We start from the raw sequence: 70,476 nt of genomic DNA on the forward strand, positions 1-70,476 counted from the left end.
AAACTCCAATACTTTGGCCACCTCATGCGAAGAGTTGACTCATTGGAAAAGACTCTGATGCTGGGAGGGGTTGGGGGCAGGAGGAGAAGGGGATGACAGAGGATGAGATGGCTGGATGGCATCACCGACTCGATGGACATGACTTTGAGTGAACTCCGGGAGTTGGTGATGGACAGGGAGGCCTGGCATGCTGCGATTCATGGGGTCGCAAAGAGTCGAACATGACTGAGCGACTGAACTGAACTCAGTAGGTTTATTTGTTTGTGGTTTTATGTGCCCTTTTGTGTTATATGTTATGAGCCAACGGGCTCGGATTTGGAGGGCGAGCAGCATTGCTATACACACCGGGAACATATTCCCCACTCAGTTTGGACTTTTTCTTTATGAGAGAAACCAATTTGGTTGGGGGACCCTGTTGCAGAGGGGAATTTCTGTTGTGCTCTACCTTGAGCCACTTCATCGGAGAAGTAGTTCTTGTGGGGATGCTGCTGCTGCTAAGTCGCTTCAGTCGTGTCCGACTCTGTGTGACCCCATAGACGGCAGCCCACCAGGCTCCCCCGTCCCTGGGATTCTCCAGGCAAGAACACTGGAGTGCGTTGCCATTTCCCTCTCAATGCATGGAAGTGAAAAGTGAAAGTGAAGTTGCTCAGTCATGTCCGACTTAGCGACCCCATGGACTGCAGCCTACCAGGCTCCTCCATCCATGGGGTTTTCCAGGCAAGATTACTGGAGTGGGGTGCCATTGCCTTCTCCGTCTTGTGGGGCAAACATATCCAAATTGGAATGAGTTCATCTGTTTTGTTTTGTTGTTATTGTTGTTCAGTTGTTAAGTCATGTCCAATTCTCTGTGACTCCATGAACTACATGCAGAACACCAGGCTTCCCTGTCCTTCACTATCTTTCTGAGTTTGTTCAAGCTCATGTATGGTGTGGCAGAGATGCCATTCAACCATCATCTCACCCTCTGTCACTCCCTTCTCCTCTTGACCTCAATCTTTCCCACCTATCAGGGTCTTTTCCAATGAATCAGCTCTTGCATCAGGGGGCCAAAGTATTGGAGCTTCAGCTTCAGCATCAGTCCTTCCAATGACTATTCAGGGTTGATTTCCTTTATGACTGACTGGTTTGATCTCCTTGCTGTCCAAGGGATCCTCAAAATTCTTCTCCAGCACCACAGTTTGAAGGCATCAATTCTTTGGCACGCAGCCTTCTTTGTGCCCCAACTCTCACATCAGTACATGACTCCTGGAAAAACCACAGCTTTGACTATATGGACCTCTGTCAGCAAAGTGATATCTCTGCTTTTTAATATGCTGTTCAGTTTTGTCATAACTTTTCTTCCAAGAAGCGAGCATCTTTTAATTTTGTGGTTGCAATCACCTTCCACAGTGATTTGGGAGCCCCATAAAATAAAAACTGTCATTGTTTCCACTTTTTCCCCAATTTTTATTTGCCATGAAGTGATTTTTTATTTGGGGATCAAAAATAACTGCTGATGGTGACTGCAACCATGAAATTAAAAGATGCTTACTCCTTGGAAGAAAAGTTATGACCAACCTAGACAACATATTAAAAAGCAGAGACATTACTTTGCCAACAAAGGTCCATTTGTGGTCATGTATGGATGTGAGAGTTGGAATATAAAGAAAGTTGAGTGCCGAAGAATTGAAGCTTTTGAACTGTGGTGTTGGAGAACTCTTGAGAGTCCCTTGGACTGCAAGGAGATCCAACCAGTCCATCCTAAAGGATATCAGTCCTGAATATTCAGTGAAAGGACTGATGCTGAAGCTGAAACTCCAATACTTTGGCCACCTGATTCAAAGAGCTGACTCACTTGAGAAGACCCTGATGCTGGGCAAGATTGAAGGCAGGAGGACAAGGGGATGACAGAGGATGAGATGGTTGGATGGCATCACAGACTCAATGAACATGAGTTTGAGTAAACTCCAGGAGTTGGTGATGGATAGGGAGTTCTGGTGTGCTGCAGTCCATGGGGTATCAAAGGATCGAACAGGACTGAATTGAATTGAACTGAACTGATGAAGTGATGGGACCACTTGTGATGATCTGTGTTTTTTGAATGGTAAGTTTTAAGCCAGCTTTTTCATGCTCCTCTTTCACCTTCATCAAGAGGCATTTTAGTTCCTCTTCACTTTCTGCCAAAGTGGTATCATCTGCATATCTGAGGCTGCTGATATTTCTCCTGGCAATCTTTATTCATATCTGAGGTTGTTGATATTTCTCCTGGAAATTTTGATTCCAGCCTGTGAGTCATTCAGCCTCGAATTTTGCATGATGTATTCTGCATATAAATTAAATAAGCAGGGTAACAATATATAGTCATGATGTACTCCTTTCCTTATTTGGAACCAGTCCATTTTTCCATGTCTGGTTCTAACTGTTGCTTCTTGATCTGCATACAGGTTTTGCAACAGGAAGATAAGGTGGTCTGGTATTCCCACCTCTTTAAGCATTTTCCACAGTTTGTTGCAGTCGACAGAGTCAAAGGCTTTGGCGTAGTCAATAAAACAGAAGTAGATGTTTTCTGGAAGTCCCTTGCTTTGTCTATGATCCAGCAGATGCTGGCAATTTAATCTCTGGTTCTTCTGCCTCTTCTAGAACCAGCTTGTATGTCTGGAAGTTCTTGGTTCACGTACTACTAAAGCTTAGCTTGAAGGATTTTGAGGATACTCTTGCTAGCATATGACATGAGTGCATTGTACAGTAACTTGAATTTTTTGGCACCGTTTTTCTTCAGCAGTGATCTTTTCCAGTCATGTGGCCACTGCTGAGTTTTCCAAATTTGCAGGCATTTGAGTGCAGTATTTTAACAGCATTATCTTTTAGGATTTGAACTAACTCAGCTGGAATTCCATCATCTCCATTAGCTTTGTTTGTAGTTATGCTTCCTAAGACTCACTTGACTTTGTACTCCAGGTGTCTGGCTTTAGTGGAGTGACCATGTCATAGTAAGTTATCTGGGTTATTATCATCTTTTTTGGATAGTTCTTCTTTGCATTCTTGCCACCTCTTCTTAATATCCTATGCTTCTGTTAGGAGTTGGCCATTTCTTTCTTTTATTGTGCCCATCTTTGCATGAAATATTCCCTTGGTATCTCTAACTTTCCTGTAGAGATCTCTAGTCTTTTCCACTCGATTGTTTTCCTCTATTTCTTTGCAATGGTCCTGTAAGAAGGCTTTCTTTTTTTTTTTTTTAATTCTTGAGAAAATTATACTTCATATTTTTTTCCACAAAGGATTTAATATTTATTACTGCCATTTTCACGTTTTCTTTTATTTATTTTTTTCCCTGTTTCTACTTTTTTTTTTTTTAAATTATATCCTTGCTATTCTCTGGAACTCTGCATTCAGTTGAGTATATCTTTACCTTTCTCCTTTGCCTTTTGCTTCTTTTCTTGTCTCAGCTATTTGTAAGACCTCCTCAGACAACCACTTTGCTTATTTGCATTCCTTCTTCATGGAGGGGGTTTTGTTCGCCACCTCCTGTACAGTGTTATGAGCCAACATCCAGAGTTTTTCAGGAGCTTTGTCTACCAGATCGAATCCCTTGAATTTGTCACGTCCACTGTACAATCATTAAAGTGAAGTGAATGTGAAAGTTGCTAAGTGGTACCCAACTATTTGTGACCCCATGGACTATACAGAATTCTCCAGGCCAGAATCCTGGAGTGGGGAGCCTGTCCCTTCTCCAGGGGATCTTTCCAACCCAGGGATCGAAACCCAGTTTCCCACCTTGCAGGCAGATTCTTTATCAGCTGAGCCACAAGGGAAGCCCAAAAATACTGGAGTGGGTAGCCTATCCCTTCTCCAGTGGATCTTTCTGACCCAGTAGTCAAACTGGGGCCTCCTGTAATACAGGCAGATTCTTCACAAACTGAGCTATCAGGGAAGCCCCGTATATAGGGGATTTGATTTAGGTCATACCTGAATGGTCTGGTGGTTTTCCCTACTTTATTCAATTTAAGGCTTCTCCGTCATCAACTGCAAAGAATATAGCCAATCTGATTTCAGTACTGACCATCTAGTGACATCCATGTGTAGAGTCAGCTCTTCTGTTAAAAGGGGCTGTTTGCTATGCAGCCTCTTGGCAAAACTCTGTTAGCCTTTGCCTTGCTTCATTTTGTACTCCAAGGCCAAACTTGTCTGCTACTCCAGATATGTCTTGACTTCCTAATTTTGCATTGTAGTCCCCTATGACAAAAAGGACACCTTTCATATTGTTAGTTCTAAAAGGTCTTGTAGATCGTCATAGATTCATTCAACTTCAGCTTCTTTGGCATTCATAGTTGGGGCACAGACTTGGATAACTGTGATGTTGAATGATTTGCCTTTGAAGCAAACAGAGATCATTCTGTCATTTTTGAGACTGCACCCCAATACTGCATTTTCGACTTGTGGACTGTGAGGGTTACTGCATTTCTTCTAAGGGACTCTTGCCCACAGCAGTGGATATAATGGTCATCTGAATTAAGTTCACCCATTCCAGTCCATTTAAGTTCACTGATTCCTAAAATGTCGATGCTCACTCTTGCCAACTCCTATTTAACCACTTCCAATTTACCTTGATTCATGGACTTAACAGTCCAGGTTCCAATGCAATATTGTTCTTTACAAAATTGGACTTTACTTTCAGCACCAGACCCACACAGAACTGAGCAATGGTTCTGCTTTAGCCCAGCCTCTTGATTCTTTATGGAGCTGTTTCTCCACTCACTCTTCCGTAGTAGCATATTGGACACCTACTAACCTGGCGGGCTCCATCTTCCAGTGTCATCTCTGTTTGCCTTTTCATACTGTTCATGGGGTTCTCAACGCAAGAATACTGAAGTGGTTTGTCATTCCCTCTTCGAGTTAACCATGTTTTATCAGGTGCTGACTATAAGGAACTTGCTCTTCAGCCACTCTACATAGCCAGCCGACATGCCAGGCACCCTGGATGTCCCACAGCTGGTCTTCGTTGAGCATGGGAAGCTTCACTGGCCGCTGAGTGTCAATCAACGTGTTGCCCCGGGGCTGGAGTCACCAGGAAGGGGGTCTGGGGAAGGCTGGAGCCACGGTTGTAGGACGCCCTGGAGCGGAGAGCTCCCTGGCCTCACTGCCGCTGCTAGCCACCCTGAGACCAATCTGTCACCCAGGAGTGGAGGGCTCCCCTCCTCATTTGTTTTGTTAGGGCAAAGTTTATTTACCTCATTTGAGAACTGGTTCAATTGGAATTGGTTCACTAGGGAAATAGTTCTGGTGGAGGTGGGTAGCCTAGTTGGAGTTAGTTCATGTTTTGTGGGGTAAATTTATTTACATAATTTGTGAAGTGGTTTGGCAACCCACTCCAGTATTCTTGGCTGGAGAATCCAATGGACAGAAGAGACGGGTGGGCTACAAACCATGGGGTCACAGAGAGTTGGGCACGACTGAGTGACAAACACTTCACTTTATTAGAAGGGCCTCCTTGGTGGCTTATACAGTAAAGAACTTGCCTGCAAAGCAGAAGTCCCAGGTTTGATCCCTGGTTTGGGAAGATCTCCTGTAGAAGCGAATGGCAACCCACTCCGGTATTCTTGCCTGGAGAATCCCACGGACAGGGGAGCCTGATGTGCAACAGTTCACAGGGTCACAGAGAGTCAGACTCAACTGACTGATTGACACAACACTCGCTCATCTGTGCATTGGTGTGGGAGTTTGCCTGTGCCTTCCCTGTTGGAATTTGCCTACGTTCTTTTGTGTCTTGGTGTTATCAAACTTATAAAAAAATGGGAAATATTTAATTAATTCCAAAGGACGGTTCTTTGGGACATACATAACATAGGTTAAGACCAAAAGGACAATAGCCCCTGAATGACTCACAATTAGACAATTTGGCACTTTGAAGCGCTTTACGCTGGTAATAAATGAAGAGGCCCAGGGACTCCCACATACTCCCACGAATTGAGGTGTCTGATTCTAATATCCCTAGAGACGGCCCAGGTAACATTGAAAGTGGGAAGCTTCAACTCCAGTTTGGGGAGCACCCCCTGCGAAGGAAAACTCCAACCTTTTGGACAAAGTTCAAAGGTCTTAAGGAGCTGGGAGGTCATGTTTCTGTTACTTTCCAGGTGCCTAGGCTTGGGTTTATTCTGGCTACTTTGGCAACGTGCAGGCATCTGGTTATAACTGCTCGTGCTGCAATGAGAAGTGTTTCTTCTAACGTCCCCCCGGCCCGCACTCTTGCATTTCTCTCTCCTTGAATCCTCTGCGAACAGGCTATTGACAAGGGAAGCAATTGAGGGCATCTGGCCAGGGTTACTCTCTCGTGTGTTCCGAGCCACGTAGCCCACAGTGCCCCAGTAGGAGCTGACACCCAAGCAAGCGAGGGCTCTCATTTCCTCTTCCTCCCTCCAGCAGAGAACCAGGTCAATTAATATTCCGCTGGCATGAGTCAGGCACTTAAAAGCCATTAGGCCATCTGCCACTTGAAGGTTCCCTATTAGTGTTGCCCCCAGCAAGACAGCTTCAAAGCAAATCAGGTAAATGTTGGTTCAAGAAAATAGTGAGCCCACTCCCCCCTGGCCACTTCCCTCATGCAGCACGAAGCAGACTCCTAGGTCTCTCTCTCTTTTTAATTTTTTTTATATGTTTTTGAATCAACATGAGGAAATAGTTTAATTTTTTTTTTTCTAGGTCTCTCTTTCCTGTTACCTTCACCTCTTTCCCCTTTTTTCCAGACTGACTTTCAGGAGCCAAGGTGTTGCCTCTGAGCCTTCCCACGAGGTCTTCTCTCCTAAGCTAAATGAGGAAAAGTAAAGCTTTCCAACACAGGTAAACGGGTATGTCAAGTCCTTCAGTTTCACTGAGGTGGCCACCAAATTCAAAACAAGCCCATCCTTGTTTTACAACCCGTCTTTATAGCACCACAAGAGTGGCTCCAAAAATCCTTTACCACTCCAAAAACCTACCCCATTTATCTTAAGATGCTTGTGAACATTAAAGAAAGCGGGGAAAGAAGTCATCCTAGGCAGACACACTTATATTTTTGAGATGAAAATGTCCTCTTGGTCTTTTCAGCAACACTCATCTGTGATGCTTTTTTTTTACATGTGATTTTTAGACAGTGTAACGTAATTTAGAAGTTGGCTTGTCCGAGGTAAATAGAAACCAAATATCTGGCCATCTCATCAAGTGAGCTTGACTTGTTCCACCTGTCAGAAACCCAATTTTAATCCAACCTGTTTTGAAAACTGATGGCTTTCACATTGCTTTACCTGACTTAGGACTGAAATCTTGAAATGAGAATTCAGATCTCTCTTTGTATGGATCTTTGTCTTTGGATAACAATGTCATGGTTGATTTGTAAAAGAATTCTATGTAATTGTCTTAAAAAGGGATAAGTGCTTATAAACTTTCAAACCCAACAATTCTAAATAGAAGAGAAATTAAGCTAAATGAATTTCAGGTTCCTGTAAACTGGGAAATAGTACTAAACTAGTATCTGGTAGTAATGTTTAAATTTGTTGATCTAAGTAATATATACATGTCTTAGGTCACAACATAAAGCGTAATATCAGGCATAATACTTGCATTGTGCCTAAGTTTAATATAAGCTAAATAAGATCTTCTTATATCTGTCACAAATTTGTTAGCAAGGAAAGTAACTCAGTGTGAAGAAAACCTCTGAGGAAAGAGTGCAAATGAGATATGAGTTTTTGGTGAACTTTTAGAAATAATTAAGTGTTTTAGGATCTCTCTAAATATTCTACAACTTGAAAGTTGAAATTGTGATAAAATACTTTAAGTGATGAAACATTTGTAGGAAATGACCCCCAAAAGTGTTTTCTACATGATCAGTCAGTACTAAGTTTAAAACCACTTTAACTGAATAAATGAACCTTTAACTAAGCCAAGGCAAAATGTAAATTTAACTTTTCTCTGTTTTAAAAAAACTCAAGCGTTCAAAAGGTGTATTTTCCCTTTGATAAGGTATTTTAAGTCCCCCCCCCCCTTTTTAATTGATCTGTATTTGCCTTTGAAAATTTTTATTGTCATTTTGGCTAAGTAAATAACTATTTTTCACAGTGACCTAGGAATCTATTGTTTTATTTTTTTTGTTTATTTTTTATTAAAAAAATTTTTTTTAACTTTACAATATTGTATTGGTTTTGCCATATATCAACATGAATCCGCCACAGGTATACACTTGTTCCCCATCCTGAACCCTCCTCCCTCCTCCCTCCCCGTACCATCCCTCTGGGTTGTCCCAGTGTTTTAAAAGACTTCATTTTTTTCTGAACGCTCTTTTAACAAAACTTCTAAACTAAAATTACCTCTAGCTGACTTTGGAATGCTTGAAAGGGTCCCTAAAACAACCCCCAAAAAAGACGTTAAGCTAATTAGCTTCACGTGGTATGATGAAATTACATGGGAGGAGTTGCCAGATGAGAAATACATCTTTAGTTATATTTGAAATGATACAGATATTCTAGATATTATATGGAGTTCCTAAAAACATTATATGTCCTGGTAGTGAAGAGAAAAAAGTTGCAATTTTACATGACCTCCTTCCCCTTCTGCCTCTGTAACTCAGCTTGCCTCTTGCAAATTCTAGATCACATCGGTCACGTAGTCTCGGAAAGCGGGGACTTGCAATACTAGGAACTGGAGTTTACCTCATGCACCCTTGTCCTGCTGTTTGCAATTGCCCAGCCCCTGCAAACCTGCTTAATCATGCCTGTCCAGGTCAGACATCCCCCTCCCCATCTTGACTGCTGTTTCCACGTGTGCGAAACCCCTTAGTTTAAACCAGCCTATTAACTGCTAGTGTTGCCCACTACAGTCTATAAAAACTCTGTAATCCCTTTGTTTGGGGCTCAGAGCTTGGAGTGGTAACCCATCTGGACCTACCGGCGTAATAAACAAACTTGCATTCTCCAACCCTCTGAGCGTGGTGCTTGGTTTCTCGAGTGCTGCTTTCTGCAACAGTAGAATGTGAGTCATATTTCCAGTTATTATCTGAAAGTGTTCTATGTCACTGCACTAACCAGGTTCTCTGTCAACTGCAAAGTAGTCAGATTTAAACTTGCCTTCTTAAGTCCTTTGTCATTAAAGATAGTTACCGTTTCACTCTGATCCCTTTGAAGAAATGCCTCCTCTTCAAGGAGATTGACTTAAAAAGCAAAATAAAAGCCTTTGGATAAATGCAAGTCGCTGACTTTCAGACCATAATGCTGAACTGAGTGAAAATAAATAAATAAATAATTCTAATGGGAAACCTGATGGTTTCATAAAGCTGTTAACATAAAGAGTTAGTTGCATAGGACTGAAAACTAGCAAACCTGGTTACAATGTTTATGGCTTTTATCCCCAAAATTTGCTGGTTTAAATCTGTGTTTCCCAGGTGTAAGAAAACCCGCCTCAACCTAATAATGACTTACAGTAACTTGGTAAGTTATACCTTTCGTGAGTTAAATTGAAACATTTATCTTTTTCTCCCTACCTGCCTGATCCTGCCATTAACGTACGCTTGTCTCAAACATTAAGCCACGCATAAAGGTGCGTGGGCAGTACAAAGAAACTGCAGGTAGTTCATTAAATTGTTTATTCCCCCCCACGTCACTTGACTACTGCAACTGGATTACAAGCAGTTACACAAATCATAGTTTACATTTGTTCTTTGTTTTCAAATTGTGCTTTGTATCTCTCTGCTGAACTATGTCATTGTCTTTGTGACTAGCTTTGTTACTTATACCCGGTCTAATTTAAAGGACTGTTGCCTCTTGCAGTACCCAAAGCGTAATCAGCCCTCCAACAATACTTCCGTGGCTACACATCTTGAGAAAAATCACATGTATAACATGAAACGCTTGTAACATTGTCATTCTAACTACGGGAAGAAGCAACAAGGGAAAATGTCTCCTGGTTTTTACTTAGCTAGAATCCAAAGAGTATTTTTAATGACTGATGAGGTCTGGTCCAAAACTTAATACCTGGAGTGGTACATCAAGAATTTTTGCCTAAACTGGATGGAACCTCCCAGTGCCATGGGACAAAAGTTGATCATGAGATGCCTTCCAAATATTGGTCACATTCATGGCCAAAAGGGGGAAACCTGAGAAATGGAACCGGCAACTGCAACCCTCCAACAAGAGCTGGTCAGACTAGAAGGAGAATAGCTGCTCTCTAGAAGCCATCAGACTACAGCCACTCCCTACGCTGAACCCTGAAGAAATGCTGAGAATACAGGATTACAGGACCACAGAGAGCTGAGGTGCAAGGAAGTAATTTTAATGAGCCCTGACTCTTGTGTCTTCCCATACAGAGAAAAGTGCCCAACTACTTAACTTGAGTTATTGTTTCCTGGATTTCGAGTTCAGTATTTTGAAGTTTACAGGTGTACAGAAGACATTTTCCAAAGAGGGAAATAAGAAGCAAAATCTGAACATATGAAACAGCATATGGTGAACACTGAGAGCTATGGTGAACACGCCCAGAATGATCCTTCTGATGAAGCAGAATGGTCACTGCCCTCTTTTCCCACAAGACCGTGGAATGGACTTTGACAGTGCGGAACCGAACCAACGCTGACTCCGTGTTGCAACTGTTTCTTTGACTTGCTTTTGTTGCCATTGTTATTATAATTGAACGTAACGGCCTGCCTCAGAAGACCCTACCCTTCTGCCTGACTGTTAACGTGCCTTTTCTCAGTTCACAGGGAGATGAACTGACTCTGCCCAGCTATGAAAAGAAGAAATTAACACACACATTCCAAAGGCTGGCCCATCCTGACATGTTCTGCAAAATTGAAGACCTTTTTTACTTTGCTTCCTCAGTGTCTCTAGCTCTCTATTCTGCCTTTTGACTTTAGTTTCTCATAACTTCTCTCCCTCTGGCTCTATAAAAGAACCTGTCATCCAGACCCTGACTACATGGTTACTTTGAGACATTAGTCTACCATCTTCTCAGCCAACTGTCCAAGAAAGTCGTGTTCCTTGCCTCTCTACCTCCTTTCTCGGATTCACTGGTCTCTCAGTAGCACAGCTAGATAGCCCATGTGCCATAACTAAAGATCCCAGCTGTGATGAAACAAGGATTTTGCATCCTGCAACTAAGACCCAGCACAGACAAATAAATACATGCATAAATAAATAAATATAATAATACATTTTTTGGTAATAAAAGTTACATAAAAAATTACATTCTTTAAAATAGTGGGCTTGTATTTTATTATCTCAACTTTAGACTCTAACTTCACTGCAACCTTGGTCTTGTATCCTTGAGGGAAACTGAAATTCTGAGTGGCCAAGATCAATAGCTTCCTTGCAATGTTTAGTTAGGAGTTGTGCAATCTAAGATGTAAAAACCGTGGTTACAGAGCAAACAGACAAGTAGAGCAAAATTAATAAACCTGATGAGAGAGACTTCCCAGTTACAAAAATCTGAATACATTTGAGAAGTAGACAACAGGAAGATGTACCAAGCAGGGCTTAGCGTTATTTAGAGGGAGTTACAACAGAAATGTTTTTGTAAGATGGTTCTGTTTTTATTTATTACTCTATGGCCTACATTTTGACCAATATTAATGAGAATTGGGATTAAAGCCCATATGAGTCCTTTCAGTACAAAGCAATAGGATTTTCTTTTATTTTATGGCATCAATTTCCTTAATGATGAAAACTTTTTTCCTTTCTATTTTATCTTTTAATTGATGGAGAATGTTTTACCATATTCTCTTGGTTTCTGCCATACAAAATGCAAATCAGCCATAATTATTATTAATCACCTCCCTTTTTGAGCCCCCTCCCCTCACCCCATCTCACCTCTCCAGGTCATCACAGAGTGCCTCTCTGGGCTCTCTGTGTTTCAGCAACTTCTCACCAGCTACATATTATTTGCAGGGAAGGAACACAGATGCAGATATAGAGAACAGACTTGTGAACACAGTGAGGGAAGAAGAGTGCTAAGACCAAGGGAAACCAACATGATTATTACAACCTTTGCAATATCTCTTAGAAGAACTACCGTCTAATCTCCCCTTGATTGGCAGTCAGATCTTCCTAAGTTGGGATGGTCCTAGGATACCTTCCCAGGGGACACATGTTGGTAAGAGTCCAAAAGGAAAACCTGGGACTGCTGGGGGTACAAAAGTAGAGATGGAAGGCTGATTATAAGGGGTGTTAGCTGGGATCACATGACTACTCCAATTTATCAGAATCAGGGACTTCTCTGGGGGTCCAGTGGTTAGGATGCTAACCTTCCCCTGCACAGAGTACAGAGTCCATATGGATTTCATCTCTGTTGGAGAACTAAGAACCTGCATGCTGCATGGTGTAGCCAAGATAAAGAAACAGACGAAAAAATAAAGAAAATAAAATTAGTATCTGGATCAAAGACCAAAGAAAGGAAAAGGTTTCAGGATATTCTGAGACATGAAAACCTTCTATCATGCAGACTTTTCAGCTGAAAATACAACAGGATAATATACAGAGGAATATATGAACAAGAGAGATAGCATGATATTGCAACTGAAAGAAAAGAGAATAAAAGGAAAAAAAATAGATATATTGTCGGTCCACGTGAACATGAAGGGCAGTGATCCTCTGAAGATGTGAGCTGAGGATGCCCTTGAGATGACAAGCTCTCCTCAAAGGTCTGACTTCAATCTAAATGAAGGATTCTGAGCTCTGATCTGTCCCAGAAATGGGCAGCGCTGGGTCAGCCCTCCAGGTATTCTCAATTAGCTGACCCGGGAACCCTGAGTCTCCTTGTTTCTTCATTTCTATACTCAGAACAAAATAAATCTTTTAATGTATTTATTTGTTAAATTACAATGAATGAAGATGAAAATAAGTAAAATTGGATTAAAAAATACAAAAAAAAAATGACTCACATTTTTAGTGACATTGTCTTAGGAAATCTATTTTTTCCATTAAAAATTCTAAAAATTACAAGAACTGCTATCCAGCATTTTTGCTTACTGGGAGAAACAACTGAGTTAGTGAGTAAATATTATATTACAGATCAAATGGGTAAAAGGGTGTCTGGAAAGAAATCACTGAAAATAAACGACTGAGGTGCCTTCTTCAGATGACGTTACGGGGCATTTGAACGGATCATCCTCTTAGTACTTAAGAGGAAAAAGCCCACATTGGGGCAGGAGAAGGTGATAAATGCTATGTGCTGACCTGCTCCTCACCTCAGAATAATAGGCATCTTTCCAAGGGTCTCTGAGGAGATAGTGCTCCCTTGGCTAAACCACACAGTCAGTCTTTACTTTTAGAAAATAAATGTTAAACTCTCACCTCCATGTTAAGGATACAAAGCAGGAGTGACGGATATGTACCTTGGACAGCTCATCTCATTTTGCATCTCATGATAAACAGGAAAATAATTATCCCCTTGCAATACTGGATGTACTGCAATTTCTCACTTTAAAGGTCAAATGCCCACATCCACATATGCTTCTCTTCAAACAAATCTCATTATCAAAATGACAGAATGTCAGAAAAGTGTATCTCTGCCAACCAGGATACTGAAGGTGCCTTCTGTTGTAACTGTGATCATATGAGGAACAACCATTGGTTCATGTTCTGTCACACCAACAGATGCAGGCTATAAAAGTGGCAGTGATTTTCCATCCACTCCAACCTCTGGGACACCCTCAGCTTCTACAGAAGAAGGATCAGGAGAGTCAACAAGATGAAGGGTCTGCTGTTCACTCTTGTCCTTGGTCTGCTTGCTGCCGGTCAAGGCGATGTGATAGATGCCTCTCAGGTACCAGGGGTATTGGAACATGGTCTAAGCTTGGGAGGAAGTCTTGGCGTGTATCCGTGTGAGTGTCCCTTTCGAGGTCCAGTCATGTGGATCGCTAAGTCTAGCCATCTCTGTGCAATTCAAAATTGCTGCATTCACTGGCTCTATGCCTGCTGTTTGTGTTGGCTATATCACCTTTGCCATCTATTCATTGGCTGTCATGTATGTTCTCTGCTCTTGTAGAAACAGAGGAACATCACATAGGTCTTAGACTAGGGCTCTTGCGTTTGACAAGGTAGCTCAAGCTATCTCAGTAATTTCTCAAGTGTTTCCTTTACTTGACTTGAGTTTTCACATGATTCTATAACTAGGGCTGTGTTCATAAAGATAGGTAACTTCTGCTCAAGTGAAAGGGCAGCGAAACTCCTGAGGGATGATGTCGGGCAGAATTTACAGAGACGGACTAAGATTTCTGAAGCGAATTTTACTTTTAGTTCACAGGAAAATGGTTAACCCATTTTATCGCAGCCGATAACATAGACAAGATCACCGAGGGCGCGCCATTCCACATTTTCATGCGTTACATCGAGTTTGATGAAGAAAACGGCACGATACACTTCCACTTTTATATCAAGTAAGTAAAAATCCCCCAGAAGAAGAACACCTATAAGCCCCGACCCGAGGGAGGGTGTGTCTTCCCCTTCTGCAGGGAGCTCTCTGGGTGATGTTGAGAGCATTATGCCCTGTGCTGTAGGGCTGAGCAGGGTCTCTGAGCTGGAGGAGGGGATCAGTTCCTCTTTGAACCTCCAGGGAATGTCCTGAAAACTCTGGTTAGAGGGGGAACCCAGAAGCTCCACTGGTATCAACTCATTAAAGGAAAAAGGGACACGGCAGAGGGAAGAGGCTCGTGTCCTGGAGCCCACAGTCCCCAGTAGGGGCTTGACCCCTTCTGGCAGAATTTGTAAGAGACAGTTCCCACTGAGCCCAGATGTGAGGGCGGGGGAGAGCACCCAGTGAGCTCTGCCCTCGGGGCTTCCTCAGGGGAGCTTTCATCATCACTGAGTTTACCAGAGCCGTCAGAATCCCTAGTGACTTTCCCAAGTGCCTTCCCTGGCGCCTGCCAATGCACGGGACAGGAGTTCGATCCCTCGGTCGGGAAGAGGCCCTGGAGGAGGAAATGGCAACCCCCTCCGGTATTCTTGCCTGGACAATCCGATGGACAGAGATGCCTGGTGGGCTACAGCCCAAGGGGTCGCAAAGAGTCGGACAGGACTGAGCAACCAAGCACACGCATACAGTCCCAAGTACCATTCATAGAATGCCCACTATATCTCACAGTTTCCTAACAACATGCAAGCATGGCAGAAACCAACACAAGCTTGTTCAGCAACTGTCCCCCTCTCTCAAAAGAAAATAAGAAAATGCAGAGTCAGCAATGCATTGTGAGGAATAAGAACATTAAGAGAAGAAACAACATGTTTCGTTGCAACCCCTTGAACTGTAGCACGCTAGGCTAGGCTTCCCTGTCCTTCATTATCTCCAGGATCTTGCTCAAACTCATGTCCACTCAGTCAGTGATGCCATCCAACCATCTCCTCCTCTGTGGTCCCCTTCTCCTCCTGCCCTCAATCTTTCCCAGCATCAGGGTCTTTTCCAATGAGCCAGTTCTTTGCATCAGGTGGCCAAAATATTGGACTTTCAGCTTCAGCATTTAATAGTATACTTGCAATCAAATTAGAACCACCCACACAGGAACAGACTCACAGACACGAATATCTTATCTCAGGAGAAACAGTTGTCTGTTTTCATTAATTTTTTAAGAACATCTGTTATCATCCTCTTTGCCGTATTTTACAGTTTTTGTGTCGTATATGTAATTTTTCATGTGGCAACTCTTTCTGAAGTCAATTTTGCCTGGAGTAGGAAATGGCAACCCACTCCAATATTCTTGCCTGGAGAATCCCATGGACAGAGGAGTCTGGTAGGCTACAGTCCATGGGGCTCCAAAGAGTTGGACCAAACTGAGTAATTGCACACACAAAGAGGCATAATTAAATGTGTAATTAAATGCACCTTTGTGGAATGCACAGTTCAATGAGCTTTCACATGTGCACAATTGTTTCCCCATCTACACATTCGAGATATAAAATTCCAGGCTTCAACTGGTGGCCCAGTGCTTAAGAATCCATCTGCCAATGCAGGAGACATGAGCTCCATCTCTGGTCTGGATGGACCCCACGTGCCCAGCAGCAAGTAAGCCCATGTGCTACGATGACTAAGCCTGTGGGCTATATCCTCTAAAACAAGGGAAGCCACCATAGTGAGAATTCCGGGCACTGCAACTGAAGAGTAATAACCCTTGCCCTCGGCAATAGAGAGAAGCCTGAGTGGCAAGAAGACACAGCACACTCAAAAACAAACAAACAAACAAACAAACCAGTTTTGTTTTTAAAAAGAAAGACATAAAATTTCTCCAGCACACCTCCTTTTATTCACTCATCATTAAATGTCTACCCCTGGAGCCACAGGTAAGAAAAGATCTGCATATTCTCACCTTTTCTGGCTCTTCATGCAACAAAATTAGGCACTCTGAATCATTTTCCCTGCCTTCCACCAGTCAGCACAATGTTTTAAACAGTTATTGCAGTGTCTGCATAAGGAGTCAAGTTTTTCAAGCCAAATGAAAGGAGTTTGTCTGCTCAGATAAAATGTTGTGTGTTTGCAGGTATATTGGATTATTGTTGTGGTCCTACTTTGTGGTTGTTTTTCAGTGATTTCAATGCATTCCATTTCCCTAATGACTAAGAGGGCTTCCCTGACAGCTCAGTTGGTAAAGAATCCACGTGCAATGCAGGAGACCTCGGTTCAATTCCTGGGTCAGGAAGATCTGCTTGAGAAGAGATAGGCTATGCACTCCAGTATATTTGGGCTTCCCTTGTGGCTCAGCTGGTAAAGAATCTGCCTGCAATGCGGGAGACCTGGGTTTGATCCCTAGGTTGGGAAGATCCGGTGGAGATGAGAAAGGCTACCCACTCCAGTATCCTGACTGGAGAAGTCCATGGATTGTATACTGCATGGGGTTGCAAAGAGGCAGACACAACTGAGTGACTTGTACTTTCACTTTCAATGACCAGAAGCACTGACCATGCTTTATTGTGGACATTCTTTTCCAAGGCGTCTGTTCAAAAAGTAATCCAGTTCCTGTAGTATTATTTCCCTTTTTAGTATTTGTTTCATAGACATTCTTTATATGTACCAAAGACACCTTTCTTCACATACATGTACAGAGGACATATATGAAGTCACTCACTCTTTTGTTACAGAGGTGATAATATATACTAATCATCTATTATATACATAAAGGTCTTCATAATATCATATAAGCACATCATGTGGACTTAAGTGTTTGCTTCTGCTCCTGTCTGTGTGAGTGTGACATGTGTCTGTATAAGTACATGAGTCTTTCAGATTTAATCCTCATATGGCATTGTGATGGAGGAAGAGTGTGTGTTTGTAGAAAATTAAACTTTTTTTAAATGTTGTGATTGTTGGCTCTCACACTGTCTAATGAAGGCTTCCCTGGTGGCTCTCCTATTGTGTAATAAGTCCTGGTGTCTCTCATAGTATGTAATAAGGGCTCCCCTGGTGTTTTGGATAATAAAGAATCTTCCTGTAATGCAGAGGACCTGGATTTGATCCCTGGGTGGGGAAATTCCTCTGGAGAAGGAAATGGCAACCACTTCCAGTCTTCTTGCATGGAGAATCCCATAGGCAGTGGAGAGGCTTGGCAGGCTACAATCCATGGGGTCGCAGAGAGTCGGACACAATTGAGTGACAAACACTTTCACGTTCATTGTCTAATGAATCACTGCCTGGGTTCTGACAACGCCCAAGGTTTTGTCATGATGCTTATGCCTCTCTGTTTTCAGAAACTATATATATAAAGGAAAAGTTCGCTCTTTTCCTTTTTTCCTAAAATTCTAGATTTCTCCGTGTTTATTGGCTTTACACACGACCTGTTTTGAATCTGCAGGTTATCTTCATAACTACTAGTCAGATTTGGTGTGAAGACAAGCCATCCTTGCCGCTTGAGAGTTACTGGATCTGAGACAACATATTTTGTCTCTTTCGAAGGTCAAAATGTTCACCAGCACTGAGATGATACCGGACACATATTCTTGGGTGTCACAAAGAAAGACTCTTCATTATACGTCAGATTTTTATTGTCTAAATTAACCAACTTGAATATATTTTGTTTTTAAGGAAGAATGGAGAATGCATAGAAAAATATGTCTCAGGCCTAAAGAAAGAAAACATCTATGTTATTGACTGTAAGTATGAACGTTGCACTGGAAAGAGAGTGTTCAGGTAGAAATCTTGGTCTCAACTTTCTTCAATTACCCCATACACCTGAATTCTACTCCTACTAAAAATCAGAGGTCAGGGACTGGAAAGTCTCCCCTCAGCGCAGTGCTAATCAGTGAGACCAGAGCCCGGCATCCTAGGGTGTGAAGTTAAGTGGGCCTTAGCAAGCATAATATGAACAACGCGAGTAGAGGGGACAGAATTCAAGCTGAGCTCTTTAAAATCCTAAAAGATTATGCTGTTAAGGGGCTGTAAGCAATGAGTCAGCAACTTTTGAAAACTCAGCAGTGGCCGCAGAACTGGAAAAGGTGAGTTTCCATTTCAGTCCCTAAGAAGGGCGATGACAAAGAATGTTCAAACTACTTCACCGTTGTGCTCAATTCACATGCCAGCAAGGTAGTGCTCAAAATTCTTCAAGCTCGAATTCAGCGGTAGGTGATCTGAGAACTTCCACAAATATAGGCTTGATTTAGAAAAGGCAGATGAACCAGATCAAATTGTCAACATTGAGTGGATCATTGAGGAAGAGAGGCAATTCCAGAAAAAAAAAAAATTTTTTTTTCCTGCTTCATTGACTATGCTAAGGCCTTTGACTGTGTGGATCACAACAAACTGTGGGGAATTCTTAAAGATATGGGAATACCAGATTACCTGTCGCCTGAGACACCTGTATGTTGATCAGTCAGCAACAGTGAGATGTGGAACAACAGCCTGGTTCAAAATTGGGAGAAGAGTACAATAAGTTAGTATGCACTGTCATGCTGCTTATATAACTTACATGCAGAGTCCATCATGCTAAATGCCAGGCTGGATGAATTATAAGCTGGAATGAACAGACACAGCACTGGGCCGTGTCATAGCCCAGACTGAGGGGCTCGGGAAACACAATACTTAAAGTGTTCAAAAGGTTGCCTGGCCTGGCGTAGGCACTCAGGAACAGAAGGTGATGAACACAAGGTAGGTTGGTCAAGAGAAATCAATTTTGTGGCTGGGGTAACAGACATACAAAGAATTTTAGAACCTGGATTTGATAACACGTTCATGATGTTTTAAAACACTCTCAGGAACTTCCCCGGTGGTCCAGGGAATAAGAATTCTGCCTGCCACGGCAGGAGACATAGGTTCAATTCCTAGTCTGAGAAAATCCCCCACGCCATGGGGCATCTAAGCTCATGCAACGCAACTACTGGTCCTGCACTCTAGAACCCCCGGGCTGCACATACAGAAGCCCCTGCACCCCAGAGCCTGTGCTCGGCAGCAAGAGGAACCATGGCAATGAGAAGCCCGCACACCACAGCTAGACTGTAGTCCACAGTCACCACAAGTGGAGAAAGCCCGCGGGCACCAGGGAAGGCTCAGCAAGTCAAAAAACAAATCAGAAAAAGAATCTGTGGGGTTCATTAGAACACACGTTCTCGAAAGCATCTTGGTAAGACAGCAAGGAGTGACTGGTCAATGGGAGGAAAAGGTGGGGATGAGGAAGATTCGTTCCTCCTCTCCTTGCCGTGGTTAACGGTAGCATTCCGTGCACGCATGGAGTGAGTGGGTCCACACACGATGGACCGTGCTTCATGCCCAGCGTGCGCCACAGTAATGTAACTGACAACAAGTTAAGGCAGGGCTGTTTGTATCTTCTCTCTCTCTCACAGACGCGGGTCACAATGAATTTCAAGTCATTAGTGGGGACGAGAACACTCTCATCACGCATAATCTCAATGTGGATGAAGATGGCAGTGAGACAGAAATGGTGGGATTATTTGGTAGGTATGACATCCTAAAATTCCCACTGATATGGTAATGCTACCTGTCCACGGACAGGACTTTCATTCAGAATATCAGGAGCTGCTGACAGTATTCGGGGTGTAAGGCTTGCATCTTTATGCTCACCGAATTAAGGATCCTGGAAGGTAATCTACCAAGAAACAGCAGGCCGTAGGGTGCGGAATATCACATCATCAGACATTTCAAAATGATTCCTATCTGTTGAAATTTTAAAAATGAGGTTATACTAGAATCATTTCTTAATATTTCATGTTGAATATTGAATATTAAATGTTGAAATATTTAATATTTCAACTAATTTCATGCCATGGCTATCGTGAGACTGACTTGACTTCATTTTTAAATTTTTATGTATTTTTTAATTGAAGGATAACAGCTGTATTGAATTGTTTGAATTTATTGAATTTCTGTCAAACATCAATATGAATCAGCCATAGGTATACATGTGCTTCTGTGAAAGTTGCTCAGTCGTGTCTGATTCTTTATGACCCCATGGACTATACAGTCCATGGAATTCTTCAGGCCAGAAAACTGGAGTGGGTAGCCTTTCCCTTCTCCAGGGGATCTTCCCAACTCAGGGGTCAAGCCCAGGTCTCCCGCATTGCATGAGGAATCTTTACCAGCAGAGCTGCAAGGGAAGCCCATAGGTATACATATGTCCCCTCCCTTTTGAACCTCCCTCCCATTTCCCTCCCCATCCCATCCCTCTAGGTTGATACAGAGCCCCTGTTTGAGTTCCCTGAGACATCCAGCAATTTCCCATTTTCTATCTATTTTACATATGGTCATGTAAGTTTCCATGTCACTCTCTCCATACATCTCACCGTCTCCTCCCCTCTCCCCATGCCCATAAGTCTGTTCTCTATGACTGTTTTTCCACTGATGCCCTGAAGATAAGTTCATTATCAGTACCATCTTTCTAGATTCCATATATATGCAGATTCAATATGTATGTTTGTATACAATATCAGTTTTCTGATATACTCTAAGTCTTGGAACAGATGCTTACAAGATAAATCTTTGTCCTTTTCCATGTTTCAAATGCATTCTTCTTATGAACACTGACATCAATCCCTCAAGTAAACATGCAGAGCATTGAGAGCTGTGTGTGCCATGGGGACAACAGGTGTCTATTTCAGAAAAGGTTATTGGGTAGAACGGTAGGTTCACGAAAGAGTAAATCACCCCCTAGCATTAAGTGTGAAGTGGTGATTGTGTCCGTGGAAGGGGAGAAGCGTGTTTCCTATTAGCTGGGTCTAGAAACAGATATGAGTGGAAGGTATATATATGAGGAAGGTGTGAGAAGCAAGTAGGTTCCATATTAGGATGAACTCAGCCCCAAATTCTTGGAGATCCTGGCAAGTCTTTGTCATCCAGCTCCTGATGCTGAGGGGTAGGGTGTCCTACTCACCAAGTTGGACTGGGGTCAATTCTTAAGACAAAAAGCATACGTCTGTGTCGTGGCAACCGTTTGAAGGTCTTAGATTATACAAGTGAACATCTGATTGGCACGTTCCATTCCTTGTTCTGTGGATTCAGGAATATCCATGGGTTCCCGGGGTCAACAATTCTTCTTTTTGCACGGTGATTTTACAGGTTTATCCGATGATGTTGATCCAAATCGCGAAGACGAGTTCAAAAACGCAGTGAGAGAAAAAGGGATTCCGGAAGAAAATATCCTGAATTTCATCTACAATGGTAATGGAATTATATTTTTTTCCCTGACCATACCATTCACCTGGTGTATAAGTATCAGGAAACAAAGCTACTTATTCCAAATGTCTTCTTGCACAAGTAATCTCTTTTAAGATCCATTATTTAAAAAAAAAAGAAGAAAGAACGAAACGTTGGCGATGCTGGGAATCTTAGTAATCGGTGGCTCTTTTATTTCTCCAATTTTGTTTTTCCCCAGACAACTGTCCAAGGGAGTGAGAAGCAGTGACTCTGACTTTTGTAAGTAAACGTGGTCCGTTATTAACGGTGACTGTTCCAGATGAAGCAATAAGGTCACACTGTTATTTCATGTGTGTGAAATGTTTATCCCAACAATTTAAACATGTCACTAATGAATCTTTTTCTCCGCAATTTTGCTGCCCTCGAGCCATATTAAACTGCAAACAGTTTGGTTTATTAACATTGAGCAGCTGTCGTGAGAGAGTCTTCTTCTGCAGGAATCTTGCAGACCAGAATCATCAGAGAGAAGCAGGAATCCCCATGAGTAGGTGGAAATGATTAGTGTTCCCATCCATCCTGACCTTGCAGTTGTCCCCATACATACCTCCTCTGGGAGAATCGGTATTCAAGAGAGTCCTAGAAGCAGGGCTTCCCTAATAACTCAGTTGGTATAGAATCCGCCTGCAATGCGGGAGAACCCAGTTGGATTACTGGGTCGGGAAGATCTGCTGGAGAAGAGAAAGGCTACCCACTCCAGTATTCTTGGGCTTCCCGTGTGGCTCAGCTGGGGAGACCTGGGTTTGATTTCTGGGTTGGGAAGGTTCCTTGGAAAAGGGGAAAGCTTTTCCGGTATTCTTGCCTGGAGCATCTCCATGGACAGAGGAACCTGGTGGGCTCTAGTCCATGGGGTCACGAAGAGTTGGACACGACTGAGTGACTTTGACTTTCGCATAGACATCACTTCTGTTTGGAATCTGAAACACGACATGGAGGAACTTATTTACAAAACAGAAACAGACTCACAGACGTGGAAAACAGAGTTGTGATTGCCAAGTGGGAGGGGGTTGGGAAGAGAAGGACTGGGAGGCTTGCGGTTGAAAAGTGAAAGAAAGGTTCGTTGCTCAGTCATGTCGGGGTTTCTGCGACCCCATGGAACATAGCCCTCCAGGCTCCTCTGTCCATGGGATTCTCCAGGCAAAAATCCTGGCGTGGGTCCATTCCCTTCTATACAGAATCTTACCAACACAAGGCAGATCCTTCATGTCTGAGAAGTTTGGGGTTAGCAGATGGAAACTGTTATATACAGGATGGATAGAGAACAGGGTCCAACTGCATAGCACAGTGGACTATACGCAATACTCTATAAAACCTAAATGGGAAAAGAATCTGAAAGACAATAGATACTAATTTTTGTATGTATAATCACTTGGCTGTACACTTGAAATTAATGCAATGTTGATAATGAGCTATACTCTAATACTAAAAAAAGTAAAAAAAAAAAAAATATATATATATATATATATATATATATATATATATATATATTCTTGAGGACCCAAAAGACAAAAGTTGCAGGGTTAGAGTTGTCTGCTCCAAATACAGAGTCTGAACATTATCTTTAGATGAAGCACCACCATGCATATGCATTGTGAAATCATTACTCATAGAATCAATCTGAAATGGGAAATCTCCAACCATATGTAGATCCTGGGGACAATTCCACAGGGAACCTGCCATCACAGAAATGTGCAGTGTTGAGGTCCACCTGGAATTGGATATTGGATCAGCTACCAAGTCCCCGTTCCCTGGATAGCCTACTGAGGCTCACCCCTGTCAACCGTCACACAGTTGACTCAACTAAACCTTTGGTTCTCTTTTATTCAGCTATAGAAAGAGTCACTGAGACCAGGCACGTCCTCGTCTCCATGGAATCAAGATCCACAACACGAAGACGACTTTCCTGGCTCCTGATTAACATGATCCTGCTCTCTTCACACTCACACTCCTTCTCCCATCTCATCGCTCCTTGTCACTAAATCATGTCCTGGTTTGTGTTATTTGATTGCTGAGGGTTTAAATAAATGGTAAATATCTGCCCTGCACATGCATGTCTGTGCAAAATCACCTCATTTAAAACACACAAATGTCCACATTAAGTGTCCAGGAAACTGTGCCTTTCATACGACAGGTGTTCATCAGAGACAATCTTTATGAAGGTTTGGTAGACATGCCCTCAGGTGTCCAGGGAAGAGGGAGAAAATAGACTAAAGCATCATGGGACAGAGTTATGGATCCTCCACCGTATGGGCTTCTCTGATGGCTCAGATGGTAAAGAGTCTGCCTGCAATGCAGACGACCCAAGTTCTATCCTTGGGTGAGGACGATCCTCTGGAAGAGGAAACGGTAACGCACTCCAATATTTCCCGCAGAATGCTATGGACAGAGGAGCCTGGTTGGCTACAATCCATAGGATCCTAAAGAGTTGGACAGGCCTGAGCAACTAACACTTTCACTTTCAGTCTACTGTATGGAAGGGGACAGTCTGATGAAGAGACATTCCCTAACATGCATCTTATTCATTCCCAAGAAAGGAATGTACATTCCACTCACGAAGGCTTATGCATGGAAAGCCCAGGATGACATTACTGCTCAGTTCAGTTCAGTTGCTCAGTCGTGTCTGACTCTTTGCGACCCCTTGAATAGCAGCACGCCAGGTCTCCCTGTCCATCACCAACTCCCGGATTTCCCCAAACTCATGTTCATTGAGTTGGTGATGCCATCCAGCCATCTCATCCTCTGTTGTCCTCTTCTCCTCCTGCCCCCAATCCCTCCCAGCATCAGGGTCTTTTCCAGTGAGTCAACTCTTCGCATGAGGTGGCCAAAGTACTGGAGTTTCTGCTTCAATATCAGTCCTTCCAATGAACACCCAGGACTGATCTCCTTTAGGATGGACTGGTTGGATCTCCTTGCAGTCCAAGGGACTCTCAAGAGTCTTCTGCAACACCACGGTTCAAAAGCATCAATTCTTCGGCGCTCAGTCTTCTTTATAGTCCAACTCTCACATCCATACATGACCACTGGAAAAACCATAGCACTGACTAGATGGACCTATGTTGGCACAGTAATGACTCTGCTTTTTAATATGCTATTTAGGTTGGTCATAACTTTGCTTCCAAGGAGTAAGCGTCTTTTAATTTCATGGCTGCAGTCACCACCTGCAGGGATTTTGGAGCCCCCCAGAAATAACGTCTGACACTGTTTCCACTGTTTCCGCATTTCCCATGAAGTGATGGGACCAGATGCCATGATCTTAGTTTTATGAATGTTAAGCTTTAAGCCAAGTTTCTCCACTCTGCTCTTTCACTTTCATCAAGAGGCTTTTGAGTTCCTCTTCATTTTCTGCCATAAGGGTGGTGTCATCTACATATCTGAGGTTATTGATATTTCTTCCAGCAATCTTGATTCCAGCTTGTGCTTCTTCCAGCCCAGCATTTCTCATGATGTACTCTGCATAGAAGTTAAATAAGAATGGTGACAATATACAGCCTTGATGGACTCTTTTCCTATTTGGAACCAGTCTTTTGTTCCATGTCCAGTTCTAACTGTTGCTTCCTGACCTGCATATAGGTTTTTCAAGAGGCAGGTCAGGCGGGCTTGTATTCCCATCTCTTTCAGAATTTTCACAGTTTATTGTGATCCACATTGTCAAAGGCTTTGACATAGTCAATAAAACAGAAATAGATGTTTTTCTGGAACTCTCTTGCTTTTTCAATGATCCAGCAGATGTTGGCAACTTGATCTCTGGTTCCTCTGCCTTTTCTAACACCAGCTTGAACATCTGGAAGTTCACGGTTCGCGTATTACTGAAGCCTGCCTGGTCTGGAGAATTTTGAGCTTTACTTTACTAGCATGTGAGATGAGTTCATTTGTGCGGTAGTTTGAGCATTCTTTGGCATTGCCTTTTTGGGATTGGAATGAAAACTGACCTTTTCCAGTCCTGTGGCCACTGCTGAGCTTTCCAAATTTGCTGGCATATTGAGTGCAGCACTTTCACAGCATCATCTTTCAGGATTTGAAATAGCTCAACTGGAATTCCATCACCTCCACTAGCTTTGTTCTATAATGCTTCCTAAGGCCCACGTGAGTTCACATTCCAGGATGTCTGGCTCTAGGTGAGTGATCCCACCACCGTGATTATCTGGGTCATGAAGATCTTTTTTGTACACTTTTTCTGTGTATTCTTCTCACCTCTTCTTAATATCTTCTGCTTCTTTTAGGGCCATACCATTTCTGTCCTTTATCGAGCCCATCTTTGCATGAAGTGTTCCCTTGGTATCTCTAATTTTCCTGAACAGATCTCTAGTCTTTCCCATTCTATTGTTTTCCTCTATTTCTTTGCATTGATCGCTCAGGAAGGCTTTATATCACTCCTTGCTATGCTTTGGAACTCTTCATTCAGATGCTTATATCTTTCCTTTTCTCCTTTGCTTTTCACGTCTCTTCTTTTCACAGCTATTTGTAAGGCCTCCTCAGACACCCATTTTGCTTTTTTCATTTCTTTTTCTTGGGGATGGTCTTGAACTCTGTCTGGCATACAATGTCATGAACGTCTTTCCATTGTTATTCAGGCACTCTGTCTATCAGATTTAGTCCCTTAAATCTATTTCTCACTTCCACTGTATAGTCGTTAGGGATTTGATTTAGGTCATATCTGAATGGTCTAGTGGTTTCCCTACTTTCTTCATTTTAAGTCTCAATTTTGCAATCAGGAATTCATGATCTGAGCCTCAGTCAGCTCCCAGTCTTTATTTATTTATTTATTTTTGCTGACTGCATAGAGTTTCTCTATCTTTGGCCTCAAAGAATATAATCAGTCTGATTTCGGTGTTGACCATCCGATTATGTCCATGTGTAGAGTCTTCTCATATTGTTGGAAGAGGGTGTTTTCTATGACCAGTGCATTCCTTGGGAACTCTATTAACCTTTGCCTTGCTTCATTCTGTACTCCAAGGCCAAATTTGCCTGTTACCCCAGGTGTTTCGTGACTTCGTACTTTGCCTTCCAGGCTCTACAATGAAAAGGACATCCTTTTACGGTGTTAGTTCCAGAAAGTCTTGTAGGTCTTCACGGAACCGTTCATCTTCAGCTTCTTCCGCATTACTGGTCTGGGCATAGACTTGGATTACCGTGATATTGAATAGTTTGTCTTGGAAATGAACAGAGATCATTCTGTCATTTTTGAGACTGCATCCAAGTACTGCATTTCATACTCTTGTTGACTATGATGGCTGCTCCATTTCTTCTAAGGGATTTTTGCCCACAGTAGTAGACATCGTGGTCATCTGAGTTAAATTCACTCAATCCAGTCTATTTTAGTTTGCTGGTTCCTAAACTGTCGACCTTCACTCTTGCCACCTCCTGTTTGATCACTTCCAATGTACCTGATACATGGAACTATCATTTCAGGTTCCTATGCAATATTGCTCTGTGCAGCATTGGACATTGCAAGTATCACCAGTCACATCCACAACAGGGTGCTGTTTTTGCTTTGGCTCCATCTCTTTATTCTTTCTGCAGTCATTTCTCCATTGAAATCCAGTAGCATATTGGGCACTACTGACCTGGGGAGTTCATCTTTCAGTGCTGTATCTTTTTGCCTTTTCATACTATTCATGGGGTTCTCTAGGCAGGAATACTGCGGTGGTTTGCCATTCCCTGCTGAGTGGACCACATTTTGTCTTATCTCTCCACCATGACCTGTCCATCTTGGGCGGCCCTACACGGCATGGCTCATGGTTTCATTGAGATAGACAAGGCTGTGGTCCATGAGATTAGATTGTTTAGTTTTCTATGGTTGTGATTTTTAGTCTATCTGCTCTCTGATGGAGAAGGATCAGAGGCTTATTATGAAAGATTCCTGATGGGATAGACTCACTGAAGGGATACTGGGTCTTGTTCTGATTGGTGAGGCCCTGCTAAGTAAATCTTTAATCCAGTTTTCTGTTGATGGGTGGAGATGTGTTCCTTCCCTGATATTTACCTGGGGCCAAACTAAGGTGGAAGTAAGGAAGATAATGGTGACCTCCCTCAAAAGGTCCCATGCATGTACTGCTAGAGTCCCTGTGTTTAACCATGTAGCAGGCCAACACCGACCCACACCCTCACCTGCCGAAGACTCTCTACACTCACGGGCAAGTCCAGGACAGTCTCCTGTGGTGTCACTGTTCCTTTCTCCTGGGTCCTGGTGCACAAATTACTCCAAGAGTCTATTTCCCAGTCCTCTGTATGTTCTGGCAACTCTATGATGGGGTTAATGGCGACCTCCTCCAAGAGGACTTATGCCATATCCACACTCAGAGCCCCTGTCCCTTGACACTCCCAGAACGATCCTTCTGATGAAGCAGAATGGTCACTGCCCTCTTTTTCCACAAGACTGTGGAATGGACTTTGACAGTGGGAAACTGGAGCGAAGAAGCAAAGGTGACTCCATGTTGGAACTGTTTCTTTGACTTGCTTGTTGTTGCCATTGTGATTATAATCGAACATAATGGCCTGCCTCAGAAGACCCTACCCTTCAGCCTGATTGCTAATGTGCCTTTTCTCAGCTCATAGGGAGATAAACTGACCCTGCCCAGCTATGAAAAGAAGAAATTAACACACACATTCCAAAGGCTGGCCCATTGAGATGTACTGCAAGACTGAAAATCCATTTTACTCTACTTCCTCAATGTCTCTAGCTCTCTGTTCTGCCTTTTGACTTTAGTTTCTCATAACTTCTCTCCCTCTGGCTCTATAAAAGAACCTGGCCTATAGACCATGATGAGATGGTTCCTTTGAGACATTAGTCTGCCATCTTCTCAGCCGACTGTCCAAAGAAAGTCATATTCCTTGCCTCCCCACCTTTCTCGGATTCACTGGTCTGTCAGTTGCACAACTAAAGAGTCCATATGCCATAACTAAAGATCCCAGCTATGCCAAAACAAAGATTTTGTGTGCTGCAACTAAGACCCAGCACAGACACATAAATATATAAATATAATAAATCATTTTTGTAATAAAAGTTATATACACAGTTACTTTCTTTAAAACACTGGGCTTGTGTTTTATTGTCTCAACTTTAGACTCTAACTACATTTCAACCTTGGTCATGTACCCTTGAGGGAACCTGGAATTTTGAGTGGCCAAGATCAATAGCCTCCTTGCACTGTTTAGTTAGGAGTTGTGCAATCTAAGATGTAAAAGCAGTGGTTACAGAAAAAAAGAGACTAGTAAAACAAAATTAATAACCTGTTGTTAGAGACTTCTCAGTTACAAAAACCTGAATAAATTTGAGGAGACAACAGGAAAATGTACCAAGCAGTACTTCGCGTTATTTGGAGGGAGTTACAGCTGTAATGTTTTTGTAAGATGGTGATGTTTTCGTTTATTACTCTATTGCCTACATTTTGACCAATATTAATGAGAGATGGGATTAAAGGGCATATGAGTCCTTTCAGTACAAAGCAATAGGATTTTTTTTCTTTTTATCAGTTACCTTAAGAATGAAAACTTTTTTCCATTCTATCCTATCTTTTAATTGGTGGAGAATGCTTTACAATGTTCTCTTGGCTTCTGCCATACAACAATGCAAATCAGCCATAATTCTTATTAATCACCTCCTTCTTGAGCCCCCTCTCTTCACTCCATCTCACCCTTCCAGGTTATCCCAGAGTGCCTCTCTGGGCTCCCTGTGTTTCAGCAACTTCTCACCAGCTACATACTATTTGCAGGGAAGGAACACAGATGCAGATATAGAGAACAGACTTGTGAGCACAGTGAGGGAAGAAGAGTGCTAAGACCAGTGGAAACCAACATGATTATTACAACTGTTACAATATCTCTTAGAAGAACTAGCGTCTAATCTCCCCTTGATCAGCAGTTAGAAAGATCTTCCTAAGTTGGGATGGTCCTAGGAAACACTCCCAGGGGACACATGTTGGTAAGAGTCCAAAAGGAAAACCTGGGAATGCTGGGGGTACAAAAGTAGAGATGGAAGGCTGATGATGAGATGATAAGGGGTGTTAGCTGGGCTCACATGACTACTCAAATTTATCTGAACCAGGGACTTCTCTGGGGGTCCAGTAGTTAGGATGCTAACCTTCCCCTGCACAGAGTACAAGGTCCATATGTATTTCATCTCTGTTGGAGAACTAAGAACCTGCATGCTGCATGGTGTAGCCAAGATAAAGAAACAGACAAAAAAAGAAAAAAGAAAAAAGAAAATTAATATCTGGATCAAAGACCAAAGAGAGGAAACGGTTTCAGGATATTCTGAGACATGAAAACCTTCTATCACGCAGACTTCACAGCTGAAAATACGACAGGATAATATACAGACAAATGTTTGAACAGAAGAGATAGCATGGTATTGCCACTGACACAGAAGAGAATAAAAGGAAAAAATAGAGATACTATTGTCAGTCCACGTGAACATGAAGGGCAGTGATCCTCTGAGGATGTGAGCTGAGGACACCCTTGAGATGACAAGCTCTCCTCAGAGGTCTGCTGCTGCTGCTGCTAAGTCACGTTATCGAGCCCAACAGGCTCCTCTGTCCCTGGGATTGTCCAGGCAAGAATACTGGAGTGGGTTGCCATTTCTTTCCAATCATGAAAGTGAAAAGGGAAAGTGAAGTCGCTCAGTAGTGTCTGACTCTTAGCGACCCCATGGACTGCAGCCTACCAGGCTCCTCCGTCCATGGGATTTTCCAGGTGAGAGAACTGGAGTGGGGTGCCACTGCCTTCAACCCAAATGAAGGATTCTGAGCTCTGATCTGTCCCAGGAGCAGGCAGCACTGCATCAGTTCTCACTTAGCTGACTCAGAAACCCTGAATCTCATCATTTCTTCATTTCTATACTCAGAGCAAAATTAATCTTTTAATGTGTTTATTTGATAAATTACCATGAATGCAGATGAAAATGTGTAAAATTGGATAAAAAAAAAAACAAACCAAAAAAATGACTCACTGTCTCAGTGACCTCGAGTTACAAAATTTATTTTTTCCTTTCAAAATTCTAAAAATGGCAAGAACTGCTGTCCAGCTTTATTGCTTACTGGGAGAAACAACTGAGTTAGTGAGTAAATATTATATTACAGATTAAATGGGTAAAAGGGTGTTGGAGAGAAATCACTGAAAATAAACTACTGATGTGCCTTCTTCAGATGACTTTAAGCAGCATTTTACCAGATCGTCCTCTTAGTACTTAGGAGGAAAAAGCCCACATTGGGGCAGCAGAAGGTGATAAAAGCTTTGTGCTGACCTGCTCCCCACCTCAGAATAAAAGGATTCTTCCAAGGGTCTCTGAGGAAATAGTGTTCCCTTGGCTAAAGCACACAGTCAATCTTGACTTTTAAAAAAATAAATGTTACACTGTCTCCTCCACGTTAACAGAACCATGCAGAAGTGAGGGTTATGTACCTTGGACAGCTCATCTCATTTTGGATCTCATGATAAACAGGAAAATAAATAATTGTCCCCTTGCAATATTGGATGTACTGCAATTTCTCACTTTAAAGGTCAAATGCCCGCATCCACATATGCTTCTCTTAAAACAAATATCATTATTAAATGACAGAATGCCAGAAAAGTGTATCTCTGCCAACCAGGATACTGAAGGTGCCTTCTGTTGTAACTGTGATCATATGAGGAACAACCATTGGTTCATGTTGTGTCATGCCCAACACATGCAGGCTATAAAAGTGGCAGTGATTTTGCATCCTCTCCAACCACTGGGACACCTTCAGCTTCTACGGAATAAGGGTCACAAGAGCCAACAAGATGGAGGTTCTGCTGTTCAGCCTTGTCCTTGGTCTGCTTGTTGCCAGTCAAGGTGAAGCTCAGGGAGATGCCTCACAGGTAGCAAGGGCATTTGAATGGTGGTCCAGGCTTGGGAGGAGGTCTTAGCGTGTATTGATGTGAGTGTCCCTTTCGAGGTTTGGTCATGTGGACTGCTAAGTCTAGCCATTTCTCTGCAACTGAAAAATTGCTCCATTCACTGGAGCAATTCACTCTACACCTGCTGTTTGTGATGTCTGTATCATCTCTACCATCCATTCACTGGCTCTCATGTATGTTCACTACTCTTGCAAAACGGAAGGAAGATCTCACAGCTGTTGGATTAGGGCTCTTGCATTTGACAAGATAGCTCATGCTATCTCAGTAATACCTCAATTATTTCCTTTATCTCACATGAGTTTTCACATGATTTTATACCTAGGGCTGTGTTCATAAAGATAGGTAACTTCTTCTAAGTGAAAGGGCAGGGAAACTCCTGAGGGATGATGTTGGGCAGAATTTACAGAGATGGACTAAGATTTCTGAAGGGAATTTACTTTTAGTTCACAGGAAGATGGTTAACCCATTACACGGCAGCCAATAACATAGAGAAGATCACTGAGGGTGGGCCATTCCACGCTTTCATGCGTTACATTGAGTTTGATGAAGAAAATGGCACAATACTGATGCACTTTTATGTCAAGTAAGTAGGAATCACCCAAAAGGAAAACACCTGTAAACCCCAGCCTGAGGGAGGGTGTCTCTTCCCTGTCCGCAGGGAGCTGTCCGGGTGGTAGAGGAAGACTCCCTGAGCTGTGGGGCTGGGCAAGGTCTGTGAGCTTGGGGGAGGGTAGTTCCACCATGAGCCTCCAGGGAATGTCCTGAAAATTCTGCTTAGAGGGAGCACCCAGAAGACCCACTGGCCTCAACTCATTAAAGTAATGAGGGACACGGCAGAGGGAAGAGGCTCATGTCCTTGAGCCCACAGACCTCACCAGGGGCTTGACCCATTCCTGCAGAATTTGTAAGAGACGGTTCCCACTGAGCACAGAAGTGACATCAAGGGGAGTGCGCCCAGTGAGCTCTGCCCTCAGGCACAGGAGGTGCACGCCAGGCTTCCCTGTCCATCACCAACTCCTGGAACTGCTCAAACTCATGTCCATTGAGTCTGTGATGCAATCCAACATCTCATCCTCTGTCGTTCCCTTCTCCTCCTGCCCTCAATCTTTTCCTGATTCAGGGTCTTTTCCAAGGAGTCAGTTCTTTGCATCAGGTGGCCAGAGTATTCGAGTTTCAGCTTCAGCATGAGTCTTTCCAATGAATATTCAGGACTGATTTCCTTTAGGATGGACTGCTTGGGTCTCCTTGCAGTCCTAGGGACTCTCAAGACTCTTCTGCAGCACCACATTTCAAAAGCACGAATACTTAGGCACTCAGCTTTCTTTAGAGTCCAAGCCTCACATCCATACATGACTACTGGAAAAACCATAGCCTTGACTAGATCGACCTTTGTTGGCCAAGCAATGTCTCTGCTTTTCAATATGCTGTCTAGGTTGGTCATAACTTTCCTTCCAAGGAGTAACCATCTTTTAATTTCATAGCTGCAATCACCATCTGCAATGATTTAGGAGCCCCAAAATATAAAGTCAGCCACTGTTTCCACTGTTTCCCCCTCTATTGGCCATGAAGTGATGGTACTGAATGCCATGATCTTAGTTTTCTGAATGTTGAGCTTTAAGCCAACTTTTTCCACTCTCCTCTTTCACTTTCGTCAAGAGGCTGTTTAGTTCCTCTTCACTTTCTGCCATAAGGGTGGTATCAGTTGCATATCTGAGGTCATTGATATTTCTCCCAGCAATCTTGATTCCAGCTTGTGCTTCTTCCAACCCAGTGTTTCTCATGATGTACTCTGCATATAAGTTAAGTTATCATGGTGACAATATGCAGGCTTGACATACTCCTATTTGTATTTGGAACCAGTCTGTTGTTCCACATCCAGTTCTAACTGTTGCTTCCTGACCTGCATACGGATTTCTCAAGAGGCAAGTCAGGTGGTCTGGTATTCTCATCTCTTTCAGAATTTTCCACAGTTTATTGTGATCCACACAGTCAAGGGTGTTGGCATAGTCAATAAAACAGAAGTAGATGTTTTTCTGGAACTCTCTTGCTTTTGTGATGATCTAATGGATGTTGGCCATTTGATCTCAGGTTCCTCTGCCTTTTTAAAGTCCAGCTGGATCATCTGGAAGTTCACAGTTCATGTACAGTTGAAGCCTGGCTTGGAGAACTGTGAGCATTACTTTGCTAGCATGTGAGATGAGTGCAATTGTGCAGTAGTTTGAACATTCTTTGGCATTGCCTTTCTTTGGGATTGGAATGAAAATTGCCATTTTTTAGTCCTGTGGCCACTGGCGAGTCTTCCAAATTTTCTGTCATATTGAGTGCAGTTCTTTCACAGCATCATCTTTTAGGATTTGAAATAGCTCAACTGGAATCCCATCACCTCCACTAGCTTTGTTCATAGTGATGTTTCCTAAGGCCCACTTGACTTCACATTCCAGGATGTCTGGCTCTAGGTGAGTGATCGCACCATCGTGATTATCTGGGTCGTGAGGATCTAATTTGTACAGTTTTTCTGTGTATTCTTGCCACGGCTTCTTTATATCATCTGCTTCTGTTATGCCCATACCATTTCTGTCCTTTATTGAGCCCATCTTTGCATGAATATTCCCTTGAGAGCCCTTATTTTCTTGAAAAAATCTCTAGCCTTTCCCATTGTACTGTTTTCCTCTATTTCTTTGCATTGATTGCTGTTGCTGGGGAAGGCTTTCTTATCTCTCCTTGCTATTCTCTGGAACTCTGCATCCAAATGGGAACATCTTTCCTTTTCTCCTTTGCTCTTTGCTTCTCTTCTTTTCACAGCTATTTGTAGGCCTCCTCAGACAGAATTTTGCTTTCATCTTTCAGTCTCCTATGTTTTTCCCTTCTCATACTGTCTTTTTCTTCACTCATCATTAAATGTCTACCCCTAGAGCCATAGGTAAGAGCAGATCTGCATTTTGTAAAGTTTTCTGGCTCTTCACGTGAGAAAAGTATACACTGTGAATCATTTCCCCCACCTTCTATCACTCAGCACAATGTTTAAAACAGTTATCAGTGTCTGCATATGCAAGGAATCACATATTCACGCCAAATGAAAAGAGTTTGTCTGCTCAGATAAAATTTTGTGTATTTGAAGTTATATTGGATAATTGTTGTGTTCCCACTTTGTGGTTGTTTTTCAGTGATTTCAATGCATTTCAATTCCCTAATGACTAAGAGGGCTTCCCTGATAGCTCAGTTGGTAAAGAAACAAACAAACAAACAAAAACCTACATGCAATACAGGAGACCCAGATTCAATCTCTGCGTTTGCAAATTCCCCAGGAGAAGGAAATAGCAACCCACTCCAGTCTTCTTGCCTGGAGAATCCCACGGACAGAGGAGGAGACTGGCGGGCTACTGGCCATGGGGTCGCAGAGAGTCGGACACCACGGAGTGAGAAACACTTTCACATTCATTGTCTAATGAATCACTGCCTGGCTTGTGACGACGCCCAAGGTTTGCCAAGATGGCTATGCCTCTCAGTTTTCAGAAACTATATATATAAAGGAAAAGTTCACTCTTTTTCTTTCTTCCTAAAATTCTAGATTTCTCCATGTTTACTGGCTGTAAACATGACCTGTTTGTATCTGCAGGTGATCTTTGCAACTACTCGTCAGATTTAGTGTGTAGAAAAACCATCCTTGTCACTTGAAAGTGACTGGATCTGAGACAACATATTTTGTCTTTTGAAGGTCAGATTGTTCACCAGCACTGAGGTGATACCTGACACATATTCTTGGGTGTCATACAGAAAGAATCCTAATTATACATCAACTTTTTATTATCCTAATCAACCAACTTGAATATTTTTTTTTTAAGGGAGAATGGAGAATGCATAGAAAAATATGTCTCAGGCACAAAGGAAGAAAACTTTTATGCTGTTGACTGTAAGTATGAATGTTGTGCTGGAAAGAGTACGTGCAGGTAGAAATCTTGGTCTCAATGTTCTTCAATAACCCCATACACCTGAATTCTACTCCTACTAAAAATCTGAGGTCAGGGACTGGAATGTCTCGCCTCAACGGAGTGTACGTAAACGAGACCAGATCCAGACATCCTAGACTGTGAAGTTAAGAGGAACTTAGGAAGCATTATATGAACAATGCTAGTGGAGGTGAGAGAATTGAAGCTGTGCTCCTTAATATCCTAAAAAATATTGCTGTTAAAGGGCTGCAAGCTATGTGTCAGCAACTTTGGAAAATTCGGCAGTGGCCACAGAACTGCAAAAATCAGTTTCCGTCCCAATCGCAAAGAAGGACAATGACAAAGAATATTCAAACTACTACACCATTGTGCTCATTTCTCATGTGAGCAAGGTAGTGCTCAAAATCCTACAAGTTAAGTTTCAGCGGTACACGATCGGACAACTTCCAGCCGTATAAGCATGACTTAGAAAAGGCAGATGAACCGGATCTAATTGTCAACATTCAATGGATCATGGAGAAAGCAAGGCAATTCTAGGAAAAAAAAAAAAACAACAAACACAATTTTTTTTTTCTGCTTCATTGACTATGGTAAAGCTTTTGACTGTGTGGATCACAACAAAATGTGGAAAATTCTAAAAGGTATGGGAATACCAGATTGCCTTACCTGGCTCCAGAGAAAGCTGCATGTGGATCAGTCAGCAACAGTGAGAACTGGACGTGGAACAACAGACTGGTTCCAAATTGGGAAAAGAGTACAAGATATCCTCATGCAGCTTCTATAACTTACATGCAGAGCACGTCATGCTAAACACCAGACTGGATGAATGACAAGCTGGAATCAAGATTGCTGGCAGAAATATCAACAGCATCAGATACGCAGGTGATACCACTTTAATGGAGAAAGTGAGGAGGAACTGAAGAGTCTCATGATGACAGTGAAAGAGAAGACTGAAAACGCTGGTCTGAAACTCAACATTCAAAAACACGAAGATCATGGCATCTGGTCCCCTCACTTTATGGCAAATAGAAAGTGGAAAGAGTGGAAGCAGTGACAGGCTTTATCTTCTTGGGCTCGAAAATCACTGCGGATTGTGATTGCATCCATGAAATTAAAGATAATTTGTATTTGGAAGGAAAGCTATGACAACCCGAGAAAGCTTATTAAAATGCAAAGACATCACTTTGCCCACAAAGATCCATTTACTCAACAGTATTTTTTTTTTTTGCCTAGTTATGTATGGATTTGAGAGTTGGACCATAAAGAAGGCTGAGCACCAAGAACTTATGCTTTTGAAAGGTGGTGCTGGAGAACACTCTTGAGAGTCCCTTGGACTGCAAGGAGATCAAATCAGTCCATTCTAAAGGAAATCAGTTCTGAATATTCATTGGAAGGACTGATGCTGAAGCTGAAGTTCCAGTACATTGGCCACCTAATGTGAAGAACTGACACATTGGAAAAGACCCTGATGTTGGGAAAGTTTGAAGGCAGGAGGAGAAGGGGTTGACAGAGGATTAGATGGCCAGATGGCATCATCGACTCAAAAGACATGAATTTGAGCAAATTCTGGAAGATCGTGGAGGACTGAGGAAGTTGGTGTGATACAGTTCATAGTGTCATGGAGAGTCAGACATGACATAGTGATTAAATATCAACAAAAACAATGTTACCAAGCATGAGTGTATAATTTATATTTGGTAGGGTTCTCACAGATAATTTATAACAGGCTTATGAACTGAGGTCTTGGGGTCTATCTTGAGGTGGCACATTAGTGCCATTCACTTTTTAAAAACAATCTTATAATATCTTGGTCCATTCAAGGTGAGATGGATGAACTTGAACTCAAGGAAATCATCGTGAGTTCAACCATAAAGGCAGCTTCTATACAAAGCAATGGGTTTGCTGGCTAGCTTTGTATGTCTGAGCTCTTTATAATGGCCCTAAATAACATTATTATGTTCACATGGCTTAAGGGAAACATATTTGATTAAAATTTAAACACAGCAATATGTGATCACAATCCTTGCCTAAACTAAGTAGTCACACATTACATATGCAATAGCCACAAATTAGTAAAATTCATGCCTGAAATATTTCCCTATACTTTGATTAATAACTTCTGATATTTGAGGTTTTCTAAATTATGCCTTCATTTTTTTCTTATTCCCACTATATGGTTTCCTTTGGCTGAATCATGAATGCTTCCACTGTCTTTCCTCTTCTCCATTTTTGCAATGCTTTTAGCTTGATTTTTACACAGTGAATAAACAAGGGAAAACAAAAGTGCAAGACTTCTTGGAAGGTCCCTTGGGGGCCAGCCATTGCAGCCTTCAGCTTTGTTTGAGTGACTGTGAGGTGTACCCACATCGGGCCCAGTACCAGCAGTGGCCTGATGGTGACCTGACGCCCAGAAGATAGGTTTCCTCTCAGTGTCCCGTCCCTTCATGAACGTCACAGTCAATTCAGTGATGTTGCTATGCCCACCTTGGTGAAGCCATGGTGAACCACAGGTGGTCACTGATAATCTGAGGACATGCATAGTCTGAACTAAGCTGTCCCAACGTGAGCAAGGCTGGTGGACTCAGCATGCCCTTGGGAAAATTGCATAATCTTATCAGGGCTCTGAGACTCTGAAGCTGCTTTGGCTGCCTTTTTTTTTTTTTTTTCCAAGCACACTAATAATTTTCAGTGTTTCAGACACTGAGAGAGTGGTGTTTGCATGCTTTGGGGACACAGATGGGCATTTTTACATTCCATGTTGCTGAGTGATTGCAGGAAGGTGAGGTGGAGGCCAGGAGAGAGATAATGGACTTAGAGAGTATAGTGTGACATGCAGTAGTTCAGAGATGCTTCTTGTCCAGACACATGGGCAGGGCAGAGCGGAGGGGCAGTGCTCCAGGTGGGGAAGGAGGTCACCTCTAGGTGGTTACTGCCTACACGTCCCAGCAGGTAAGCTGTCTTTACAGCAACAGACAGGGCAGAGGGTTGTCATACCCCAGTCTGAGGGGCTTGGGAAACACAATACTTCAAGTGTTCAAAAGGTTGCCTGGCCTGGTGGAGGCACTCAGGAACAGAAGGTGATGAACACAGATCAGATCAGTTGCTCAGTCGTGTCCGACTCTTTGCGACCCCATGAATCGCAGCATGCCAGGCCTCCCTGTCCAACACCTAGGGAGTTTCTCTTTCAGTATCCTATCATTTTGCCTTTTCATACTGTTCATGGGGTTCTCAAGGCAAGAATACTGAAGTGGTTTGCCATTCCCTTCTCCAGTGGACCACATTCTGTCAGATCTCTCCACCATGACCCGCCCATCTTGGGTTGCCCCAGGGGCATGGCTTAATTTCATTGAGTTAGACAAGGCTGTGGTCCTAGTGTGATTAGATTGATTAGTTTTCTGTGAGTATGGTTTCAGTGTGTTTGCCCTCTGATGCCCTCTTGCAACATCTACCGTCTTACTTGGGTTTCTCTTATCTTGGGCATGGGGTATCTCTTCACGGCTGCTCCAGCAAAGCGCAGCCATTGCTTCTTACCTTGGATGAGGGGTATCTCCTCACCACCACCCTTCCTGACCTTCAACGTGGGATAGCTCCTCTAGGCCCTCCTGTGCCCGTGCAGCCACGGCTCCTTGGACGTGGGGTTGATTTTTGTCCAGAGAAACCAATTCCATGGCTGGGGTAAGAGAAATACAAAGAATTTTTGAACCTGGATTTGATAACACGTTTGTGATGTTTTAAAACACTCTCGGGGACTTCCCTGGTGGTCCAGGGGATAAGAATCTGCCTGCCAGGGCAGGAGACATAGGTTCAATCCCTAATCCGAGAAGATCCCACACGCCACGGGGCATCTAAGCTCATGCAGCACAACTACTGATCCTGCAGTCTAGAACCCCGAGCTGCAAGTACTGAACCCCACGCATCCCAGAGCTTGTGCTCAGCAACAAGAGAAGCCACGGCAATGAGAAGCCCGCACGCCACACCTAGACTGTACTCCACAGTCACCGCAAGTGGAGAAAGCCCACGGGCAGCAGGGAAGACTCAGCCAGTGAAAAATAAATAAATAAATAAGCAGAAAAAGAATCTGTTGGATTTATCAGAACGCACGTTGTAGAAAACATCTTAGTAAGACAGCAAGGAGTGACTGGCTAATGGTAGGAAAAGGTGGGGATGAGGAAAACTCGTGCATCCTTTCCTTGCCATGGTTAACAGTACCACTCAGTGCACGCATAGAGTGAGTGGGTCCATACTCGACGGACCGTTCTTCATGCCTGCCGTGTCACAATAATCTAACTCACCATATGTTGAGGTGGGGCTATTTGTATCTTTTCTCTCTCTCCTAGACGAGGGTCACAGTGAATTTCGAGTCGTTAGAGCAAACAACATCGCTCTCATAGCACATGTTATCAACGTGGATGGAGATGGCAAGGAGACAGAACTGGTGCAATTATTTGGTAGGTACGACATCCTGTAATTCCCATTGCCATTCTCATGTAACATGTCCACTCTCGGGACTTTCATTCAGAATATCAGGAGCTGCTGACAGTATTCAGGGTGTAAGGCCTGCATCTTTGTGCTCACCGAATTAAGGACCCTGGAGGATAATCCACCGAGAAACAGGAGGTCATAGGGTCCAGAATATCACATCGTCAGACATTTCAAAATGATTCCTATCTGTTGACATGTTAAAAATGAAGTTTTACTAGAATATTTTATTTTACACATGTCAACAAATTTCAAGCCATGTCTATAATGAGGCTGACTTTATTTCATGTTTAAAGTTTTATTTTTTTTTTCTAACTGAAGGATAACTGCCTTATCAATATGTGTTTTTTTCCTGCCAAACATCAACATGAATCAGCCATAGGTATACATATGCTTGTGTGAAAGTTGCTCAGTCATGTCTGATTCTTTGTGACCCCATGGACTATACAGTCCATGGAATTCTTTGGGCCAGAATACTGCAGTGGGTAGCCTTTCCCTTCTCCAGGGTAACTTCCCAATCCACGGATCAAGCCCACGTCTCCCACATTGCAGGAGGGTTCTTTACCAGCAGAGCCACAAGGGAGGCCATGGGTATACATATGTCCCCTCCCTTTTGAAACTGCCTCCCATCTCCCTCCCACTTCTTGAGGTTGATACAGAGCCCCTGTTTGAGTTCCCTGAGACATACAGCAAATTCCCATCGGCTATCTATCTTATATATGGACATGTCAGTTTGCATGTTACTCTCTCCATACAACTCATCATCTCCTCCTCTCTCCCCATGCCCATAACTCTGTGACTGTTTCTCCACTGATGCCCTGCAAATCAATTCATTATCAGTACCATCTTTCTAGGTTCCAGATGTATGCAGATTCCATATGTTTGTGTTAGTATATGGTATCACTTTTCTGATGCACTGTAAGCCTTGGAACAGACACTCATAAGATAAATCTTTGTCCTTTTCCATGTTTCAAATACATTGGTCTTATGAACACTGACATCACCCCCTCAAGGCACTGTGTGTTCCATGGAGAAAACAGGGGTCTATTTCAGCAAAGGTTATGGGTAGAATGGTAGGTTCATGAAAGAGTAAATTTCCCTGTGTTATTATGTGTGATGAGGTGAATGTGTCCATGGAAGGGGACAAAGGTGTTTCCTACTAAGCTTGGTGTAGAAACAGATATGAATGGCAGGTACACATATGAGGAAGGTGAGAGAAGCAAGTAGATTCCATATTAGGATGGACTGAGCCCCAAATTCATGGAGATCCTGACAAGTCTTTGTCATCCAGCTCCTGATGCTGAGGAGTAGGGTGTCCTACTCACCAAGTTGGACTGGGCTCAATTCTTAAGACAGAAAGCACACGTCTGTGTCCTGGGAACGATTGAAAGCTCTTATATTATACAAGTTAACATCTGATCGGCACGTTCCCTTTCTTGTTCTGCAGATTCAGAAATTTCTATGGATTTCCAGGGGTCAACAATTCTTCTTTTTGCATGGTGATTTTACAGGCACAGGAGATGATGTTGGATCAGAATGCATAGAGGAGTTCTACAACACCTTGAGAGAAAAAGGGATTCCAGAAGAAAATATCCTGAACTTCATCGATAATGGTAATGGAATTATACTTTTTCCCTGCCCATACCATTCACCTGGTTTGTAAATATGAGGAAACAAACCAACTTATTCAAAATTTCTTCTTCCACAAGTAATCTCTTTTAAGAACTGTTATTTAAAAATAAAAAAGAAAGAAAGAACGAAACATTGGAAATGCTGGGGAATGTTAGTAATCGGTGGTTCTATTATTTCTCCCATTTTGTTTTTCCCTAGATACCTGTCCAGAGGAGTGAAAAAAAAGTTACTCTGACGCTTTTGTAAGTAAACACAGTCCATTATTAATGCTGCCCCTTCCAGATGAAGCAATAAGGTCACACTGTTATTTCATATGTGTGAAATGTTTGTTCCAACAATTTAAATGTGTCACTAAAAAATTGTTTTGTTCCCTAATTTCGCTGCTGTTGAGCCATATAAAATTGCAAACACCTTGGTTGATTAACACTGACTAGCTGTGGTGAGAGAGTCTTACCTTGCAGGAATATTGCAGACCAGAGTCATCAGAGAGAAACAGGAATCCCCATGAGTTGATTGAAATTATTAGTCTTCCCATCAGTCCTGACCTCGTTGTTGTCCCTACACTTTCCTCCTCCAAGAGAATCGGTATTAAACAGAGCTCTGCTTCCCTGAAGCAGGGCTTCCCTGATAGCTCAGTTGGTAAAGCATCCGCCTGCAATGCAGGAGACCCTGGTTCGATTCCCGGGTCGGGAAGATCTGCTGAAGAAGGGATAGGTTACCCACTCCTGTATTCTTGCCCTTGTGGCTCAGCTGGGGAGACCTGGGTTTGATCCCTGGGTTGGGAAGATTCCGTGGAGAAGGGAAAGGCTTCTCCAGTATTCTGGCCGGGAGAATTCCATGGACTGTCATGGTCCATGGGATTGCAAGGAGTTGGATACGACTGAGCGACTTCTACGTTCACGCTTTCTGCAAGACCAGTGTTTCATCTCATATGATTCTGACAGAACCAGTAAAGGCCTTCCAACCACACTGTCTGAAACATGCATTTGCTTTATATTCCTACTCAGAAGATGTTTCAAAAAATGAGATGTTTAAACTTTCTAAACTAAGACCACTTCAGGAAGCTGATCTAAAGTATGGCCTTTACATTTTTGTTGAGAAAGAAAATTAAGAAAAAAAAAAGCATCTGAAAGCACTAGGTTCAAGGTGAATATGATAACAAAGATCTGGTATGTATATTCAATGGAACATTGCTCAGCCATAGAAAGAAGCAAATAATTCCCCTCACAGCAACATGGATGGACCTAGATATTTGTCTCGCCGAGTGAACTAAGCCAGAAAGAGAAAGACAAATACCATAAATGTCACTTATAGTTTTCATTGCAGTTCAGTTGCTCAGTTGTGTCCAATGCTTTGTGACCCCCAAGGACTGCAGTACACCAGGTTTTACTCAAACTCATGTCCATTGAGTTGGTGATGTCATTCAACCATCTCATCCACTGTCATCCCCTTCTACTGTCTTCAATCTTTCCCAGCATCAGTGTCTTTTCTAATGAGTCAGTTCTTCACATCAGGTGGCCAAAGGATTGGAGTTTCAGCTTCAGAATCAATCCTTCCAATGAATATTCAGGATTTATTTCCTTTAGGATGGACTGGTTGGATCTCCTTGCAGTCCAAGGGACTCTCAAGAATCTTCTCCAACACCACAGTTCAAAAGGATCAATTTTTCAACTCTCAGCTTTCTTTATAGTTCAACTCTCACTTTAGTGCAGGTAAATGTCATGGCTCAGACGGTGAAGAATCTGTCAACTCTGCAGGAGACCCACATTCAATCCCTGCTTAGGGGAGATCCCCTGGAGAAGGAAATGGCAACACACTCCAGTATTCTTGCCTGGAGCATCTCCATGGACAAAGGAACCTGGTGGGTTCTAGTCCATGGGGTCACGAAGAGTTGGACATGACTGGGTAACTTTCACTTTCACATAGATATCACTTCTGCTTGTAATCTAAAACACGACATGGAGGAACTTATTTACAAAACAGAAACAGGCTCACAGACATGGAGAACAGCCTTGTGGTTACCAAGTGGGAGGGCGTTGGAAAGAGAAGGATTGGGAGGTTTGCTGTTGAAAAGAGAAAGTGAAAGACAGGTTCATTGCTCAGTCGCGTCCGACTCTCTGAGACCCCATGGAACATAGCCCTCCAGGCTCCTCTGTCTATGGGATTCTCCAGGCAAAAATAGTGGCATGGGTATCCATCCCTTCTGTAGAGGATCTCACCAACACAGGGATTGAACCTGGGTCTCCTGAATTGCAGGCAGACTCCTTACTGTCTGAGAAGTTTGGGGTTAGTAGATGCAAACTGTTATGTACAAGATGGATAGAGAACAAGGTCCAACTTCATGGCACAGGAGACTGTATGCAATACTCTGTAAAACCAAAATGGGAAAAGAATCTGAAAAAGAATAGATACTAGTTTTTGTATGTATAATCACTTGGCTGTACAGCAGAAATTAATGCAATGTTGATAATCAACTATACTCTAATATTTAAAAAAAAGTAAAGAAGTTAATTCTTGAGGACTCAGAAGACAAAAGTTGCAGGATTAGAGTTCTCTGCTCCAATTACAGACCCTGAAATTCATCTTTAGATGATACACCACCATGTACATGCATTCTGAAATCATTACTCCTAGAGTTGATCCCCAGTGGGAAATCTTCAACCATATGTACATCCTGGGGACAATTCCCCAGGGAACCTGCCATCACAGACATGTGCAGTGTTGAGGTCCACCTGACATTGGACATGGGATGAGCTACCAGCTCCCTGTACCCTGGACAGCCTATTGCCTGAGGCTCACCCCTGTCAGCTGTCACACAGTCGACTCTACTAAACCTCTGGTTCTGTTTTATTCTCCTACAGAAAGAACATGTACTCGTCTCCATGGAATCAAGACCAACAAGAGGAAGATGACTTTCCTGGTTCCTGATTAACATGATCCTGCTCTCTTCACACTCACACTCCCTCTCCTATCTCATCGCTCCTGGTCACTAAATTATGTCCTGGTTGGTGCTATTTGATTTCTGAGGGTTTAAATAAATTGATTTAATATCTGCCCATCACATGCATGTCTGTGAAAAAGTCACCTCATTTAAAACACACAAATGTCCACATTAAGTATACAGGAAACAATGCCTTTCATAGGACAGGCGATCCTCAGAGACAATCCTTATGAAGACTTGGTAGACATGTCCTCAGTTGTCCAGGGAAGAGGGAGAAAATAGGCTAAAACAGCATGGGGCAGGGTTATGGATCCTCTTACAGTAGGGGCTTCCCTGCTGGCTCATATGGTAAAGAATCTGCCTGCAATACATAAGACCCAGGTTCTATCCTTGGGTCAGGAAGATCCTCTGGAGGAGGAAACGCTAACCCACTCCAATATTCTTGCCTGAAGAATGCCATGGACAGAGGAGCCTGGTTGGCTACAGTCCGTAGGATTGTGAAGAGTTGGACATGGATGAGCAACTAACATTTTCACTTTCAGTCTCCTGTATGGAAGAGAGCATTCTGATTAAGGGAAATTCTCTAAAAAGCATCTTATTCATTTCTGAGAAACGAACGTATGTTCCACTCACTAAGGCATATGCACTGAAAGCACAGGATGACATTACCATAACTGAGGGGAAATGTGTAGCCTGACATCACCAGGGCTTCTGCAGTTGAGCTGAAGGACTCATATTTCTGAACAAGTGAAACAGAAGTAATCAAAGATGGGGCGGCAGCTGACACTTGAGAGCCAAATGAGGCAGCAGCAATGAATGCTTCCATGGCTTTTTTTTTGGAGTCGTGGAGGTCAAGGACAATGTCTTAGTTCTTCCCTTGTATAGCAGAGTGTTATGCAGTTGGAGTTCTGACTGTGGTCCTCACAGTGTCTGGAAATGCTGGATTGGATGGGTGGATACATACAGGAGCAACTGCATAGAGAGTAAGAGGGTGAACACTTTAAAGCCCCTAAAGCTAGCATAACAAAGTCACAACTGTGAAATATCATATACACATATATATGTATATATACCTATGTACACATGCACATATGTATAATTAATACAAACATATGTGCTCCTGAGTATGTTTGTAATATCAATATTAATAAGGACATTTTTGTTTCTTCTTTCCTCTTCTTGTTATTTTTTAAACTTAATGAATTTTTTATAATTGGAGGCTAATTACTTTACAGTATTGCAGTGCTTTTTGCCATACATTGACATGACTCAGCTACGGGTATACACGTGTCCCCCTGGCCCAAATCTCCCTCCCACCTTCCTTCACATTTGATCCCTCTGGGTTGTCCCAGTGCACTGGCTTTGAGTGCTCTGTCTCATGCATTGAACTTGGACGGGTCATCTGCTTCACATGTGGTAATATACATGTTTCAATGCTACTCTCTCAAATCATCCCACCCTTGCCTTCTCCCACAGAGTCCAAAAGTCTGTTCTTTACATCTGTGTCTCTTTTGCTGTCTTTCATATAGGGTCATCATTATCATCTTTCTAAATTCCATATATATGTGTTAATATACTGTGTTGGTGTTTTTCTTTTTGATTTGCTTCAGTCTGTATAATAGGCTCCAACTTCATCAACCTCATTAGAACTGATTCAAATTTTAAGAGCTGAGAAAGATTCCATTGTGTATATGAGAGGGTAACAGGCAGGAAGGCCAGGGGTCTCCAAACGGAGGAAATAGGCCACACGTGTCAGAAATTTTTATCTCCAGCAGTAGGAGGAAACAAACTAGCGATATTAAAAGGAGGTTTCTCTGTGAAGAAGTCTGAGTGCTGAAGAAATGATGCTTTTGAACTGTGGTGTTGGAGAAGACTCTTGAGAGTCCCTTGGACTGCAAGGAGATCCAACCAGTCCATTCTGAAGGAGATCAGCCCTGGGATTTCTTTGGAAGGAATGATGCTAAAGCTGAAACTCCAGTACTTTGGCCACCTCATGCGAAGAGTTGACTCATTGGAAAAGACTCCGATGCTGGGAGGGATTGGGGGCAGGAGGAGAAGGGGATGACAGAGGATGAGATGGCTAGGTGGCATCACTGACTCGATGGAGGTGAGTCTGAGTGAACTCCGGGAGTTTGTGATGGACAGGGAGGCCTGGTGTGCTGCGATTCACGGGGTCGCAAAGAGTCGGAGATGACTGAGCTGATCTGATCTGATCTCTTAAAATACTGTGTTGCCATAAGGACACCTGGTTTCACCTGAAGTTAAGTATTCTCAAACCTTGAGATAACCAATGCATTTCTCTTATGGAAATGTTTCTTAAGCTGTTCTAATGTACTATGCATTTACCCCAAACTCTGTCTTCAAGTTGGTTCCGTCTCTTGGCTCAGAACCTACTTAACAAACCAGCATGTTATACTCAGATATTGTTCCCCCAATCTATGTAAACGAAACTATTTGTATGGTGATCTGCCCTTCTTTAAGATTCAGGTTAATCACTTTATGGCCCAGGATGAACCATTTGGTGCCAAGATTATCCAAAAATGCATCTTATGGGTGAGGGGCCTGGTGCCATTCTGAGTTTTAAGACATTCCTTTCTTTCATTAACAGACTGCTAGTGACTATGTAACATCCAGCTCAAGACTAGCAGGGGGGCACTCTTTCTGCCCCCTTCTGATGCCTATGTCAGAAGCTTTTTATATCTCCTTTATACTTTAATAAAACTTTATTACACAAAAGTTCTGAGCGATCAAACCTCATCTCTGGCCCCCAACTGAATTCTTCTCCTCCAGGGGCCAAGAATCCCGGCGTCTTTGCTTGATTCAACAACAACCTTTCATCTATGTACCAAAGCTTGCCTGTCCATTCATCTGCTGATGGACATCTAGGTTGCCTCCCTGTCCTGGCTATTGTAAATAGTGCTGCGATGAACATTGGGGTACACGTGTCTCTTTCAGTTCTGGTTTCCTCGGTGTGTATGCCCAGAAGTGGGATTGCTGGGTCATAAGGCAGTTCTATTTCCAGGTTTTTAAGGAATCTCCACACTGTTCTCCATAGTGGCTGTACTAGTTTGCATTCCCACCAACAGTGTAAGAGGGTTCCCTTTCCGCCACACCCTCTCCAGCATTTATTTTTTGTAGACTTTCTCATGGCAGCCATTCTGACCACCATGAGATGGCATCTCATTGTGGTTTTGATTTGCATTTCTCTGATAATGAGTGGTGTTGAGCATCTTTTGGTGTGTTTGTTAGCCATCTGCATGTCTTCTTTGCAGAAATGTCTGTTTAGTTCTTTGGCCCACATTTTGATTGGGTCGTTTATTTTTCTGGTATTGAGCTGCATGAGCTGCTATATGCTTTTTAGATTAATTCTTTGTCAGTTACTTCACTTGCTATTATTTTCTCCCATTCTGAAGGCTGTCTTTTAATATTTCTCATAGATTCCTTCGTTGTTCAAAAGTTTTTAAATTTAATTAGGTCCCATTTGTTTACTTTTGCTTTTATTTCCATTATTCTTATAGGTGGGTCATAGAGGATCTTGCTGGGATTTATGTCATCAAGTGTTCTACCTATGTTTTCCTCTAGGAGTTTTATAGTTTCTCTAGGAGTTTTATAGTTTCTGATCTTACATTTAGATCTTCAATCCATTTTGAGTTTATCTTTGTGAATGATGTTGTAAAGTGTTCTAGTTTCATTCCTCTACATGTGTTTAACCAGTTTTCCCAGCACCACTTGTTAACGAGGTTATCTTTTCTCTATTATATAGTTTCGCCTCCTTTGTCAAAGATAAGGTGTCCATAGGTGCATGGATTTATCTCTGAACTTTCTATTTAGTTCCATTGATCTATATTTCTGTCTTTGTTCCAGTATCACATTGTCTTGATGACTGTAGCTTTGTAGTATAGTCTGATGTCAGACAGGTTGATTCCTCCACTTCCATTCTTCTTTCTGAAGATTGCTTTGCCTATTCAAGATTTTTTGTGTTTCCATACAAATTGTGAAATTATTTGTTCTAGTTCTCTGAAAAATACCATTGGTAGCTTGATAGGGATTGCACTGACTTTACAGACTGCTTTGCATAGTAAACTCCATTTTCACTATACTGATTCTTCTGATTCAAGAACAGGGTATACTTCTCCATGTATTTGTGTCATCTGTGATTTTTTTCATCCGTTTTTATAGTTTTCTATATATAGACTGCAGCCATGAAATTAGAAGACTCTTACTCCTTGGAAGGAAAGTTATGACCAACCTAGATAGCATATTCAAAAGCAGAGACATTACTTTGCCAACAAAGGTTCGTCTAGTCAAGGCTATGGTTTTTCCTGTTCATGTATGGATGTGAGAGTTGGACTGTGAAGAAGGCTGAGAGCTGAAGAATTGATGCTTTTGAGCTGTGGTGTTGGAGAAGATTCTTGAGAGTCCCTTGGACTGCAAGGAGATCCAACCAGTCCATTCTGAAGGAGATCAGCCCTGGGATTTCTTTGGAAGGAATGATGCTAAAGCTGAAACTCCAGTACTTTGGCCACCTCATGCGAAGAGTTGACTCATTGGAAAAGACTCTGATGCTGGGAGGGATTGGGGGCAGGAGGAGAAGGGGACGACAGAGGATGAGATGGCTGGATGGCATCACTGACTCGATGGACGTGAGTCTGAGTGAACTCTGGGAGTTGGTGATGGACAGGGAGGCCAAAGAGTCGGACACGACTGAGCAACTGAACTGGACTGAACTGACTGATATATAGGTCTTTTGTCTCTTTAGGTAGATATATTCCTAAGTATTTTATTCTCTTCGTTGCAATGGTGAATGGTGTTGTGTCCTTAATTTCTCTTTTTGTTTTCTAATTGCTAGTGTATAGGAATGCAAGGGATTTCTTTGTATTAATTTTATATCCTGCAAATTTACTATATTCATTAATTAGCTCTAGTAATTTTCTGGTGGTGTCTTTAGGGTTTTTAATGTAGAGGATCATGTCATCTGCAAATGGTGAGAGTTTTACTTCTTCTTTTCCAATGTGGATTCCTTTTATTTCTTTTTCTTCTCTGATTGCTGTGGCTAAAACTCCCAAAACTATGTTGAATAGTAGTGGTGAGAGTGGGCACCCTTGTCTTGTTCTGACTTTATGGGAAATGCTTTCAATTTTTCAGCATTGAGGATAGTATTTGCTATGGGTTTATCATATATAGCATTTATTATGTTGAGGTATGTTCCTTCTATGCCTGCTTTCTGGAGTTTTTTTAATCATAAATGGATGTTGAATTTTTTCAAAGGCTCTCTCTACCTCTATTGAGATATTCATATGTTCTTTAACTTTCAATTTGTTAATGTGGTTTATCACATTGATTGATTTGAAAATATTGAAGAATCCTTGAATCCCTGGAATTAAGCCCACTTGGTCATGATGTATGATCTTTGTAATAATTTGTTGGACTCTGCTAGAATTTCTTTGAAGATTTTTGCATGTATGTTCATCAGTGATTTTGGCCTATAATTTTCTTTTTGTGGCATCTTTTTCTGATTTTGGTATTAGGGCAATGGTGGCCTCATAGAATGAGTTTGGGAGTTTACCTTCCTCTGCAATATTCTGGAATAGTTTGAGTAGGATAGCTGTTGGCTCTTCTCTAAATTTTTGTTAGAATTCACCTGTGAATCCATCTGGTCCTGGGATTTTTTGTTCGTTGGAAGATTTTTAAATAGTTTCGATTTCTGTGCTTCTGATGTGTCTGTTAAGATTTTCTGTTTCTTCCTGGTTCAGTTTTGGAAGGTTATACTTTTCTAAGAATTCACGCATTTCTTCCAAGTTGCCCATTTTACTGGCATATAATTGCTGACACTAGTCTCTTTTGAGCCTTAGCATTTCTGTGCTGTCTGTTGTGATTTCTCCAGTTTCATTTTTAATCTTGTTGATTTGATTCTGCTCCCTTTTTCTCTTGATGAGTCTGGCTAATGGTTTGTCTATTTTATTTATCTTCTCAAAGAACTACCTTTCAGTTTTGCTGATTTTTGTTATAGTTTCCTTTGTTTCTTTTTCATTTATTTCTGCTCTGATTTTTATGATTTCTTCCCTTCTACTAACTTTGGGTCTTCATTTCTTCTTTTTCTAGTTGCTTTAGGTGTAAAGTTAGTTTATATATTTGATTTTTCTCTTGTTTCTTGAGGTAAGCTTGTATTGCTATAAACCTTCCTCTTAGTACTGTTTTTACAGAATCCTATAGGTTTGGGGTTGTCGTATTTTCATTTTCATTTGTTTCTATGCATATTTTGATTTCCTTTTTGATTTCTTCCATAATTCAATGGTTATTTACACGTGTGTTGTTTAGCCTCCATATGTTTGTATTTTTAATAGTTTGTTTGTTTGTTTTTCCTGTAGTTGACATCTAATCTTACCGCATTGTGGTCAGAAAAGATGCTTGGGATGATTTCAATTTTTTTTGAATTTACCAAGGCTAGATTTATGGCCCAGGATGTGATCTATCCTGGAGAATGTGCCGTGTGCATTTGAGAAAAAGGTGAAATTCATTATTTCAAGGTGAAATGTCCTATAGATATAAATTAGGACTAACTGGTCCTTTATATCATTTGTGTTTCCTTACTAATTTTCTCTTTAATTGATCTATCCACAGGTGTGAGTGAGGTATTAAAGCCTCCCACTATTATTGCATTACTGTTAATTTCTCCTTTCATACTTGTTAGCATTTGTCTTATGTATTGTGGTGCACCTATGTTGGGTGCATATATATTTATAATTCTTACATCTTCTTCTTAGTTTGATCCTTTGATCATTATGTAGTGTCCTTCTTTGTCTCTTGTCATGGTCTTTATTTCAAAGTTTATTTTATCTGATAAGAGTATTGCTACCACTGCTTTCTTTTGGTCTCTATTTGTGTGGAATATCTTTTTCCAGACCTTCACTTTCAGTCTGTATGTGTCCCTTGTTTTGAGGTGAGTCTCTTGCAGATAGCATATATAGGGGTCTATATATGCTGTTTTTGCATCCACTCACCCAGGCTTTGTCTTTTTGTTGGGGGCATTCATCCTCTTTACATTTAAGGTAATTACTGATAAGTATGAACCCATTGCCATTTACTTTGTTGTTTTGGGTTCAATTTTATCAACATTTTCTGTGTTGCCTTTCTAGAGAAGATCCATTAGCATTTGCTGAAGAGCTGGTTTGGTGGTGCTGAATTCTCTCAGCTTTTGCTTGTCTGTAAAGCTTTTGATTTCTCCTTCATATCTGAATGAGATCCTTGCTGTGTATAGTATTCTGGATTATCGGTTTTTCTCTTTCATCACATTAAGAATGTCCTGCCGTTTCCTTCTGCCCTAAGAGAGTCTCTCTTGAAAGATCAGCTGTTATCCTTATGGGGATCTCCTTGTGTGTTATTTGTTGCTTTTCCTTTGCTGCTTTTAATATTTGCTCTTTGTGTTTGATCTTTGGTAACTTGATTAATTTGAGAAGGCAATGGCACCCCACTCCAGTACTCTTGCCTGGAAAATCCCATGGATGGAGGAGCCTGGTAGGCTGCAGTCCATGGGGTCGCTAGAGTCGGACATGACTGAGCGACTTCACTTTCACTTTTCACTTTCATGCATTGGAGAAGGAAATGGCAACCCACTCTAGTGTTCTTGCCTGGAGAATCTCAGGGATGGGGGAGCCTTGTGGGCTGCCGTCTATGGGGTCGCACAGATTCGGACACGACTGAAGCGACTTAGCAGCAGCAGCAGCAGCAGCAGCAGCTTGATTAATATGTGTCTTGGGATGCTCTGCCTTGGGTTTATCCTGTATGGGACGCTCTGGGTTTCTTGGACTTGGGTGGCTATTTCCTTCCCCATTTTAGGGAAGTTTTAAACTATTATCTCCTCAAGTATTTTCTCATGCCCTCTTTTTGTCTTCTTCTTCTGGGACTCCTATGATTTGAATGTTGGGGCGTTTAACATTGTCCCAGATGTTTCTGAGACTGTCCTCATTTCTTTTAATTCTTTTTCTTTGGAAAAACAAATTTTCACCATAAACCCAACAAATACAGATCATGGGTAAAGTATAAGCAGATTTATGTTACTGGAATTAGTACTCTTGATGAAATGTACAGAGTACTTGAAAGACGTGTTACTACAGTTGACAAAGTATGAAAGAGAAAAATTCTCTTGTCCTTTATCTATTAAAGGAATTGATAACAATATTCCATAAAGATGCCGGTCAAGAAGATTTCATTGAAACTGCAGCCTATTATACCGAGTGAAGTAAGTCAGAAAGAGAAACACCAATACAGTATATTAACACATACATATGAAATTTAGAAAGACGGTAATGATGACCCTATACGCAAGAGAGCAAAAGAGACACAGATGCAAAGAATAGACTTTTAGCTATGTTGGAGAAGGTGAGTGTGGCACGATATGAGAGAAAAGCATTGAAACATGTATAAGACCATATGTAAAATAGATGACCAGTACAAGTTTGATGCGTGAAGCAGGGCACTTAAAGCTGGTGCTCTGGGACAACCCAGCAGGATGCAATGGGGCACGAGGTGGGAGGGGAGTTCTGGATTATGGGCGGGGGTGGGGGGGGCATATGTACACCAGTGGCTGATTTATGTCAAAGGATGGCAAAAACCACCACAATATTGTAATTGCTGCTGCCGCTGCTAAGTCACTTCAGTCGTGTCCGACTCTGTGCAACCCCATAGACAGCAGCTCACCATGCTCTCCTGTCCCTGGGATTCTCCAGGCAAGAGCACTGGAGTGGGTTGCCATTTCCTTCTCCAATGCATGAAAGTGGAAAGTGAAAGTGAAGTCGCTCATTGGTGTCCGACTCTTCCTGACCCCATGGACTGCAGCCCACCAGGCTCCACCGTCCATGGGATTTTCCAGGCAAGAGCACTGGAGTGGGTTGCCATTGCCTTCTCTGCAATATTGTAATTAGCTTCCAATTAAAATAAAGTAATTAAAAAAAAAGTTTTAATTGAAAAACTTCCCATAAATTAAAAGAAATTTCACTAGATGGAGAAAAAGCCATCCATAAATACATGATCATATGAGTTAATATTAAAGTATTTTCCACTCAGTTTGCTCCTTAATCCCCTAGATAGAATTAGGTACTTCTGACAGAATTTTATAAACTCTATACATACGCATGTTTTTCATTAATTCACAAGCATACTAACATACTGGAGAGCGGTCTTTGGTTTACACATACATGAGAATTTTTTTAATATAAATTTATTTAAATTGGATGCTAATTACTTTATAATATTGTATTGGTTTTGCCATACATCAACATGAATCCACCACGGGTGTACACGTGTTCCCCATCCTTAACCTCTCGCCCACCTCCCTCCCCATACCATCTCTCTGGGTCATTCCAGTACACCAGCCCCAAGCATCCTGTATCATGCACTGAACCTGGACTGGTGATTCATTTCACATATGATATTATACATGTTTCAATGCCATTCTCCCAAATCATCCCACCCTCGCCCTCTCCCACAGAGTCCAAAAACTGCTCTAGACATCTGTGTCTCTTTTGCTGTCTCGAATACAGGGTTATTGTTACCATCTTTCTAAATTCCTTATATATGGGTTAGTATAGTGTATTGGTGTTTTTCTTTCTGGCTTACTTCACTCTGTATAATAGGCTCCAGTTTCATCCATCTCATTAGAACTGATTCAAATGTATTCTTTTTAATGGCTGAGTAATACTCCATTGTGTATGTGTACCAGAGCTTTCTTATTCATTTGTCTGCTGATGGACATCTAGGTTGCTTCCATGTCCTGGCTATTATAAATAGTGCTGTGATGAGCATTGGGGTACACGTGTCTCTTTCAATTCTGGTTTCCTCGGTGTGTATGCCCAGCATTGGGATTGCTGGGTCGTATGGCAGTTCTATTTCCAGGTTTTTAAGGAATCTCCATGCTGTTCTCCATAGTGGCTGTACTAGTTTGCCTTCCCACCAACAGTGTAAGAGGGTTCCCTTTTCTCCACACCCTCTCCAGCATTTATTGCTTGTAGACTTTTGGATCGCAGCCATTCTGACTGGCGTGAAATGGTACCTCATTGTGGTTTTGATTTGCATTTCTCTGATAATGAGTGATGTTGAGCGTCTTTTCATGTGTTTGTTAGCCATTTAAACATAAAGAGAATCATGCTTCTGCTTATGCTTATTTCAAGTACTAGTATTTTTAAAGATTGTGTTGATTCACAGAGATCTAACTTACAAATGCAATTTCTTACATTTTTCACTATGAACATGTCACAGCTACTAGACGCTTGAAATTATTTCTAGTGTTTCACACTGCAAACCAAACCAGTAAATTGGTGTGTGTGTGTGTGTGTGTGTGTGTGTATGAATTGTTTCATAATTTCTCTAAATGGAAAGCCTTATCAAAGTGACTGAAGTTCTATGGAGTTTACTGGTGGTCCAGTGGTTAGGACTCTGCCTTTGTATACACACGGGGGTGTGGGTTCAATCCCTGGTTGGGGAACTAAGATCCCACATGCCTCCAGGTCAAAACACACACACATACACACACACACAATATAAAACAGAAGCAATATTATAACAAATTTAATGAAGAATTTTAAAATGGTTCAGATAAAAAATTCTCTAAACAAATAGTGAATACACTTCTAGAATTTTGATAGGTATAACCAACCAAGGGCACCTTTTAAAACACGTTTGCATGTTTTGTTCTCAAGTCCTACTGTGTCATTCTCAAAGATTCATACTTGACTCACTCTTCCAACTACCCTCACAGTGTAACTGAAAACTTCTCTATGGAAATATTTCCTCTTTCCAAAATGGGACCCTATATACACTCTAAGTTCCCATTTTAATGTGTGTGTGTGTGTTTTTTTTTTTTTTTTTTGCATAGCATTTACATTTTATTTAGCAATATTTGTGTAGTATTTGGGCTTTCCTCATAGCTCAGTCAGTAAAGAATCTGCCTGCAATGCAGGAGATGGGCTCAATTCCTGGGGTGGGAGGATTCCTTGGAGAAGGAAATGGCAACCCACTCCAGTAATCTTGCCTGAAGAATCCGCATGGACAGAGAAGCCTGGCAGACTATACCCCATGGGGTGTAAAGTGCCAGACACTACTTAGTGATTAAAAACCACCCCCACCAGATAGAATTTGGGGCATCCCAGGTGGCACCTAGTGGTAAAGAATCCATTTGCACATGCAGGAGAATTAAGAGACACAGGTCAGATTCCTGGGTTGGGATGATCTCCTGGAGAAGGGCATGGAGACACACACCAATAATACTCTTGCCTGGAGAATCCCATGGACAGAGGAGCCTGGTAGTGTACAGCCCATGAGGTTACAGAGAGTCACACATGACTGAAGCGACTTTAGCATGCATGTAGTATTTACCTTCTTAATTTTTTTTAATTTTATTTATTTTTTAATTGAAGGGTAATTGCTTTACAGAATTTTGTTGTTTTCTGTCAAACCTCAATGTGAGTCTACCATAGGTATACACATATTCCCTCCCTTTAAACGTCCCTCCCATCTCCCTCCCCTTCCCAACCCTCTATGTTGAAACAAGCCGCTGTTTGAGTTGCTTTAATTGGAGGATAATAGTTTTACAACGTTATGTTAGTTTCCACTGTACGACAACATGAATCGGCCATATGTATACATATATCCCCTCCCTCTTGATTCACACCTCATCCCACCCCTCTAGGTCATCACAGAGCCCCGAGCCGAGCTCCCTGTGCTATAGAGCAGCTTCCCACTAGTGATCTATTTGACACATGGTTGTGTGTAAATACATCAGTGCTGCTCTCTCGATTCGTTCCACCCTCTTCTTCCCCTGCTGTGTCTGTGTGTCCATTCTCTATGTCTGCATCTCCCTTCCTGTCCTGCAAACATGTTCATCTCTACCATTCCCTACGTTTCTTTACTTTCATCCTATAACTTAGAAAGAGGCATTGATTTGGCAATTGTTTGTTAACTCTCTATATATTCCATCTCCTTTCCCATGACTGATCCCTGGATGATGACTGCTCCCAGTCTGTCTGCCTCCTGCTGAATTCTGGGAATTAGGCTCTCATTGGCACTAAATCTGAACTTACTGAATTCAGGACAAAGCATGGACAGGAGGAATCTTACAGAACACACATTCTTTATGATGCATGTGTAGGTAAAAGCTGACAGCATCTGGTACTAAATTTATTGTCTAGCCTGTTAGTGTCAGATAAAGGAGAATTCAAGAATTTCTGCAGGGCGATGAAACTTTTCCAGATCCGGTGCACACACCTTCAGAAGGAAGGCTCTGGAGTTTACTGCCATGGATGCGGGCTTTGGGTTGCAACCTGGTTATTAGCTAACAGTCACCAGCTATTAGAGTAGGGTGGAGGGATAGAAAACATCAATTCCAATTTCATGGATGACAGACACTTTGATCTAGGACTATGTCCACAGAACGACTGAAATGCACACAAAGGAATTGCCCATCAATTAAAAAAAAATACAGGCATGATGCAATGAAAACAAATAGCAGGAACACAGTAATATAAAGCCAAATGTGTACAGTGAGGATACATGGTGGACATTACTCTATGGGACTTGTCTTCTCTGATAGGAGTAGTGTTGGTTGCTCAGTCATGTCTGACTCTTTGCAATCCCATGGACTGTAGCCCACCAAGCTCCTCTGTCCACAGGGTTCTCCAGGCAAAAATACTGGAGTGGATTGCCATTCCCTTCTCCAGAGCATCTTCCCGACCCAGGGATCGAACCCAGGTCTTCTGCGTTGCAGGCAGATTCTTTACCATTTGAGCTACAGGGAAAACCTGTCCTCTCTGATAGTTGCACGAAATTCTATCGGGTCTACATGTACCTGCAAACATCAAAGTTTCCACAAGGATTAGGAAGCTCATGGAGGATGTCAGTTCATTTCCTTTTCACATCTGTCTTTTAATCTCTACTTGGACAGAAATCTTCGAGAGGTTCTCAATGGCAAGCATCATCTCAAAAAGAAAAAAAAAAGAGAAGAAGAAAGAAAGCTTCAAAGAATGGATTTCTAGCAGCAAAACTTGAGATAAAATATAGATGTCACCTCCTCTATTCCTATTGAGTGTTTGTCTCTCCTTGCCTGAGTTGTGTGCACCTCTAAGTCTTTTGAAGACATTCAGTGGAAAAATGGGGATCCTTTTCTAGGGCAAATGGGGCACCCTTGGAATCTATGCTGACTCTAGGAGTCACCTAGCACCCTGACTCTGTGACTGTTTGTCCTGAGACCTAGGACCACAGGGGAAGACAGCTAACAAGGTTCAGTTAGACAAATAGGAATGTACAAAGACAGAACGTAAACATGCATGTTGTTCTGCATTGAGTCCCCACCTAGAAGCAAGGTCACACAGAGTAGGGACTCCTCTAAATAGTCACCAGGTTGCATATTTCAGCATAGATTCCAGGTTTTCCTTTTGGATTCTTACCAACATGTGTCCTAGGACTATCCCGTCTTAGGAAAACCTTTCTAACTGCTAATCAAGGGGACATTAAGCAGGGTTACTCCAAGAATAACAGGTTGTGACAGTTGTGTCATTGTGTAACTGTAGAAAGTCATGGGGCTTTTAATCCCAGCTGTCTTTCATAAATGTGGATAATAGAATAATAAATACACATGGAACACTCCTGAACAAACTTTACTCTTGTAACTGCTTCAAAATAATGCTAAGGTGTGATGGGAATATCTTCTTGGTGTCTTCTCAAATTTATCCAGGTTTCTGTAACTATGAAGCCTCTTTCTCCAAGCTGATTTAAATGTGTCTTGCTTTTCTATTTTCTCTATGATCATTAGTTTTATATCTTTGATCGCACGACTCCTGTCTTAACAAGGCAGTGAATCTTTTGACCTTGGCCACCAAAACACCTTGACCAAACCACCAAAAGCACCCGGTTCCCTCAAGGATTCCTGAGCAAAGTTTCAGTGTAGTTAGAATCTAAGTTTGGGTCATAAACCACCAGCCCACTATTTTATTTTTTAAGAAAATAATTGCATGTATAGCTTGTATTCCCAAGAAAGGCTCTTTTTAACATTCATGTATTTATGTATTCTTTCATTCGTTTGGCTTTGTCATGTCTTAGATGTGGCACTCAGGATCTCTGTTCCATCACGCAATGCAAGAGTCTTTACTTGCAGTGCATGCATTCTCTACTTATGGCCTCCAAGGGCTCAGTAGTTGAAATGCTTGGGGTTTGTTGCCACGGGCATTTGGGGTCATGGTTACCCAGCCAGTGATTCCCCAGTGATTCTCCATGGCTCCCCAGGAGCCAACTGTTGACTCCTGCTTTGCAAGCTGGGTTCTTAACCACTGGACAACTTGGAAAGTCTCACAAGCACACTTTTTGAGCTCTGACCCTGGTGACATTCTCTACATGGTGCCTCTCCCAATAGGAACATGCTCAGTGACCCACAGAGAAGGTTATTGGTGATGCTGGTTCTGATAGAACATGTTTCGTGTTGAGCCTGGAACCAGAATTTTTAACAGCACCCCGGGAGATGTCACTGCTTCTCCTTCTAAACCACACTTTTGAGCAGGAAGTCTTCCCCAAACTTGTCCTCTTTTAGAGTTCTCTGGGGGTCCCCCTTGTAGGTATCTCTGTTCTTAACCATCGGCTTTGGTTGGACCAGATCTGAGAAGCCTTTGTAAGACCGCTTGCAGGATATTGCTTCTCAACAGGACGTGCCTCCCAGGAGAGACACTTGTCATGCATGGTGATGTTTCTAGGTGTCACAGTTGGACGGGTAGGAGATTACCCCTTACATGTGGGCATTGGAGATGAAGCAGGATGCCTAACAGCTTACAATGTGCAGGACAGCACCTCACAGGAATTATCCAGCCGTGTGCATCATGGAGAGGCTGAGAAATTCTGAATCACTTGAGTTAACCTGCTGCTCTGACCCAGAATGAAGCCTCAGTCCTTCTAGGAACATGCAGATTTTCTATAGGATGTTCTCTGTCCAGTGGCACAGCCCCATGCTCCCTAACTCATTCTCCTTCCCACTTCATCATCTCTTCTTCTTTTTATAAGCAGTCTTCATGCACTCATGAGTCACTTCCACAATCCCATGGTCTTCACACTTTGGTGTTGCTGAGTCCCCACTACTGGAGCTGGCGAATGAATAAGTCCAGGTGTTTCATGGGGATTTTGTTTCTGAGTGAATAAGTCTGGGTGTTTCATGGGGGTTTGTTTCTTGATGGGAACATTTTGGCAACCATATGTATAACAGGGGTATTTTTTGGGGAAAAGAAAGACCAAATGACCTGTGAAGGTCGAAAATCCAGTATCATGTCCAAGCATCATTAGTCCTACACATGGGCATATTGCTTCAGTAGAAGGGATCCTTGTCAGCACTGTCCAGTGGACAGACATGGAAGAAGGCTCTAGAAGGTTGGGGGGCACAAGACTCTGGCTGTTCTCATTCAGTTGACTCAAGAATTCTGACTTTCACAGTTGCCTCGTTTCCATACTCAGATCAAGATAAATCTGTAGGGTATCTATTTGATAAGTTACCATGAATGAACATGAAGTTTAATAAAATTAGATTTAAAAAATACAAAGAATAGGTTCCTTGTCAGTCTGATCTTGGATATAAGTGTGTGTATAGAGTTAGGAAAATTGTTTTTTCTTTAAAATTTTTTTAAAAAAAAGGACAAGAACGACTGCCCTGGTTTCTCACTTGCCTAACTGAGTCAGTGAGTAGATAATATACTACAGATTAGATGGGTAAAAAGGTGTCTGGAAAAGGAGTGATAGAATTGGACTGCAGGCATGCCTTCTTCAGACAAGGATAAGGAGCATTTGAACGGATCCGTCTCTTAGTTACAAAGAGGACAGATCCCACTGAGGGGCAGGAAGAGGTGGTGAAAGGGCTGATGTGATCGTCACCTCAGGGAAATAGGAGGTTCTCCAAAGGTCTCTTAGGAAATCATTTTACCCTGGCTAATCCACACAGTCAATCTTTACTTTTAGAAAATAAATTGCAAACTATCTCCTAAATGTTAAGGGAACAACACAGGAGTGGTGGATATGTACCTTGGACAGCGTATCCCAGCTTGATTTCAGGATACAAAGGAAAATAAATATTCCTTACCTTGAAATATCACATGTGTTTTGTGATTTCTCATTCACTCTAAAGGTCAAATGTCCAGATTCCCTCTAGCTTCCTCTAAAACAATCATCATGATAAAAATGATAAAATGACATGAAAGAGGATCCCTGCTAAGCATGATACAGAAATGACTTCTGTGTAACTTTGGTCTTAGGAGGGACAACCATTGGTTCACAACGCATCACACCAGCATAATGATCGTGTAAAAAGTGGCAAGTCACAACCTCTCCTTGACAACCTCAGCCTTGACCAAAGAAAGACTATGGGAGCATCAAAATGAAGGTTCTATTTCTGAGTTTACTATTTGGTGTGGTTTGTGGCACCCAAGAAGAGGAAGCTCAGTGAAGTCTTTCAGAAGAGGTACCAGGGATGGTCTGATCTGATCTGGGAGCAGGTCTTGGGTGTGTGTGTGTGTTCCTTTTGTGGTTTCCTTATGTGGATCCATGAGCTGAGCCATCTCCCTCCAACTCAACACTGCTCCATTTATTGGCTCTATACCTGCTCGCTTTGTTCTCTGTATCATCTTTACTGTGTATTTGTTGCCTCTTACAAGTTTTTCCTGCTCTTGTAACATAGAAAGAGGATCTGTCAAACAGCTGTTGGAGTTCTTGCATTTGACATCAAAGCTCAAGCTATCTCAGAAAAGTCTTAATTCCTTTTTTCACTCTGACTTCCTTTTTACATTATGGTCAATTTTGATAACGTCTTTGATTTGCACAAGTGATGGGAAACTCATGACCGATGATGCTGGATGACATAAAAAGACAAAAGACTACAAGTTTGAAGGGGAATTTTGCTGTTAGCTTTCAGGGCAATGGAGAACCGCATACATTGCATCCAGTAACCTGGCGAAGATCAAGCCCAACGGGCCATTCAGGGTTTACTTCCAGAAACTTCTATTTGATGATGAACAGGGCACACTAGACGTCTACTTTTATGTCAAGTAAGTAAAAATCACCCAGAAGGAAAACACATGTAAACCCCGAGCCTCAGGGAGGGTGTGTCTTCCCCATGTGCAGATAACTCTCTAGAGGATGTTGAGAGCATGATGCCCTGAGTTGTGGGGCTGAGCAGGGTCTCTGAACTGGCAGGGAGAGTTCCTGTGTGAGCCTCCAGGGAATGTCCTGGAGCCTTTGCTTAAAAGAGGGTCCCAAAAGCTCCAATGGCATCAGTTCATTACAGGAAAGAGGGTCACAGATAGAATCTCCTTATGTCAAATAAGCATATAATGTGTACTTGAGTGTTTCCTCGTGTGTGTGTGTGTGTGTCTCAGTGTTCATGTCTTTCAGGGTTTAATCCTCTTAATGACACTGTGATGGAAGAAGAGTATGGGTTTTGATAAAATTAAAAGTTTCTTTTCCTACGTTTGTGATTTTTCCCCCCTATCATATTATTTAATGAATCATTGCCAGGGTTGTGAGAACCCCCAAGGTGTGTCATGATATGGCCACAACTCATTGTTTGCATGAAGTATTTTTTAAAAACAGGTGTACTTTTATTTTCCTAAAATTCTAGGTTCTTCCATAGTTGGCTTTGAATGTGATTTACCTTGTATTTGTAGTTTATCTTTGGCACTACAGGTCTGATTTAATAGCCAAGCCCTGCTTAACTCTTGACAGTGACTTGTCCTTAGAGACCATGTGTCTTCTCTTTTCAAGGTCACATTGTTACAGGTACTAAGCTTACAGGCCACAGTTAATCTTTGAGGAGAAACAAAGAGAATCCTAATTTTATATCAAATTTTTTCAAGACTTTAATCAACCTGCTTGAATGTGTGCGTGTGTGTGTGTGTGTGTGTGTTTAAGACACAAGGGAAAATGGGAAAATAAACATGCCATGGGAATAAAGCAAGAGGATGGCACTTACCATGCTCACTGTAAGTATGAGTCTATCACTGGTCAGAGTATGCTTGGCTGGAAATTTTGGCACAACTCCCTTCAGAAATCACACAGCAGTAGAATCCTGAATTCTACTGCTACGAACAATCAGAGGGCTGGGCAGCCTGTAGTCCCTAAGATCTCCAGTTTATTTTGTCATGAGACAAGGGTTCAAACACACGGGTTGGGGGTCTCCTCCCAGTTATGAGTGTTACCTAATTATATAGCATGTGGAGACCTGTATTTCATAGGGTTCTCACAGATAATTTACAACAGCCTTATGAACTGACATCGCAAGAGACTAAATTTTGCACATTTGTATCATTCACTTAAAAAAAAATATTAAAACATCTTAATCCATTCGAGGCTCAGTGGATGAACTTCAATCCAAATAAATCATCCTGAGTTCAATTACAAAGTCAGCTTCTGTTGAAAGCCATGGGGATCCTGGCTAACATTTATATCCCTCGATTCTTTAATAACAGCCCCCAAATATATTCCTAATATTACATGGCCTATGTGGTACCTATTTCACCACAATTTAAGTGTATCCAATCAAGTGTATGAAAATTGGGGAATGGAAAATCTTGCCTGCTTTACTTGCTGTAATAACAAAACCATTGCATTCAGCCCACCCGTGTAGTGAGACCGAGATCAATATGGCATGTACGGTAGCTGCTACACGCAAAATGCCACAATATATTCAACTGACAACAAATTAAGGCAAGGTCGTATATGTGTATCTTTTCTCTCTCTCACAGATGAGGGTAAAAATGTATTTGAAATTGTCTATCCATCCAGAAGCTTTCTGGTAACACATAACATCAACGTGGATGAGCACGGCAAGAAGACAGTAGTGATTGGAGTACTTGGTTCGTATGACATCCTCCTATTCACAAGGACAAGATCAGGTAACATTTCCATCCTCACTGTTTTCATCCATAAAATCATTGTATGGTGACAATATCCATCGCTCAGTCTACAGGGCCTAGGTCTTTTCGTTCACAGAATTAAGGACTCTGGAAAGTCATCTACCAAGAAAGAGGAGCTCATAGGCATTAGAGGGGGTCAGGTCATCAGAAATTTCAAATTTTTCCCTCCTGTGGTAATTTAAAGATAAGCTGACTTTCACTAAATATACTTAATTTTTTTTTTAATTTTAATGGGAGGAAAATTAAAATGTTGCATTGGTGTCTACTTTTCTTTCTTTTTAAAACACTTCAGTTTATTTCAAGCCATGGCTATAATGAGGTTACTCACAATGGCTTCAATTGATACCAGCTTCACAGTACACTCAAAGCCTTGGCACAGAAACTTGCATAATAAATATTCATCCTCTTCCATTTTTCAAATCATTGTTTCTATGAACATTGACATCAGCCTAAATAGCCATATAGAAGCACTGAAAGGGGTGAATACCATTGGAACAGCAGCGGGTCTACTACAGAAAATTTACTCGTGAGAACAGTGGGCTAATTTAACAACAACAACAAAAAATTATCTCCCATTATTATGCCTGATGTAGTGAACATATCTCTCTCAGGGGAGAACCCTGTTTCCTATTTATTTGGGACCAGAACGAGACAGGAGTGGCAGGTACACAAACTAGAAATTTGATAAAGAAGGAAGGAGGTTGCATACTGTGACGGATGGAGCCCCAAATCCATGGAGCTCCTGTGAGTCTTTGGGTCCTGCTGCCTATGCTGGTGGGGTTTAGCTACAGAGTTGGACGGGGAATAATTCTTAAGACAGACAGAAGACAACTGTGTCATCGTATTCACTGAAGAAAAGGAACCTGGGTTGGACTCACCGAGCTTCATAGAAAGTATAAGATGCCATGTGCTGTAATTGAGCGTAAATGTCTATTCTGAGAGCACCACTGCTACTGATTGAGATGAAAGACTGGCATTTCCTGTTGACTCGGTCACTAGTCTGGAGAAGGCAGTGGCACCCACTCCAGTACTCCTGCCTGGAAAATCCCATGGACGGAGGAGCCTGGCGGGCTGCAGTCCATGGGGTCGCTGAGGGTCGGACACGACTGAGCGACTTCCCTTTCACTTTTCACTCTCATACATTGGAGAAGGAAATGGCAACCCGCTCCAGTGTTCTTGCCTGGAGAATCCCAGGGACGGGGGAGCCTGTTGGGCTGCCGTCTATGGGGTCGCGCAGAGTCGGACACGACTGAAGTGACTTAGCAGCAGCAGCAGATCACTAGTAATGAGCGATAGGGCTTCCCACGTGGTGCCAGTCGTCAAAGAGCCCACCTGCCAACCCAGGAAACATAAGAGAGGCAGGTTCAACCCCTGGGTCGGGAAGATCCCCTGGGGGAGGGCACGGCAACCCACTCCAGTATTCTTGCCTGGAGAACCCCACGGACAGAGGAGCCTGGCGGGCTATGTACTCCATGAGGTCGCAAAGAGTCACACGTGACTGAAGTGAATCGGCACAGACACAAGCAATCAGAGATAGGTCAGTAGCTGAGACTGGATCGATTCATAGCAACAGGCAGTGCAGAGTTTTCAGGAACAAGATGACAGAGTTCAGTTAGGAACTGGCAACTGCAACCACAGTTCACAGGACCTAAAGAGGATTTTCCAGCCTCTCATGCATCAAAGAGCAGCAGACACTAATATTGGCAACAACTAGCCATGCCCGCAGTCATAGACGGAGCACACAGATCAGCTCCCCAGGATACGCGAGGTGTTTACAGACTACAGGGTCTAGCAAATGCAGTCCTGGTTCCTACCCTGCCTCATTTTTTACCCTACAACTTAGAAGCAGGATATATTAAGCAACTACAGGTTGCTTTCTTTGCATCTTTGTCTGCTGTCTGGAAAAGGGGTCCCCAACTACCAGTCCAGTGCCGTGTTAGGCACTGGGCCAAACTGCAGGTGAGTGGCAGGCAAGTCAATGAAGCTTCATCTGTATTTACAGCCACTCCCAATTGCTTCCCTGGGCTTCCCAGGTGGTGCTGGAGGTAAAGATTCCGTCTGCCAATTCAGGAGATATAAGAGACCTGATTTCGACTTCTGGGTCTGCAATATTCCCTGGAAATGGGAAAGGCTACCCAGTCCAGTATTCGTGCCTGGGAAATCCCATGGACAGAGGACGCTGGTGGGCTACAGTCCGTGGGGTCACAAAGAGTCGGACAGGACTGAGGGACTAACACTTTCACTTGTTGTTGTTGTTTCCACATATAAAAGGTTACTTTATAAAATAAAGAAGGCACGGAGTCTTCCTACAGAAAACTGAGACTTGTCCCTCCTGAGTGTACACAACTGGATAAGGGCTGGCCTGGGAATCACTGCTCTGCATCTTGGATTTGGTTTTCAACCTGGCATTAGCTTGTTGTTGTTCAGATGCTAAGTCGTGTCTCACTCTTCACCACCCCATGAACTGTAGCATGCCAGCCTTCCCTGCCCTTCAACATGTCTCCTGGAGTTTGCTCAAACTCATGCCCATCGAGTCAGTGATGCCATCCAGCCATCTCATCCTCTGTCATCCCCTTCTCCTTCTGAGCTCAATCTTTTCCAGCATCAGTGTCTTCCAAAGAGTCAGCTCTACACATCAGGTGGCCAAAGTATTGGAGCTTCAACTTCAGTCCTTCCAAAGAATATGGTGGATTGATTTCCTTTATGATTGACTGATTTGATCTGGCATTAGCTGCTGCTGCTGATGGTAAGTCGCTTCAGTCGGGTCTGACTCTGTGCAACCTCATAGATAGCAGCCCACCAGGCTCTCCCATCCCTGGGATTCTCCAGGCAAGAACACTGGAGTGGGTTGCCATTTCCTTCTCCAATGCATGAAAGTGAAAACTGAAAGTGAAGTCACTCAGTCATGTCCGACTCTTAGCGACCCAATAGACTGCAGCCCACCAGGCTCCTCCATCCACAGGATTTTCCAGGCAAGAGTATTGGGGTAGGGTGCCATTGCCTTCTCTGGAATTAGCTAACACTCACCAACTACTAGAGTAGGGTAGAGCAGTGGAAAATCCGATTTGCTTTATTGACAAAAAACATGATGATCCAGGATGATGTCCAGAGGCTGACCGACTAAAGAACCAAGAACCCACACAGCAATTAACGCACACACAGCTTGAACTGAAAACAAAGAACAAAGAGACACCAACTGATAAATATGGGAACCAGGATAGGGACATAAAACCAAAGGTAAACAGTGGCAAGCCAGGATTGGACCCTTGTATGGGGAAGCTGCAGTCTGTGACATTTGGAGGAAATTTTGCCCTGTCCACATGTCCGTGCAGCCTAAAAGTTTCCACAAGTATTATTAGGGTCATTGAGTATGCCAGGTTTTTTTTGTTTGTTTGTTTGTTTTTTTAACATTGACCTCACCTTGACTATCTTTCCTTTCTTCAGGGATTTGAGGTACAACCAGTCCCAGAGTGGGAGATCCTGGTTGATGCCTGTTTCCTTCTAAGCACACCCAAGGCAGTACACCCTGGCCTCAAGAACAAAACTTCCTGGGACACACACTGCCTCATTCATTAAACAGCTGTGGGCACTGGGGACAGAGTCACTATCCAAATCCAAAGACCATGACATGGCAGAATGTACTCATCACTGAATGAGGTCTGCTTGTAAGAAGAAAAATAAAAGATGATGGGGTCAAGGACAAAGGAATTAGGGGATTTGGAATCTATGATACTAGACAGAAAACCATATCCTGTAGAAATCTGCAGGTTCCTAAAAGGAATATGGCAGAAAGTGAAGAAGAACTAAAGAGCCACTTAATGAAAGTGAAGGAGGAGAGTGAAAAAGTTGGCTTAAAGCTCAACATTCAGAAAACTAATATCCTGGCATCCGGTCCCTTCACTTCATGGTGAACAGATGGGGAAACAGTGGAAACAGTGGCTGACTTTATTTTCGGGGCTTCAAAATCACCGCAGATGGTGATTGCAGCCATGCAATTAAAAGACGCTTACTGCTTGGAAGGAAAGTTATGACCAACCTAGACAGCATATTAAAAAGCAGAGACATTACTTTGCTAACAAAGGTCCATCCTTCAAGGCTATGATTTTTTCCGGCGGTCATGTATGGATGTGAGAGTTGGACTATAAAGAAAGCTGAGTGCAGAAGAATTGATGCTTTTGAACTGTGGTGTTGGAGAATACTCTTGAGAGTCCCTTGGACTGCAAGGAGATCCAACCAGTCCATCCTAAAGGAAATCAGTCCTGAATATTCATTGAAAGCATTGAAGCTGAAACTCCAATCCTTTGGCCACCTGATGTGAAGAACTGACTTGTTTGAAAAGAGCCTGATGTTGGGAAAGATTGAGGGCAGGAGGATAAGGGGACGACAGAGGATGAGACGGTCGGATGGCATCACCGACTCGATGGACATGAGTTTGAGTAAACCCTGGGAGTTGGTGATGGACAGGGAGGCCTGGGATGCTGCAATTCATGGGGTGGCAAAGTCGGACATGACTGAGCAGCTGAACTGCACATGAACTGAAAAAATACCAACTAGTGAATTGTGTCAGAAAACTGAAAAGTGGGTTCCCAGAACCAGGTGGAAGATGGATGAGAAGCAGCAGGAATAGGGATAACCAAGGAGCCCCAGGATAGTTTTGAACTTGATAGTTATGCTCACCATGCTGACTAGGGAAAAAATTTTCACAGCTCTACTCATACAAAGCTTATCAAGTGTAGGCCTGAAATAGGTGAACCTTTGTTGTATCTCAACTAAATTAGTTTTAAAAATTCATTTCACTTTAGCTATAGAGTTCAATTCAGTTGCAGAGCTTCAGACCATTTCTATATTTTTATATATCTAATCACTATCCACCATTTTCTTCTTATTATTATTAACATGACCATCATAGGGCTGCAATTGTCCTGAGAGCAAACTGTCCCCGTGAGTATAATTTAGAGAGCGGTTGTCCATGGTTTCTTTCCTCTAGGTTCCCTGAGGTGTGGATAGTTTAGGAGGAAGGTGGAAGGAACCTGGAGCTACAGGTAAGGCCAAAACCTTACCCAGTGTAGGGAGACTAGGTCACACCTCAAAGGCAAAATAAAACTGTAGAGATGAACTTGGGAGGGATCCTTGAGTAGGGTAGGAGAAAAGAATTTGATCTTATCGAAGATATTTCATGACATTTAAATATAACAATAAAAAAATAAAGAAGCTGTAGTGTACATACATGCACACACAGAATGGAATACTACACAACCATTAAAATTATAAAATTTTGCCATTTGCAGCAACTTGGATGGATTTCGAGGGTATTAGGCTAAGTGAAATAAGTTAGGCAGAGAAAGACAAATACTGTATACCACTTACGTGTAAAATCTAAAAAATAAAACAAACTAATACAGCAAAAAAAGGAGCAACTCACAGATACAGAGAACAAATCGTGATTAGTACTGTGGAGAGGAAATGAATAGAGTTAAGGTAACAACAGGAGGGGAGTAAGAGCTACAAACTACTATGTATAAAATAATGTACAAAGATATATTGTACATCATAGGGAATAAAGCCAATATTCTTATAACTATAAATGTTGTATATAGAAATGATGAATCACTATATGGTACACCTCTAACTTTTACAATATTTCACATCAACTACACTTTGATTTCAAAACAAAGAATATATAGACTCCTCTGAGGAATGCCCTGATAAACGATTCCTGGCAGAGACACCATATATTAATCTCCTTAAACTGGACAAGAGTACCATTTTTACTTTTAGAAAAGAATCTTAAACAGACCTCTTCAGTGTTAAAGGCGTAATACGGGAGTCGTGCCTATGTGTCTTGGACTGTCTGACCCCTTTTGGAAACTGAGGATATAAAAGAATATAAATCAACTGCCCTTGAAATACCTCACATGTCCTGTGATTTCTCATTGAATCTGAAGGCAAATGTCCAGATCAAATTAAGCTTCCCTTAAAATTAATCTCTTTATAAATGCCTCAGATTGCTAAAAAGTATCACCTGCCAACCAGGATATCAGAAGACTATGTCTATGTAACCAAGGTCTTGTGATTAAGCTCTGTTTGATCATTACGTATCCTGCCAGGAAACCCATCCTATAAGAGGTGGAACCAATTCACAACCTCTCAAACACCTGGCACACCCTCAGCTTCTCTAGAAGAAGCTCCTCAAAAGTCAGCAGGATGAAGGCTATGTTCCTGACTCTTCTCCTTGGTCTGGTGTGTGCGGCGCAGGAAACTCCAGCTGAGACAGAAGCCTCAGAGGTACCCACATTCAGCTCATCTGGGAGAAGGCCTTGTCTCCTTGAGTGCCTGTGTGTATGAGATGCTTTTGTTTTTTAATTTCTTTATTTTACTGAAGGATAATTGCTTTACAGAATTTTGCTGTTTTCTGTCAAACCTCAACATGAATCAGCCATAGGTGTACATATATGCCCTCCCTTTTGAAACTCCCTCCCACCTGCTTCCCCATCCCACCCCTCTAGGTTGATACAGAGCCTCTGTTTGAGTTTCCTGAAACATACAGGGAATTCCCATTAGCTATCTGTTTTACATATGGTAATGTAAGTTTCCATGTTACTCTTTCCATACATCTCACCATCTCCTCCCCTCTCCCCATGTCCATAAGTCTGTTTTCTATGTCTGTTTCTCCCTTGTTTCCCTGAAAATAAATTCTTCAGTACCATTTTTGTAGATACCATATACATGCGTTAGAATACGGTATTTATCTTTCTCTTTCTGACTCACTTCCCTCTGTATAATAGGTTACAGGTTCATCCAACTCATTAGAACTGACTCAGATGTGTTCCTTTTTGTGGCTGAGTAATATTCCATCATGTATATGTACCACGATTTCTGTATCTGTTCATCTATCAATGGACATCTAGGTTGCTTCTATGTTCTAGCTATTGTAAATAGTGCTGCAATGAATAACTGGATACGTGTCTTTCAATTTTGGTTTCCTCTGAGTATATGCCTAGGAGTGAGATTGCTGGCTCATATGGCGGTTTTATTCCTAGTTGTTTTTTTTTTTTTCCTT

At 42.2% G+C, this 70,476-nt stretch overlaps 2 protein-coding genes across 3 annotated transcripts; both read left to right on the plus strand.

The window, feature by feature from the left end:
• Nucleotides 1-13,626: 13,626 nt before the first annotated feature.
• LOC112582153 (odorant-binding protein-like) lies at nt 13,627-23,653 on the plus strand. 2 transcript variants are annotated; one of them, XM_025276407.3, is made up of 7 exons: nt 13,627-13,758; nt 14,232-14,371; nt 18,001-18,068; nt 19,752-19,862; nt 21,481-21,582; nt 21,797-21,837; nt 23,449-23,653. In XM_025276407.3, the coding sequence occupies exons 1-6, from the start codon at nt 13,684-13,686 to the stop codon at nt 21,814-21,816; spliced, it is 516 nt and encodes a 171-aa protein (XP_025132192.3). In that variant the 5' UTR covers nt 13,627-13,683; the 3' UTR covers nt 21,817-21,837; nt 23,449-23,653. The 2 variants fall into 2 exon arrangements, with proteins under 2 accessions (XP_025132192.3, XP_044793050.2); XM_044937115.2 differs by lacking the exon at nt 23,449-23,653 and adding an exon at nt 22,056-22,073.
• A 7,680-nt stretch (nt 23,654-31,333) lies between these two features.
• Nucleotides 31,334-41,791, plus strand: LOC123332006 (odorant-binding protein-like). Its single transcript, XM_044937406.1, has 6 exons — nt 31,334-31,452; nt 31,935-32,074; nt 35,334-35,401; nt 39,776-39,886; nt 41,429-41,530; nt 41,748-41,791. Exons 1-6 carry the CDS (start codon nt 31,375-31,377, stop codon nt 41,765-41,767), a joined length of 519 nt encoding a protein of 172 aa, XP_044793341.1. The 5' UTR covers nt 31,334-31,374; the 3' UTR covers nt 41,768-41,791.
• Nucleotides 41,792-70,476: the final 28,685 nt, after the last annotated feature.

Source organism: Bubalus bubalis, chromosome X, assembly GCF_019923935.1.
Source record: "Bubalus bubalis isolate 160015118507 breed Murrah chromosome X, NDDB_SH_1, whole genome shotgun sequence".
NCBI classification, from domain to species: Eukaryota; Metazoa; Chordata; class Mammalia; order Artiodactyla; family Bovidae; genus Bubalus; species Bubalus bubalis.

Coding starts and splice junctions, on each gene's coding strand:
- LOC112582153 (XM_025276407.3), top strand. CDS start 13,684: ATGAAGGGTCTGCTGTTCACTCTTGTCCTTGGTCTGCTTGCTGCCGGT. Junction 14,372..18,000: donor CACTTCCACTTTTATATCAA/GTAAGTAAAAAT, acceptor TTTGTTTTTAAG/GAAGAATGGAGAATGCATAG. Junction 19,863..21,480: donor AGAAATGGTGGGATTATTTG/GTAGGTATGACA, acceptor GTGATTTTACAG/GTTTATCCGATGATGTTGAT.
- LOC123332006 (XM_044937406.1), top strand. CDS start 31,375: ATGGAGGTTCTGCTGTTCAGCCTTGTCCTTGGTCTGCTTGTTGCCAGT. Junction 35,402..39,775: donor AAACTTTTATGCTGTTGACT/GTAAGTATGAAT, acceptor TCTCTCTCCTAG/ACGAGGGTCACAGTGAATTT. Junction 41,531..41,747: donor CCTGAACTTCATCGATAATG/GTAATGGAATTA, acceptor GTTTTTCCCTAG/ATACCTGTCCAGAGGAGTGA.